The sequence below is a fragment of the Pelophylax lessonae genome (genome assembly GCF_965119305.1).
Source record: "Pelophylax lessonae genome assembly, chromosome: 6".
NCBI lineage: Eukaryota > Metazoa > Chordata > Amphibia > Anura > Ranidae > Pelophylax > Pelophylax lessonae.
Genome location: NC_138773.1, coordinates 114,152,717 through 114,224,805, shown reverse-complemented (window position 1 = coordinate 114,224,805; position 72,089 = coordinate 114,152,717).

Sequence of the window (72,089 nt, the reverse complement as noted above, 5' to 3'; positions counted from 1 at the left end):
TTTGGGGAACCCAAAATTTTCCATAGGCATGAAGGCACAATCTTTTAGATCTCTCAGTATGACAGGTCATTTCCAAGCCGTACATTTCTTATGGGAAGATAAATGGCCTTCTCTGGAGACATTAATGAATGAGATGGATGTTTTTATACTTCCCTTCTGGAACGCACTTCAATTATCACATTTTCTTCACTCAATCCCTAACCCTCAGAATTATAACCGTCAATTGACAACCTTTGAAAGATACTGCTCAGATACAGGAAATATTTATCACGTGATATCCAAAATATATGATCTGATAAATACACCTGAAAGGCAATATCAATTATCTTATTTTGACAAATGTCTTGTGCCTTCTCACCGGAGCAGCGTCAGAGTATGATCAACCTTGTCCATAAATCCTCTATATGTACTAAATATCAAGAAACAAATTTTAAAATATTGACAAGGTGGTATTACACTCCATATAAATTACACAAAATCTCGATTAATAACTCGGATCGATGCTGGCGCTGCTCGGTAGAAGAGGGCACGTTATTCCATATTTTTTGGTCTTGCCCCAAATTGATGGACTTTTGGAAAAAGGTTAGAGTGATCATGCAAAAGTTTACAGAAGTTGAGATTCCGGAATATATCCAGCTTTTTTCTTCTACAACTAAATAACTCATCAATGAGGAAATATAGAGAATCGGTAATATGTCATCTTGCAAATGCGGCCAGACTTTGTATACCCCTTAACTGGAAAAAACAAACATCTCCAACAATAGCAGGTTGGGTTCGGAAAATAGAGGAAATAGACAAAATGAAGGATTTAGTAATGACAGCTCAACATAAGAGGGAAAAATATATAGAGACGTGGGGAGCATGGAATCTATTTATCTTATCAAGAGAAGGTACAGCACTACTAGATTGAAACATTGAATGGAAGTATGTTGTAAGCGTTGAGTATTTTTCTTTGGGTAGAGGTAACATTTGCCCGCCAGGAAATGGAAGGGATCAATATCCTCCCCCCCCTTTTTCTTTTTTTTTCCCCTTTCCCCTCTTTCCTTCCCCTCTGTTTTTTTTTGGGGGGGGGTTGAGGGTTGTTTATGTAGGTATAAAAGAAGGAAAATTGGAGTGGGAAGAGACTGTACTATGTGTAGCTTTATCATGAAGACAAGTTGGCTGTATAGGAATTTATACTGCAGATAAATTGGGATAAAAGATTGTGATTGCTATATATTTCTATTAAAAATGATGTAAGAACCCTACTTTTTCCTACATTGTTAAATTACAGGATTATAATGTATACTTTTGTTGTACAGACTTATCTCAAACCCTTAATAAAAAATGTATAAGTGAAAAAAAAATAAAATAAAAGAAGTAAGTGTCAGCCATAAAAGGCTCATAAAATTAGCCCACATGGGTTTACCTGACAGCTAAGAACGTAGTATTCTGTGGCTGGAGGTACATTTAGGCATTGACAGAAAAAATAATTGTCCGCCATGAAAGGCCCCAAAAATTAGGCATTCAATGGGCATGAAATGCCTTTTTTGCAGCTGTATTTAGCGAAGACAAGGACCATGAATTGTTGTGGGTGGATGGCAGTCTGGCGGATATTTGTGGCCTGTCATGAGGAATTTAAATGAAACATGGTCTACTGGTCACATGTGTTGAATTCCTCAGAGATCCATACCTCATTCATTTTTATAAATGTGAGGTAGTCTACACTGTCATAAGCTAGGCGAGTGCGCTTATCGGTCACGATCCCCCCTGCTGCGCTGAATGTCCTTTCGGACAGGACACTGGACAGGGGGCAAGCCAACAGTTCCAGTGCAAATTGTGCAAGCTCTGGCCAGAGGTCAAGCCTGCCCACCCAGTAGTCCAGGGGTTCATCACTCCTCAGAGCGTCCACATCGGCCGTTAACCCGATGTAGTCGGACACCTGTCGGTCTAGGCATTCCCTGATGCTGGATCCGGAGTACAGCTGTCGATGGGTCGGCTGAAAGAAGGATCTCATATCTGATGTGACCATGACATCTTCAAACTGCCCTCTTCTTGCAGGCGCTGTTGGATTGCTACCCGCAACTGTCTCTCTGTGACTGGAAATTCCTCTGCCAGAACACACAAAAGCAGAATGCAGCATTTCTCGCAGCAAGGCCTGGAAGTGCTGCATTCTGACCGCCCTCTGTGATGGTGGTAACATTTCTGCCATTTTTCGTTTGTACCGGGGGTCTAAGTACGTTGCCACCCAGTACTGGTCCTTGCCCTTTATGCTTTTTATACGGGGTCCTCCTTAAAACACTGGAGCATGAAGGCCCCCATTCGCACTAAACTGGAAGCGGTGTAGTGGCCTGTCTCTAGCTCATCATTCAGAATAATGTCGTCCTCCTCCCCCCATCCTCGGATAACACCAGGGATCCCCTAAAGGTTTAAAGCATGCTCTTCTTGCTCCTCCTCATCCACCCTGGCACCATCCTCCTCTGACTCCTCTTCAGACTCCTGTTGTTGACTTGTCTCAGATGGAGTAGCACCCCCTGGTATTTTGGCAACGAATCGCTGCACGACCAAGTTCAGGACGTGTGCCATGCATGGCACGTGTGTTATTTTGCCCTGTTTCAGCGCGCTCAGCAGATTGGCACTGTTGTCGCACACCACTTTACCAACTGTCAAATTGAGCGGTGTCAGCCACCGATCTACCTGTGAACACAAAGCTGAAAAGAGTGCAGGACCAGTGTGTCTCTTGGCTTCAAGGCACAACATACGCAGCACAGCATGGCAACGTCTCACCTGGCATGTGGAATAGGTTCTGGGGATCTTGGGCAGCACAGCGGAAAAGGAGGAGTCAGCTGTGGAGGAGAGGGAGGATGGAGGAGGAGGAGGAGGAGAAGAAGAGGCAGGCCTGCATGCAATCCGTGGTGGTACAAATAAATCTACACGGGTGCCACGGGTTACATGCTTGACGGCCGTCAGAAGGTTCACCAAGTGGGCAGTAAAAGTGATATACCTTCCCTGCCCGTGTTTGCTAGACCATCTGTCTGTGGTCAGATGTATCTTGGCACCAACAGTGTGTGCCAGAGATATATTCACTTGCCGCTGCACATGGCCATACAGCTCTGGAATGCCCCTTCTGCGAGAAATATTTCCTGCCTGGGACCTTCCATTGTGGTGTTCCAATGGCCACAAATTTACGAAAGGCCTCCGAGTCCACCAGTTGACATGGCAGTAGTTGGCGGGCTACCAGTTCCAACAAGCCAGCAGTAAAACGTTGGGCAAGAGGGTTATCCGGCCGTCATCACTTTTTTACGCTCCAACATTTGGTTACAGAAGCCTGCCTTTTTCCAGAACAACATGACGACAGCTTCATGGAAGGTGTAGTGGAGGACAATTGTGAGGAGAGAGGAGAAGGAGAAGGGGGAGGAGAAGAAGAGGCTGGACAGTGAGAGCCTGGAGTGTGGCTTTGGGGGTTCTGACGGTGTTGCTCCCACTGGGCTCGGTGATGGGAGTTCAGGTGTCTTCTAAAGGCGGTCGTCCCTAGGTGAATGTTGGGCTTACCGCGACTTATTCGTTGACTGCAAAGGCTGCAGATGGCAACACTATTGTCAGCAGCGGACAAATTTAAAAAAGCCCACACTGCGGAGCCATGTCCTGGCGTCCTGGCAGCGCCAGATGTGGCTGTACATGTTTGATGGCTCGCTCCTGATACATTTGCAATCTGCTTTGTACCTCTTGTGAAATGTATGTTTCGCCTGCTCCTCCTCCCTATCTGCTGGTCCATCTTTCCCTCTGAACTCCCCTCCTCTTCCTCTCTTGTGGCCACCCACGTGACGTCCATAGACACATCATCATCCACGTCACCTTCCCCACAACTAACAATCGAGATCTCAGAGTAGGCAGCAACAGCAGGGACCAACCTCCTTGGGCTGATCTGGGTACTGTCATCAGACTGCTGAGTGGCGGCGTTTGCTACCTCCTCTTCCTGATCCGATGCCAACAATGGCTGCGCATCACAAATGTCTTGTGATGGATCGGAAAATAATTCCAGTGACTCAAGCGGAGGGTATATGGTGGTGGTGGTGGTGTTGGTGGTGGTGGTGTCTTTGGGGGTGCACACAGCAGAGAGTGAAGAGGGTGCCGATAGAGAGGATGAGGAGGGTGGAGAAGAGGAAGGCTGAGTGAGCCACTAAACCAAGTCTGGTGCGTCCTTTGACATAATCGAACACACCTTCCGAAATGTCACACTTTGGCTCTGGCCTACTGTTCCTGCCCTACCCCTGCCACGCCTGCGTAAGGGCCTGCCTCTTCCTCTGCCTGTCATTTTTTTAAATTACCCTGTGACAAAAGTCTCTGGAGAAGCGCAGTATATGTGGAACAAGGTATATAACACCCCGCTTCAATCTGTGGTATTGGGGGCCACAGGTTTATCACACCAGTTTTACAAATAATTGGCCAGTGAGTTTGGCACTGTGTGTAGCACAGTTAATGCAGCAAAAGAGGCCACATTTTTGTAGGACTAAAATACACTCTTATAAAAAGTATACTGTTAAATAACACCCCACTTCAATATGTGGTATTTGGGGGCCACTGGTTTATCACACCAGTTGTACAAAAAATTGGCCAGTGAGTTTGCCACTGTGTGTAGCAGAGTTAACGCAGCAATAGAGGCAATATTGTTGCAGGACACAAATACACTTATACAAGTATGCTCAGATAACACCCCACTTCAATATGTGGTATTGGGGGGCCACTGGTCTATCACACCAGTTGTTCAGAAAATTGGCCAGGGAGTTTGGCATTGTGTGCATCAGAGTTAACACAGCAAAAGAGGCAATATTGTTGCAGGACACAAATACACTTGTAAAAGTATACTCACATAACACCCCACTTCAATATGTGGTATTTGGGGGCCACTGGTTTATCACACCAGTTGTACAAAAAATGTACCAGTGAGTTTGGCACTGTGTGTAGCAGAGTTAACGCAGCAATAGAGGCAATATTGTTGCAGGACACAAATACACTTATACAAGTATACTCAGATAACACCCCACTTCAATCTGTGGTATTGGGGGGCAACAGGTATATTACACCAGTTCTACAAAAAAATTGGCCAGTAACTGTTGTCACTGTGTGTAGCACAGTTAACGCAGCAAAAGAGGCAATATTGTTGCAGGACACAAATACACTTATACAAGTATACTCAGATAACACCCCACTTCAATATGTGGTATTGGGGGGGGGGCACTAGTTTATCACACCAGTTGTACAAAAAATTGGCCAGTGAGTTTGGCACTGTGTGTAGCATAGTAAACACAGCAAAAGAGGCAATATTGTTGCAGGACACAAATACACTTATACAAGTATAATGAGATAACACCCCACTTCAATATGTGGTATTGGGGGCCATTGGTTTATCACACCAGTTGTACAAAAAAATTGACAAGTGAGTGTGGCACTGTGTGTAGCAGAGTAAACGCAGCAAAAGAGGCAATATTGTTGCAGGACACAAATACACTTATACAAGTATACTCAGATAACACCCCACTTCAATATGTGGTATTGGGGGGCACTGGTCTATCACACCAGTTGTACAAAAAATTGGCCAGTGAGTTTGGCACTGTGTGTGTGTAGCAGTAGTAGAGTTAATGCAGCAAAATAGGCAATATTGTTGCAGGACACAAATACACTTATAAAAGTATACTCAGATAACATCCCACTTCAATATGTGGTATTGAATGCTGGGTTATTATAAGCAAGTTAAACGCTATACAACGCAGTTGATGTAAGTGCAACAATACATGAATATGTTTCTTTATGTATGTATATATATATATATATATATATATATATATATATATATTATTTTTTTTCTGTTGTGTATGATAACTTGATGCAGTAATTACCTATGTATTGTTATAGAGAGATACTATAAGCCAGAAAGTACCCCTGAAGAAGAAGTTATTCACTTTGAAATGCGTTGGCTTCCTTGCTATCACAGTACTCATGTCACCTGCATTTTATGTATTGCTATCACTGCTTGCTTCTTTTTTTAATCATATTATATATTTTGTTTCAATAAAATTACTTTTGTATTATCAAATTTGTAAATTCATTGGAGTGCCTGTAAAGTCCCACCAATAGGGGAACCCCCTTTTTTCTTGTTACAAATATATGGGATGTGGCACCAATATCAGGGTCGCCATTGAGAGCAATTCTTTAAATACTTATGATTTTAGGAAAACAATACAAGAATTACAGAATTTTAGAACTATGCATACAATATACACATGCGCAAGTTATCTATCCTCCTTAGCAAATGAGCATGGACAATGTAACCTCAAAAGTCCCAGTTTGATTTGAAAGTCCCTTGTAGTTTCAGTATGAATTCTGTAATTTGGAACTCATGTATACTTCTATGTTTTTTCTTATATTTTACTTTCTTATATTTTTCTTTCACTCTAATTGTTATTTACGTACAGTCTTCTTACAGTACATTTGAAGAAATTGCAGAACTGCCAGAAAACGTGTTGTCGAAAAGAAGTTTTGGGTGTTAAGCTACTAATCAAGAACCAATAAACATCCAAAACCTGCACAGTTTTTGAATCTATTCACTAACATGATGAATGTTACAGTTGACAGCTATTGCCATTCATGAAATAAAGATTCCTGAATAAATCATACCTTCCAACTGCTCCCTATTCCATGGAACTGTCCTGAGATTTCAACAAAATCATGGAATCCTGTGGATCCCAGTGCCAGAACTTTCTCCACAAATGTACTTCGCAGAGGAAGGTTGTTTACTCTAAATTTCCATCTCTCCTACTCACTCTCAGCCAGCAGCAATGAGCTTCCCATGGTGCAGGGGTAGTGTGCAAGGAAGGGGAAACGGTGTGTGTAGAGGTATAGGACAGGGATGGGAGCATTGTATGCACAGAGGAGAAGCTATGTGTACAAGGAGAGGGCAGTGAGTGTAGGGAGTGGGCACAGTGTATGGGGGGGGGGGGTGTTGTTTGGGAGTGTGTACAGCATGGGGGTAGTGTGTGCAGGAGAAAGGTTGGGCAGTGTATACAGTGAGTGAGTTTAATTTGGGCTAATTGAATTTGTTGTTTCTATTGAGACTTTATCAGCCTCCCCCTCCCCGATATTCAGTGTAATTTAACAATGCTCAAATTTTGCAGTAGTGTGCTACTCTACCCAAGTCCTATTCTCCCTAAAGTGTCCCTCATTCTCAAGGTTTATAGTTGTGAGGTATGCATAAACATATTTCTTTTTTTGTTAACAGGGTATAGTAGTACCAGATCAAAAGCATGATTCATTACCTTCTTTAATTTTTGTAAAACGTCAAACAGGTTGGCACACAAGAACATGAAATAGATAATCTTTTGTGTGTTAGGCCCCTTTCACACGGAGCGGACCATATTGTGATCCGCTCCGGCACCTTTTTTTTTTTTTCACGGACAAGGATGACATTTGTGTCTTTCGGTCCGTATGTCCGCATATCATCCCATCCGTTTGTGGATGATATACGGACATAATGCATGTCTATGGGATTCGGGATGTCAGCGGATGACAACGCTGACATCCGATTTTGCGTCCTTTACATTTTCTAAACGGAAGAAAAAATAGGGTTCTGCTCCGTTCCAAAAAACGGAACAGAACTGAAAGGACGCAAATCTGATGTCAGCGGATGGTCATCCGCTGACATCCGCAATCCTATTGACATGCATTATGTCCGTATATCACCCGCAAATGGATCGGGTGATTTACGGTCCGTGTGAAAGGGGCCTTACAGCAGTGACTCTTAGGGCTCTTTCACACGTGCGGTCCGATCAGATCCGCCTGTCAGTTTTTTGATCGGATGCCCCATTCAGCCCTATGGAGCAGCGGATGTCAGCGGTGACATGTCCGCTGACACCCGCTGCCATCCGCATCCGATCCTGTCCGTGAAATCCGGATGGATGGAAACCATATTTTCCATCCGTCCTGGGGATCGGATGAGAGCGGACAGGAGGTCCGCTCTCATGCAATTCCCCATCGAGAGCAGCAGGGGCTGTGACACCTCCCTCTCTGCACTGCAAGCGGAGACGGAGCTGATCCCCGCTGAGCAGCACGGATCCGCCTACGGAGGTGGACCGTGTGAAAGAGCCCTAAGCCAGAAGATATATGAAGAAGGCAGCCTTCAGCGAATGAGTCACTAAACCCACAGTATCAGTGACACTGCTTATCTGTTCATGGAGCAGCAGTAAAACGCAATATAACACACTAGTGTGTGGCTTAATGCACATCAGCACAGTAATTGGCCCCCATGGACTGTGAAAAAAAGTATTTGGAGAGTGATGAGGTCTGTGACAAACTAGAGGAAAGGAAGAGAACCACAGAGCAAGAGTCTGTGTTCTAGATTGGGCTATCATAAAACCAACATAAGAAAAAATTATTGATGTACATTTTGACCAAAAGAATAGGAGGTTAATGGAAAAAAAAACCTTTGCACCAAACAAGCATACAGTAGACCAAGTGTGACAAAATCGAAAGATTATACAAAAGTCTATAGAGTAAACAAATAGAAAACCACCATATACAGAACCTATATCCACAGGTGATCTAGAACAAAGCAAAAAAAACCTAAGAAGCAGTGTCCAAATTCCTTCAGTGGGAAAAAAATAAATTCATTCCTGATCCTTCAGTCAGACATTCCATGGAACAACAATTCCTGGTGTAGTTGCCTATAAATGTTCATATCCACTTATCATTTGCTTAGTTAAAAATGTATCCAGCTCTCTTTTAAAACAAATCTGCTAAGCTGGCCAGAACTAGTTCTTGAGGGAGCCTATTCCACATTTTCACAACTCTTAGTGTGGAGGCTAAATATCTTTTCCACCAGACATAATTGGTGCCCCTACACCAAGTACATTAAAAGGATCATGCATATATTTATTGATCATATCCCCCCTTAATCACCGCTTCTCAAGATAGAATACATTTGGCTCAACTAATTTTCCTCATGTCTGAGCTCCTGCGTGCCTCCTATCAGTTTGGGTGCCATTCTCTGCACTTTTTGCAGTTCTACAATATTTTTGTGAACTGGTGCTCAAAACTGAGCTGCATATTCTAGGTGAGGTATTTAAAATGTTTTTTACAGGTGCACAATTATGGCTGTATAACTGGAGTCTACATGAATTTTAATACAAGAAACTATTTTGCTTGCTTTAGAAACTGCAACTTGACATTGCATGATATTATTAAGTCTAAGATGTTTCAGAACCAGTTGTACTCCCCAAAAAATGTATGCTACATGCATGTTTTAAACCTCATTTGCCCTCTTGTTACCCAATTGAACAGTGTTTTAAGGTTTGCTTGTAAGTTGGAGACATCCTGTAAGGATGTTGTTCCACTACACAGCTTGGTGTCATCTCCAAATATAGAAATTCTTATTTTTATCCCAAACTCTATCATTTATGAATATGTAAAAAGTAAGTGGCTTAACATGACCTTACAAACTACCTTACATCCAATAGGAGAAAAAAACACCTGCCCCAGAGTAGTATATACAAATCTAGTCATTAGTGATACTCTTGCTACAAAAAAATCTGCTGTTCTGATCCTTGATGATACCCTTGAAAAATTCAAGGAGAGCAAAAGGATTTGTGATCAGACATATTAACAGATAGAGGATGACTTCATTTTGAATGCAAACAGAGTCAGAGTGGCAAAGAGAAATACAGTACATATAACACAATACAATATACAACAGAGAATAAAGATCCCTAAAGATCATTAGGTGTCAGTATAGTCTATGATATACTAGGTAGATACAGATAAACCACCATTAAAAATGGCTACTTGCATTTGCTTTGGTACAACACTTCTATCACCTCTGTTAATCCAGGTAGGAAGCTGAAGGGATTCCTGGACCTGCTTCACAATGGCTCTAATGTGGTGGCCTGCATACCTGGATTAATGTATGAGGACCAGTGATGTGGTGACAGCTCACATGCTCATCCACTGCTGTCTCATCAGATGCAGTCTCTCTAAGCACCGAGAGGCTTGAGGGAAAGCTATATCCAGGAGATAAGGGCTTGTGGGAGCCCATAGAACTGTGGGAAACAGAGCTAATACTACAAGATATTAAACAGGACCGAATTTTAGAAACATTGAACACTGGGTAAAAATTGGTGTACTTTAGGAACATATTAAATAAAAGGTATTATCCAGTGCATTCCAATGGGTAATAAATATATAAAAGTGAAGGTTAAACCTGGGTGGCTAAACCATTCCTAATAAGTCATATTAACCACTTGCCGACCGCTCACTGAGCTGGTACTGCGGCAAAGTGGCTCGTTATCGATGCCCCCTCTCGGCGGTGCGCGCGCGCCACCGGAGGCTCGCTCCCGCTGTATTCAGACACTGCGGGAGTCGGGCTAGGGGAGGAGAGGCGGTGATCACTGCCACTCTTCACCAATCGTCAGGGATTGAGTGAGGAAATCCGTCCACTTGTGTAAACAAAGCGGGCGGATCTCCTCTGTGACAGACAGTCACAGACAGTCACAGACTACAGGATTCAGCATAGCTGAACCTGCGATCTGTGTCTGTGCCACACAATCCCCTCCCCCCACACACGTCAGTAAGCATGATGCATACGTTTTACCCCTTGATCACCAATAAATTTAACCCCTTCCCTGCCAGTGTCATTATTACAGTAACAGTACATATTTATAGCACTGATTACTGTAGTAATGTCACTGGTACCCCCAAAAGTGTCAAAAATGTCAGTTACTGGTCCGATCTGTCCGCCGCAATGTTGCAGTCCCGCAAAAAGAAAATTGCAGATCGCCGCCATTACTAGTAGAAAAAAAAATAAACAATAAAAACGACAAATCTTTCCCGTAGTTAGTAAACGCGATAACTTTTGTGCAAACCAATCAAAATACGCTTATTATGATTTTTTTTACCAAAAATATGTAGCAGAAAACAAATTGACCTAAAATGTTAAAAAAATTAGATTTTTCAATTTTTTTGGCAATGTTATATATCAGAATGTGAAAAATATTGTTTTTTTTTTTTTTCAAAATTGTCGCTCTTTTTTCAAAAATTAAAAAAAAATTGCACAGGTAATCAAATATCACAAAAAGAAAGCTCTATTTGTGGGGAAAAAAGGACATAAATTTAATTTGGGTACAGCGCTGCATGACCGCGCAATTGTCTGTTAAAGTAACGCAGTGCCGAATCGCAAAATATAGCCTGGTCAGAATCGGGGTAAAATCTTCCAGTCTTAAAGCGGTTAAAAATACGCTCATTGAGGATTTTTTGTCAAAGACATGTAGCTAAATACATTTTGGCCTAAATATATGACAAAAATTGAATATATTGGATATTTTTTAACTGTCAAAGTAGAAAATGTCAATTTTTTTCGCAAAATTTTAGCTCTTTTTTTATTAATATCGCAAAAAATGAAAAGTGAAGAGGTGATAAAATACCACCAAAAGGAAGCTCTGTTTATGGGGAAAAAAAGACGTAAATTTAGTTTGGGTACGGCGTTGCATGACCGCGCAATTGTCAGTTAAAATCACGCAGTGCCAAGTTGCAAAAAGTGGCCTGGACGCAAAGCAGGAAAATCCTCCGGTGGTAAAGTGGTTAAAGAGAAAAAAATGTCCTTTAAAAAATATAAAGCCAAGGGTCATTGTCAGCAATTCAACACTACAAGGAATGCAATAAGAAGTGTAAGAATGCAATCAGCGAGACATAGCAAAGGAAAGAAAAAAAATGTAAAAATCCAAAGAAATGTTTTAACTATATTACCTGTAAAAAAAAAGTGAGGTCAGAGCATATTGGCCCCATAAAGGATAAAGGGAAGTTGATTACAAATGACAAGAAAAAGGCAACTGTACTAAATGCTTTCTTCTCCTCAGTTTTTTTACAGGAAAAGGAGGGGTTTAGTAATCAAGACTCTATCATTAGTGAAGCATCACAGAATGTACCCTTGCAGCTAAAAGAAGCCAGTGTCTGAAAAAGACTCTACTAGCTTAATACACATACATCACCAGGATCAGATAGCTTACATCAAAGAACTCAAGTCAGGTTATAGCTAAACCCGTTATTCTTATGAACAGCATACTGACAAGAATGGTACCAGCTGATTGTCAAAAAGCCCACGTGGTACCAATATTCAAAAAAGGGCAGAGCTATATTCCTGGAAACTACAGACCAGTCAGTCTAACATTGAAAGTATGTAAACTACTGATGGATGATAAGGGCTTATATCCAAAAACTTGCTGATGAAAACAGTATCATTAGTAGTAATCAGCATGGGTTTACGAAAGATAATTTTTGCCAAACCAATCTGTGTAATGGAACACAAACCCACACTGTACTTGTGGACTTCCGTTATTATACCGGTTGTGTTTTTACGAGGAAGTAAAAACTTCAGTGCCTCTTTTTTTTCTAAATTGGATCAGTTGTTGTGCGAAAACATATCAGTGTCACAGCTGCAACAGGGAGAGGCATATTTGCAATTTTTAACACTTTGCTTGCACAGTTGATGAGCACGGAGGAGACACTCTTATAATAGTTGAAATTACTTTTAATAATGGCTACTATAGGTGAATTATTGTATTCGTACCCATTTATTAATTATAGGTCATGGGTAGGGTTGAGCGAACACGGACTGTATTGTTGGGGATCGTATCGGACTTTTGGGTGTTCGGTACCCGGACATTTTACTGTATATTCGGGATACAGTCCGCTGTTCGGTAATTTTATTTCATGTTTATGCGCGGTTTTTATGTTTTGGTGCGGTTTTAATGGCGCGGTTTCAACAGCTGCAGGGCAGCCATACAACAAGCGTTTAACTAGTGTGCCCTTAGAAGCCATCACAGTCATGCCTACTATTGGCATGGGTGTGATTGGCCAGTGCAGCATGTGACCCAGCCTCTATATAAGCTGGAGTCACGTAGCGCCGCACGTCACTCTGCTCTAACTACTGTAGGGTCAGGTTCCTGCTGCTGCTGATATGAGGGAGAGATAGGAGATTATTGTAGGGGCAGGATGGAGATTGCTTTCAGGGAAATAATAGGAGAATCTTCTTTAATCAGACAGCTATCTACATCGATTGTTTTGTGTGGGGGTGCAGTGCGTGATCTTTTTGCCCTGACCTGAGCCCAGTGAGGAGGAGGGAGAAAAAAAAACTTTTATCAGTCTGTTAAGTGGGCGGCGTGCGGCGTGTAGCAGCCATGTAATGTAAGCTCAGTGCATATGTGTCTGCTTAATCTGGATTTTTAAAAAAAAACCTGTTTTCCTTCATATTTTACTGTAACATACAGTGTTTAGACACTGCTGTTCTAATCTTCTATTCAAAAATCTGCTATTCAAAAATCAACAATTTAAGGAAAAAATAAAAAATGTTCATTCATACGTTACTGTGAGATACACCCTTTGGATACTGTTGTTCTATTCCGCTATTCAATAAACACCCATTTAGAGGAAAAAAATAATTAAATTGCGGCCTAGTCTGCATATTTTACTGTGAGATACACCCGTTGAATACTGTTGTTCTATTCCGCTTTTCAATAAAAATCCATTTAGGGAAAAAATATTAAATTGCGGCCTAGTCTGTAACTGTACATGTGAGATACACCCTTTGGATACTGTTTTTCTATTCTGCTTTTCAATAAACACCCATTTAGGGGAAAGAAAGATATTAAATTGCGGCCTAGTCTGTATCTGTACGTGTGAGATACACCCTTTGGATACTGTTGTTCTATTCTGCTATTCAATAAACACCCATTTAGGGGAATATTAATAATTTTGAAGCGTTTGCTGATTATGTTACTGTGAGATACACCGAAATACATCAGAAGGCAGGGTTAGCATGTATGAAATGTGGAAAAGCTTTGTCGGCACACCACAACAACCAGGACCACCAGATGTTTTTTTTAACCCGTGGTGTGTGAACACACTCAGACTATCACCCGGTGGGTGCATAAACCAAAAAAGTGAAACAGACCACCCCAAGTACTAGGTGGGGCTCTCCCGAAGAGAGACCCCATGGGAGAGGGCGAACCAAGCCAGAAGGCCATATCCACCCCCTCCCAAGACTTTCAGGGACAGGCCCAAGGACCTACACCCTACTAATCACGCTGTGCAAAATAAAATGTACCGCCACAATAAAAAACACAAAACGTGAGACACACAACACATAAAGGTAGGGAAAGGGATAGTGAAGAAGAAGTGCAACGTAAGTGCCACGTTGCAATACTATGGCAGGCCCTTCGGCCAGGAATAAAAAATTCCTCTGGTCGAGACTCCTGACCAAAAGGCCCAGCCCTAGAGGCAGGTGTGAAAAACGTATGTAGGAAGTGCAGTGTCCTTGGTGCCATACTCATAGTGTTGCCATTGTTTTGCTTGCGTATATCTAGCAAGGTTACTTTGCGGTATAAACAAGGAAGCTCAGACCTCTGCAGGGTATAAATGTACTTTTATATGTAAAAGCATGCTGTACATACAAACTATTACAATATTTGGAACATATCACAAGACTGGCAGATATAACAATGCCTAACACATGAACAGCCTATGGTCTGTAAACAGCAGAAATACGCTTCTTAAACATACAACCCTTGTCCCAAGAATATCAAATAAATACTCTGGTCAGCTTCCAATGGATTTCTGGAACAAATAAGCAAGGCATTGCTGCATCATGGCTGTCCCACAGCTGGTCATCCAAGGATAGAGAGAGAGAGAGAGAGGCAAAAGGCAAAAAGGGCCCTTTCTCATGCAAATTGCTCCTTTTATAGCCCTAATACAAAAGACCACCCACAGGATGTGGTCATATCTTTTGACCACTCCTAGGTCACTTTGCAGCAACACATGGCTGCACATCCCCCACAACCACATGGCTCATTAAATATGCAGCATCCATTTTAAAACCACCTGTGGGTGAGAGAGATTATTACACATGTAATGGCAACATTTGTAAAAAATCCACAACTGATACAGCCATCCACCATGAATTATGGCACCCTTGGACTGCCACTCCAGGGGCACATACACCACAGGCTTTTCAATATCCCAGTCCCTGGCAAGATCAGTGCAGCCCCATCCCTACCAGAAAGCCTTAGAACTTAGACAGCTTTGGGAGAGCCTGGCCCACAATCAGGGACACATACCATTTCCAAGGCCAGACTCAACCCAGAAGGGGGAAAAAGCCCCCCCGCCGCCATCACCGTTCCTTACCATATACAGTTCCTTACCGTTCCTTAGGTCAGGGCTTGACAAATTTGCCTGAAATCTAAGAGCCAGCTAAAAAAGTTATGAGCCAGTTTTTTTTTTTTTTAAACTAACAACAAAGCTTTATTTAATAAAACGGATACTAAATTTACACATAAATACAACTAGAACCCCACTCTCCTCTATAGCGCAATTGGATGGAAACAGACTGTCTGTCTCTTTCCATCTGATGCCATCTGATCCGATCCACGGTCGGGATGGATAGAAAATAGAACCACCATCCGTCTGTTTTTGGCGAACAGGATCAGATGACGGCAGATTACTGCTCCATAGAGGAGACTGAAGGGTCCGATCAGGTCTGCCTGAAAAACTGACAGGCGGACCTGATCAGACAGACCGTGTGAAAGGGGCCTTCGGCTGTGGCTGTGGCATGGCAACGAGGAAGAAAAAAAAGATATATATCATTTTTTTTAATAATAATAATTGAAAAAAAAAGAAAAACATTTTTTTTTTTTAATAATTTAAAATTATTATTATTATTTTTTTTAAATTAAAAAAATAAATTAATAATAATAACCACACTCCCTGTCCACTTACCTTTAAGCAAAGGTAACTGGACAGGGAGATGAAGCCTGCAAAAACTTCCCTCTCATCTCTTCTTGGTTAATTCTAGTCGCAAATGCGACCTGGCGCCTGGGGTTTATCGAGCCCTGCCTTAGGTACTATACACGTACTGAATGACCGGTCTGCCCCCTTCAACTTCTGGGTCTCCAAATTGGGCACATGGCCTGAGCTTGCCCTTTACGCCTTGGAGGTGCTGGCCTGCCCTGCAGCCAGTGTATTACCTGAACGTGTATTTAGCATGGCTGGGGGCGTTATCACAGACAAGCACAGCCACCTGTCCAGAGCCAATTTGGACAAGCTCACGTTCATTAAAATGAACCAGGCATGGATCTCATAGGACTTGTCTGTACCTTGTGCAGAATAGACATGTACACCGGCCTTACCCAGCCATTGTTGTATTTTTGATCTTTCTCACTCTTTTGGGGTGTACCCTAATTTAAAAAGAAATTTAAAATTAAAAACAAAAACCAGTGTTGGCTGCCTCGTCCACCTCCACCGCCTCTTCCACCTACACTGCCACATCCACTGCCACCTAAACCACCTACTCCATATGGGCCTTGTCCTGCTAGATCAAGATGATTAATTTTCATTTTTATGTTATTTTAAGTTATTTCCCTATCCACATTTGTTTGCAGAGCACTTGCCATGCTCTTAAGAAGATTTTGCTGCCGTTTGCAGCCCTCTAGCCCTTTCCATGTTTTTTTAGAGCCATTTTAGTGCTCAAAAGTTCGGGTCACCATTGACTTCAATGGGGTTCGTGATCGGGGTAAAGTTTGGGTTAAGTTTGGGTCACGAACCTGGACTTTTTTTTTCAAGTTCGGCCGAACCCGCACATCCAGGTGTTCACTCAACTGTAGTCATGGGGGTTAAGAGTGAATGTGTGGGTGCATGCAATAAATAAATACAATATAAGCATGTTTAATATATCATCTTCATCATTTGTTTAAACTGCAATGACAATGAATTCATAAATAAAACGCATGTAAAAAAAAGAAAAAGGTTGAGCACATTTGCTGGCTCATAAGCAGAAGAGCTGAGCTGCTGATCCTAAGCCTTCAACTAGTGTATTCCTGTACTCCAACGTTGCAATTTATCAATCTTTTCCACATTGCTTTGTCTTTAAATGCAGTGTTAAACTGTTTAAACTGTTCCCTCAATGTGTTCTTTTGACTGTATATAATTAGAACTGGATGTTGCAAGATAAACATTGTAGGCTTTAACAATACTTTCTAATTCTTCAGAAGCAAAAGAGGGGTCTTTTTCTAAAACTTCATTTCTAGAAAAATATATATTTTTTTTATTTTACAATTTTTGCAAGGTAATTCACTTTTCCTAGAACAGTTTCAAAGCTTTGACCAGTTTTCAGGTGGTCTTTGGAAGGATTGCTGCATTCTCTGGATCTGGTTTAAGGTATGCTAATGACAATATATGGGGAAATTACTTTGCTTGCTCATAGTATGCATTTTTTTGCATTGACGATATTTCCTTTTCCCTGAATCTTCTCGGCATGGCTTTAAAATTAGAATCATATTCTTCAATAATGCGGCCAAAACGATTCACGTAACATACTAAGCCTATGAGTCCTGCATTTACCTTCCTTTGGAACACTTCCTGTGCAAATTGAATGTCAAATGGTAGGTAAGTACGTTACTTACTAGTATTCACATTTACAGTTTTTTTCTGTTCCATGATGCTCATTTACAAGTCTTTCTTTCAGGGCCACTGGGGCTTTGTGAGGATCACATTGGATCAAGGACATTTTTTACACAGATCTATGCATCAAACCAATGAAGAGGGACAACTGAGGTGGAAAGAAGGACAGAGGGACTTTTGTTTCAAAAGAGGGACAGTCTTTTCTATATTTAGTTGTAGCTATCTATGATTATTGGGAAATGTGCCTGCTTGATCCCTTAATCTGCTTCACCCATGTGTTTCTAAGATCTTAAAATATCAATACCTATAGTTAAAGTATGATCAGCACTCTAAATCAATAATTTTGTTTGTGTTGTAGATTGTTTCAAACACAATTCTATCACAGTTCATTAACCTAAGTAAAAGTAAACTCCTTGACTAAGGCTGCATTCACAGCTAAGCAGAGCAATTTTCAGACATTTTTGAGAATTTTTGAGGGTTTTTATAAATGTATTACAAGAGTTTTACAGCTTCAAGCTTTTTTGTTTAGCCAATTTTAGTCACTAGTGGGGGGAGAGGTGGAGGAGATTAGGAGTGGAGAAATGTTGTTTGAGCCGAAAATGCATTACAAAATGTTTATAAAACAGTCATATTGCATGTTTTCAGGCATTCCCATTGAAGTCTGTGGGGCCCAATCTGCTTCCAATCTTCCAAAAACAAGATCATGTTCTCTTTGGAGCAACAAGAGTTTTGCTACAGGCAACATAACACTCAAATGTGAACAGGGGCCTTTGATATATATATATATATATATATATATATATATATATATATATATATATAGGATTAGCCTTATTGAGTGATTTTAAGTTTCAAGCAGAAAATCTTTTAGGAGTGAATGGGGCCTAAGAGTGCAGGTCTGTAATAAGCTGTTCAGATATCGTTATTATACTTTGCATTCTGCTATATAATGTATACGGTGTTTTTGGTCACATAAACATTTTATCTTTCTAATATGTTTTAGCTGCGGAACGCTAAAGACAATTCTCATTGTATATGTGTTGTAAATGCCCTCACCTTTCTCTCCAACTTTTCTTTTGCCTATTTTTCTTTATAAGGCCATTGGCAATCAAATCAGTATGTTTTCTTCCTCTGGAACGTTTACACCATCCAAGTTCATGCTGAGTTTTATTTTCAAGCAAATTCCAATTTCTGTTAAGGCAGTGGACTTTATCATGTTTCTAACGTTCCTGGTGCTTCAAATATCTCCAGCTTTTTGCATTATGTAATATTCTATTTTAATGTTTCTGTACTTGGCCTCTCAAGACACAGGAAACAGGAGACATGCTTGCTGTATGAAACTGTATATTCAGCACCTAAAAGGAACTAGGCTTCACTAACATACTTTACAGAGAAGTTCCAACATCCATATATACGTTAGTCTGTTTTGGTGTCACCCAATGCTTAACACCATAAAAATGTTACCAACTCTGTATTGCCATTATATGATGGCAAGTGTTTTCTGCAGAACACAAACATTTTATTATTTCTTCAGAGATCTGGTAGTATTTATTTGTTAACAACAGTGATCAATTGTAATTTAGCTCTTCAAGTTTAGAAAGTGACAGATACAGTGAGTTTTTTTTTTTTTTACATGTTAGAAGATGTTCTGAGTAACTCATCTGATTCATATATAAATTTTACTTTATGAACTTTGTTTTAAGATAATTTGTTCCCCCCTTAAAATAAAGCACAGTCAGCAATGTTTATTGAGTCTGATGCTTATTTTCATATATCTAAATAAGGTTAAATACTTGAAGACATCAACCGCTAGGAATGTTCTTTTTTAACAAGCACATGGTAGAAACATTTGCAGCATTCATCATTCGTTACACTGCACCTTGTAGCTTTCAGGAATTCAGCTACGGTTTCCTTTAGTCAGTGAATGTCTATGTGGTGACCTAGGCTCACACGTTGTAAATTACCCTGGAAAAGCTTCTCTTCACCAGATCCCTTAGGAGTTGGCCAGGGATATGTTTACTTTTCTCATTCCAAACAAATAAATAGACTTAAACACGAAGACCTTCTAAACTATGATATGATATTTAAATGAGAAGAAATAAATTCTAAGTTCCTAAATAAACTTGCCCTGGAACATTTTGTAGATGGCAGAGTAAGGACAGCTTATGGCCTTTTAGATAATGTATCAAACCCTGTAATAAATATAAGTTAACAAAATATTTTCCAAGTTAAAGGGATATAACACTAAATAAGGGGCTATAAACACTTTCAGCTGCTGATTTAATAAGTTACTGAGTATGCAGCGGCTTTATCCTTTAATCCTTACCTATGTTTCAGTTAAGCGAGTGCCCCAGGTTTTCTGTTTCAGGGTGGCTCCCTTCTCTTTAACCATCCTTAGAAATCACCCTTGCATGCATGGACTAGAGTTGTGTCTTCCTACACTGTGTGCATCAATAGAAACACACAGCCCTGTAAATAGTTTGGAGCTGCTTTGTGAAAATCAAGTACATTTTAATATTTTAAGTGCCAACTAGAAGATGCCTTTTTCAGAGAGAAATCTGCTGGTGTAAGGGAATCAGGACTTTAAATACCACTTAAAGGAAAATACTCTTACTATTTGGATCCATTGAGTTCTGTGTAAAAGATAAGCATGACGTTGTCTCTTAAAGCAAACCTGTTTTGTTCAGGAAATGTAACCTATTTAATGTTTTGACCTATTTCTTATTGCATGGTAGGCCTACTCTGATGCTGAAACTTACCATCTGTGTGCTTCTTAAAAATGTAATTTACCGGTTGAAGCCCCAAGAATTAGCCACTGCTCCTGGCTTAAAGAAAAAAAGTGTAACTCCTTCTACCCTCCTACAATTCAGTAGAGTGCTTGAGTAGCTAATCTTCAGGCCTATATGCTGTCCTTTAAGGATTAGCAGAGAGTCCCTAGTCCTGTGTAATATCTGACAAAGAGCACACACAGAACCTACTGATGGATATTTGAGGAGTTGAATAGAGCTGCAGGAGAGTGAGGTAAGTACCAGCAGTTGAAGGGCGTGAATGATTAAACTAAAATATTGCACTGCACAGTCCTGTTACTTAAAGCTATGTCCAAGGTTTATCAGGCTAAAATACATAGGTGGCTGGTACTGTTGGTGACCAAAGGATAACAAAATGTAAAATATAGAATTGGGGGGGAAGGGGGAATAAACACGGTTATAACCAGGTACAAAGCAATCGGCATAATGGGTAAAATAATATGATAAATTATATAATATATAAAATCCGTAACATAACATTAGTATTGTACAGCCGATTGCCCAAGTGTTTGCTGACAAGGAAAAAACGGGAAGGGGGGAGGGGAAGCGGGACTTTAAATGAAGTGTGTGGGAGTGGTTGGCATGTAGAATAGTAGAGTCACTAATACAAAGAGGAACAATTTAATAGTAAATATAATCATGATATATAACATTACAAAAAATGCATGATGCATACATGTGACAGTTGAATCAATGGTACAAAAAGGAACATGGTAATTAACAATTCATGCAAAGCTGATGGGAAATACATTGGAAAGGAAAATTCATAAATAATTAGCATGTATACAGTCCAAATATATGATGGATTTGAAAGGTGCATCAATAGTAAGCTTGACGCATATCATGGATAATTCCACTTCATCAGGAGCAGGTGCATCCCAAAACCAGCTCAACAGTAGAGTCAATATTAAAATGAAATAAGGATATTGTGGACAATTGTCCAAAAGTTAAGAAGTCCATATTTGGACTCATTTATTAATGTCCAGAGCAACTGTGCTTCCATGGTTAATTGGATTAAATTGTTCCCTTACCTGCATGTACTTAGTCACATAAGTAATAGTAATTAATGGGATGAATTGGCAACCCTACACAAAGCCAAACCTTGAGAGAATGCTATACATGATTGCCTAATTATGTGGCATGTCTGACAGTATTAATACATCTTTTTTATTTATTATTATTACAGTGCCTTGCGAAAGTATTCGGCCCCCTTGAACTTTGCAACCTTTTGCCACATTTCAGGCTTCAAACATAAAGATATAAAACTGTATTTTTTTGTGAAGAATCAACAACAAGTGGGACACAATCATGAAGTGGAATGAAATTTATTGGATATTTCAAACTTTTTTAACCACTTAAGCCCCAGCCCTATTTCGGACACTTTTTGTTCACAAGTTAAAATCAGTATTTTTTCCTAGAAAACTACTTAGAACCCCCAAACATTATATATATATATATTTTTAGCAAAGACTCTGGAGAATAATATGTTGGTCATTGCAATATTTTTTGTCACGCGGTATTTGCGCAGCGGTCTTTAAAACGCCATTTTCTGGGAAAAATTTTGAAAAATCACATTTCACTGCATTTAAAAAATACTAAACAGTAAAATTAGCCCATTTTTTTTTGTATATTGTGAAAGATGATGTCACGCCGAGTAAATAGATACCCAACATGTTACGGTTTAAAATTGCGCCTCCCCGTGGGATGGCGACTAACTACGGTCAATAGAGATCTCAATAGGCGACGCTTTAAATTTATTTAACAGTTACCAGTTTAGAGTTAGAGTGTAGCTCTTTTTTTAAATTATTGCTCACGCTCTGGCGATTGCGGCGATACCTCACATGTGTGGTTTGAACAGCGATTTCATTTGCGGCTCGACTTCCGTATATGTTTTTTTTTGTGCGCGAGCTAACGGTGACGGGGGCGGCTAATTTTTTTTTTCCCATTTATTTTATTTATTTTTTTAACTTTATTACAGTTTTTTTTAAAAAAAAAATATCTGATCACTTTTATTGCTGTCACAAGCAATGTAAACATCCCTTGTGACACCAATATGTAGTGACAGGTACACTTTATGGAGGGATCGAGGGTCTAAAAGACCCTCGACCCCTCCACTACACTTCCCTGTATGCAAGACGCCGAAAACTGTGTTTTTGCATACAGCCGTTTTTCAAATCTGCCGCCTTTTGCAGCACAGTAACCCGGAAGTATCGTCATGGACGCCGCCTCCGGGTTACGTCATCGGAGACCCGATCGAAGCCTTTTCCGGCTTTGATCGGGACTCCATCCAGCCGGCGGACGTGCCGGCTGGGTGCTCGGGGCTACCGGTGGGACGGGAGCCCCGGTAAAAGCCACGGAAGGCGGCGGGAGGGGGAGCGTCCCCTCCCGCCCCCGGGTAACGATCGAGCGGCTCCCGAGCCACATCGGTCATTACTGACGGAATGCCAACTGTCGGCTCTAAACCACGGTACCGGGATGATGCCTCTAGCTAGAGGCATCATCCCAGTACACTGCAGTAAAGTTTACCGACGTACCGATACGTTAGTATGCGGTAAGTGGTTAACAAATAAAAAACTGAAAAATTGGGCGTGCAAAATTATTCAGCCCCTTTACTTTCAGTGCAGCAAACTCTCTCCAGAAGTTCAGTGAGGATCTCTGAATGATCCAATGTTGTCCTAAATGACTAATGATGATAAATAGAATCCACCTGTGTGTAATCAAGTCTCCGTATAAATGCACCTGCACTGTGTTAATCTCAGAGGTCCGTTTAAAGCGCAGAGAGCATCATGAAGAACAAGGAACACACCAGGCAGGTCCGAGATACTGTTGTGGAAAAGTTTAAAGCCGGATTTGGATACAAAAAGATTTCCCAAGCTTTAAACATCCCAAGGAGCACCGTGCAAGCGATAATATTGAAATGGAAGGAGTATCAGACCACTGCAAATCTACGAAGACCTGGCCGTTCCTCTAAACGTTCAGCTCATACAAGGAGGAGACTGATCAGAGATGCAGCCAAGAGGCCCATGATCACTCTGGATGAACTGCAGAGATCTACAGCTGAGGTGGGAGACTCTGTCCATAGGACAACAATCAGTCGTATACTGCACAAATCTGGAATTTATGAAAGGGTGGCAAGAAGAAAGCCATTTCTTAAAGATATCCATAAAAAGTGTTGTTTAAAGTTTGCCACAAGCCACCTGGGAGACACACCAAACATGTGGAAGATGGTGCTCAGATGAAACCAAAATTGAACTTTTTGGCAACAATGCAAAACGTTATGTTTGGCGTAAAAGCAACACAGCTCATCACCCTGAACACACCATCCCCACTGTCAAACATGGTGGTGGCGGCATCATGGTTTGGGCCTGTTTTTCTTCAGCAGGGACAGGGAAGATGGTTAAAATTGATGGGAAGATGGATGGAGCCAAATACATGACCATTCTGGAAGAAAACCTGATGGAGTCTGCAAAAGACCTGAGACTGCGACGGAGATTTGTCTTCCAACAAGAAAGTGATTCAAACCATAAAGCAAAATCTACAATGGAATGGTTCACAAATAAACATATCCAGGTGTTAGAATGGCCAAGTCAAAGTCCAGACCTGAATCTAATCGTGAATCTGTGGAAAGAACTGAAAACTGCTGTTCCCAAATGCTCTCCATCCAACCTCACTGAGCTCGAGCTGTTTTGCAAGGAGGAATGGGCAAAAATTTCGGTCTCTCGATGTGCAAAACTGATAGAGACATGCCCCAAGTGACTTACAGCTGTAATCGCAGAAAAGGTGGCGCTACAAAGTATTAATAATTTTGCACGCCCAATTTTTCAGTTTTTTATTTGTTAAAAAAGTTTGCAATATCCAATAAATTTTGTTCCACTTCATGATTGTGTCCCACTTGTTGATTCTTCACAAAAAAATTACAGTTTTATATCTTTATGTTTGAAGCCTGAAATGTGGCAAAGGTCGAAAAGTTCAAGGGGCCGAATACTTTCGCAAGGCACTGTATTTATTGTTTTATATTAATCATTTTTATTAGACCATCAATTTCATATCCATGGTAACACCATGCTTGACTTCTCTTTGGACATAAGAGTTCACGCTTAGGGACTCTATACTAGAACCAATGCAAATGAACTACATGTACTGTATTATTAACTAACTTTCATTTGAGTGAGACATTGGGCCTGACATACTAAAGATAAATAAACTGTTCACTTTGCAAAGGTATTTGCACTTTGCTCTGCTGTCTTTAGTCATCAAATTAAGTTCACGCAAAACATTTTTTATTTTTATTTACCTTGTATATAATCTGGTATTCTTTGAAAAGTGAAATTTCCCCACATTCATTAAAATGTAACTCAACTTTTGTTGATAAACAAAATGCACCTCTGGGTGACCTATGTACATTACAAGTATTTTGACAAACTTTGTTTCAGATTCCCACCTTTTGTTTTTCTAAAGAAATCGCTGTGTCTGTGCCCATGCTCAGAAGTGAGTCTAATGGGAGTGGTTTCCTAATTATCAACCAGGTGCTGCACCTGCAGGGCTCTAATGTGATTTGATGTGATTTTCTATTGGGAGTATCTTACCAGAAATTATATTTTTGTTGCAGGGGATGCCTGAAATCTGACTTGTATCTTGATGCAGACTTCTAGGAAAATCAGTGAGCCAATCACACAAGAAAGAAATCTCATATCTGGGTGCATTCTGTATACATTCTGTGTACAGAACACCTCCAGGTAGCCATATTGCATTGCAATTTACAGAAAATTACAGAGCTGCAGATTGAAAAGGAAAAGTCATTTTTAATAACATTCAATTAAAATATGACTTTTTTTGCAACTGTATATGCTATAATATTTTTTTTATTTGCTATTTTTTTCCACAAAAGTGGAGTTAACCTTTAAGCTCTGGGGAAAATGCATAGTTAACAGCCTACATGCCTTTAGTAAATCAACTCTTTTAACTGGTGTTGAAGTATCATCTAACAATTGAAATAGTTCAATAATCAACTTGTGGTAGTTTAATAATCAACTTGTGGTTTGAAGAGAACACTTTTCTGATTCATTACTTGACCAAGAATATACTATACCAAGGTAATGGCATTCGAATTCCATCTAGACATTCGGAGTCTCCAGTATACTAATATAGGCTAAAAACCTTCAAATTAGTTGTTTATGAGACTACAATGGACCACCATTATTCTATATACAGTATCTTTAACCGATTGCCGACCAGCCCTCATAGTTTTACTGCTGCAGGTTGGCTCTGTCCCACGAAACAACGTACCTGTACGTCGCTTCGCGGGACAGCTAGTGGGAGCACGTGCACGTGCCGATTGGTCACAGGGGGAGCCAATCAGTGGGTCCAGTGACTGCGATGTCCGCCAGGCACCTACGATCGCTCCCCAAGGAGACAGAATGGCGGTCTGCCATTGTAAACACGGAAGAACGCTGTTCTGTCAGTAATGAGCACAGGGATCCTGTGTTCCTCCTATTTAGGAACACAGGTCTCTGTATTCATTCTGCAAGAACCATCCCCTACAAAGTTAGAAAGCACCCCCTAGGGACACATTTAACCCTTTGATTGCCCCCGGTGTTAACTCCTTCCCTGCCAATGTCATTAGTACAGTAACAGTGCATATTTTTAGCACTGATTACTGTAGTAATGTCACTGGTCCCCCAAAAGGGTCAGAAATGTCAGTTAGGTGTCGGATCTGTCCGCCGCAATGTCGCAGTCCCACTAAAAATGGCTGATCGCCGCCATTACTAGTAAAAAACATAAATAAATAAAAATGACATAAGTCTTTCCCCTAGTTTGTAATCCTGATAACTTTGTAGACGCTATAACTTTTGCGCAAACAAATATACACTTATTGGGATTTTTTTTTTACCAAAAATATGTAGCAGAATACATATTGGCCTAAAATGATGAAAAAGTTTGATTTTCAAATTTTTTTATTAGGAATGTTATATAGCACAAAGTAAAAAATATTGTTTTTTCAGAATTGTCACTCTTTTTTTGTTTATAGCGCAAAACATAAAAATTGCACAGGTGATCAAATATCACCAAAAGCAAGCTCTATTTGCGGGGAAAAAAGGACATCAAATTTATTTGGGTACAGCTTGGCACGAATCGCAAAAAATGGCCTGGTCATTAAGGGGGTAAAACCTTCCAGTCCAGAAGTGGGTAAAGTTCATAGTTTGCATAGTTTGGAAACTATATATGTGTAGCAAGGCTGTCAGGCCTGTGGCCTGATGTGGGTCTGCCATTAGTACCGGAATCCTCTCCAACCCATGTGAGCTGAGTCCCCAGGTGTGACAACTGAAACAGCGACAACTCTGGCATCTTTGTTTGTGGTTTTTATTATAAATTAACAGGATGGGAGAAGGGAATGAGTGGGATACTCCTTTTGGCTTGAACTAATTACAATTGGGACTTTGATCCTGAAAATGCCCGTTGGCGCTTCCCTGATGCCAGCCAGTGCCAGCCAATGCTTACTGACTCTGAGAACACTCTGTATAAGAGATGAAGTGTTGAATCCCCAACCTGTAGTCCAGTAGATCCAAGACTGAAAACTGTAGTACTCCTGACACTGTTTCACTGTGTAAGTCTCTGAATACTTTCCCCCGCCTTGCACAGCTTGAGGTAGTATTTTGTAGAACTCTGAATAACTATCACTGTAACAGGCACACGCAATACAATTTAGGGCCCAAACTGCAGGTGCCCCCTTTACTCCTTGAACTCTTCAGGGTCCACTGACTATGTACCCCCTTTACAGCTAGCTGACACTGGATCCCAGAACCTCTTCCGGAGTGGTCCCCGCTGACTCTAGGCAGACCCCCAGGGGCAATCCGCAGTACTCACGACCTGTGTAGGCTTTCCTGGGACTGGACCCCTCTCTCTCTCTCCGCAGGCTTTAGGCACACCGGATCCCCTCATCTCAACTCAGCACTCTCTGGATTCTCAGGTGACTCCCCGAGGCATCCACCTTCCTCAGGCAGGAGGAGAGACAAAAACACAAATAGAGTCCTTCCTGGGACTCTGCTCACACCAAAGACACCGTGCCACGCACTTCCCCCCAAACTTATACCTACTCCCAGAATCCCTTGCAGCATAATCTGCCTTCTGGGGTAGTTACAAGCTGGGATGTGTCCCTGAATGGGCTTCCCACACTTCCCTATGAGAAGCTTCTCACAGGAGCCAGTGGGGATACTTCTCCCCTTAGCAGGCACATCTGGAAGCCCTGACACCCTGACTAGATAAATCACAGCCCTGCTGTTAGGCAGACAAGGCCCACTATAGTTTTACCTAGCACCTATGTGTAGGGTGCTACATATGCATATAATGTCAAATTTTGGAAAGACATTTATGTGAGCCCTGTTTAACAGGCATGTGTGGAGTGGGACTATGTTTTATTGGTAATTGATTTAACCATGTTTTTTTTTTAACATATTTGTGTTTTTGTTCAATAAAACAACATAAATGGACTGTCAGTCTTGATATAGTATTATTCAATTTTAAAAGAGAGAGCTTTGTTACAGTAGATATTTATATAATAACTAGACATTAAGCCCGTTAAATTAACGGGCGCTAGAACATATGTGGTCAAACATTTGTAAAAACAGACTTAGCAGTAAGTCCACGCGAGCGCGCACCCGCCACTTCCAACAGTTTTGCCCGGCTGCCCGAAGTCTCTGCGCTCCAAGTCCCAACGGCTGTCCATGGGGCACATGCGCAGTAGCGCAATCCCACGCACACAGGGACTGGACGCAGAGACACTTGTACTTTATATGTATAGATTATTTAGTATACTTAGAACAGAAGGAGCTATATATATATATATATATATATATATATTTTTTTTTTATTTTTTTTATTTAGTATACTTAGAACAGAAGGAGCTATATATATGGGGGGGGGATTGTAGTTTGTTGGGGGGGAGGGGATTGTAGTGTGTTGGGGAAGGGAGGGGATTGTAGTGTATGGGGAGGGGATTGTAGTGTATGTGGAGGGGAGGGGATTGTAGTGTATGGGGGAGGGAGGGGATTGTAGTGTGGGGGAGGGAGGGGATTGTAGTGTATGGGGGGAGGGGATTGTAGTGTATGGGGGAGGGAGGGGATTGTACTGTATGGGGGGACAGAGGGGATTGTAGTCTATGGGGGGGAGATTATAGTGTATGGGGGAGGGGTTCTACAGTGCATGGGGGGATGGGTTCTACAGTGTATGGGGAAGGGAGGGGATTGAAGCATGGGTGGGGAGAGGGAGGGGATTGTAGTGGGGGGAGGGAGGGGATTGTAGTGTGTTGGGGGGAGGGGATCGTAGTGTGTTGGGGAAGGGAGGGGATTGTAGTGTATGGGGAGGGGATTGTAGTGTATGGGGAGGGGATTGTAGTGTGGGGGGAGGGAGGGGATTGTAGTGTTGGGGGGAGGGAGGGTATTGTAGTTTGTGGGGAGGGAGGGGATTGTAGTGTATGAGGGGGGGAGAGAGGGAATTGTAGTGTATGGGGGGGGAGGGGATTATAGTGTATGGGGGGAGGGGATTATAGTGTATGGGGAGGGAGGGGATTGTAGTGTATGGGGGAGGGAGGGGATTGTAGTGTGTGGGGGAGGGAGGGGATTGTAGTGTGTGGGGGGGAGAGAGGGGACTGTAGTGTATGGGGGGGATTGTAGTGTATGGGGGAAGGAGGGGATTGTAGTGTATGGGGGAGGGAGGGGATTGTAGTGTATGGGGGGACAGAGGGGATTGTAATGTATGGGGGGGGATTATAGTGTATGGGGGAGGGGTTATACAGCGCATGGGGGATGGGTTCTACAGTGTATGGGGGAGGGAGGGGATTGAAGCATGGGTGGGGGGAGGGAGGGGATTGTAGTGTGGGGAGGGAGGGGATTGTAGTGTGTTGGGGGGGAGGGGACTGTAGTGTGTTGGGGAAGGGAGGGGATTGTAGTGTATGGGGAGGGGATTGTAGTGTGTTGGGGAAGGGAGGGAATTGTAGTGTATCGGGAAGGGAGGGGATTGTAGTGTGGGGGGGAGGGAGAGGATTGTAGTGTATGGGGGGAGGGGATTGTAGTGTATGGGGGGACAGAGGGGATTGTAGTGCATGGGGGTGGAGATTATAGTGTATGGGGGAGGGGTTCTGCAGTGTATGGGGGAGGGGTTCTACAGTGTATGGGGGAGAGAGGGGATTGAAGCGTGAGGGGGAGGGAGGGTATTGTAGTAGGGGGGGAGGGAGGGGATTGTAGTGTGTTGGGGAAGGGAGGGGATTGTAGTGTATGGGGAAGGGAGGGGATTGTAGTGTGGGGGGAGGGAGGGAGAGGATTGTAGTGTGGGGGGAGGGAGGGGATTGTAGTGTGGGGGAAGGGAGGGGATTGTAGTGTATGGGGGAGGGAGGGGATTGTAGTGTATGGGGGAGGGAGGGGATTGTAGTGTGGGGGGGGTAGAGGGGATTGTAGTGTATGGGGGGAGGGGATTGTTGTGTATGAGGGAGGGAGGGGATTGTAGTGTATGGGGGAGGGAGGGGATTGTAGTGTATGGGGGAGGGAGGGGATTGTATTGTATGGAGGGGAGGGGATTGTAGTGTATGGGGGAGGGAGGGGATTGAAGTGTATGGGGGGAGGGGATTGTAGTGTATGAGGGAGGGAGGGGATTGTAGTGTATGGGGGAGGGGATTGTAGTGTATGGGGGAGGGGATTGTAGTGTATGGGGGAGGGAGGGGATTGTAGTGTATGGGGAGGGAGGGGATTGTAGTGTGGGGGGGGGGGTAGAGGGGATTGTAGTGTATGGGGGGAGGGGATTGTAGTTTATGAGGGAGGGAGGGGGTTGTAGTGTATGGGGGAGGGAGGGGATTGTAGTGTATGGGGGAGGGAGGGGATTGTATTTTATGGGGGGAGGGGATTGTAGTGTATGGGGGGAGGGGATTGTAGTGTATGAGGGAGGGGATTGTAGTGTATGGGGGAGGGAGGGGATTGTATTGTATGGAGGGGAGGGGATTGTAGTGTATAGGGGAGGGAGGGGATTGTAGTGTATGGGGGGAGGGGATTGTAGTGTATGAGGGAGGGAGGGGATTGTAGTGTATGGAGGAGGGGATTGTAGTGTATGGGGGAGGGGATTGTAGTGTATGGGGGAGGGAGGGGATTGTAGTGTATGGGGAGGGAGGGGATTGTAGTGTGGGGGGGGGGGGGGGTAGAGGGGATTGTAGCGTATGGGGGGAGGGGATTGTAGTGTATGAGGGAGGGAGGGGATTGTAGTGTATGGGGGAGGGAGGGGATTGTAGTGTATGGGGGAGGGAGGGGATTGTATTTTATGGGGGGAGGGGATTGTAGTGTATGGGGGGAGGGGATTGTAGTGTATGAGGGAGGGAGGGAGGGGATTGTATTGTATGGAGGGGAGGGGATTGTAGTGTATGGGGGGGATTGAACAATAAATGTCGGGTTGGAGATTGGTGTAAGGGAGGGGAGATGTGAGGGCAGGAAATCAGAGAGGAGGGGGGAGCTCCTGACACACACAGAACAGTGGATCATTCAATAGGAAAAGACACCCAAATACACCACCACCTCCCTCCAGGGAAAATTGCTGTCACGGGCGAACCAAAGGTGCTGGAGACCCCAACATTGTACTGAAGATGGCCAAGACACTCCCCTACGGCTGTGAAAAATTTCGGGGTTCGGGGATGTAAGGGCGCGGAGCAGTGACCCCGAGAATCGGGCCGGGACCTAACCGCGAGGTGACCAGGTTTAACATTGGAGTCTATGGCGGGGGGAGGCCCGGTTCTCGGGGTCACTGTTCTGCGCCCTTTTATCCCCGAACCCCGAAATTTTTCTCAGCTGTAGGGGAGTGTCTTGGCCACCTGCGGTACAATTTTGGGGTCTCCAGCCCCTTTGGTTCGCCCGTGACAGCAATTTTCCCGCAGCGGTATTCTCTGCGTCCCAACGGCTGTTCGTTCAGCACATGCGCAGTAGTGCAATATCACGGACACACGGAAAGCGGACGCAGGGACACTGGGGTTTTATTAATATAGATGATGGGTAATTATACTCTCGAAAACATGTAAATTAGGCATTCACAGAATAAAGAAGTAAGTGTCGGCCATTCCAGGCACCAAAAATTAGCCCGCATGCGTTTACCTGACAGCTAAGAATGTTGTATTCTGTCGCTGAAGGTACATTAGGCATTCACAGGATAAATGGATTTTTGTAAGATCTTACCGTAAAATCCTTTTCTCTTAAGCTCATTGACAGACGTAGTCTTCTTGATTCTCAAGAGCTGGGTTATGTTGTCTCCGCAGGAGTAGGACTAGGCAGAAAGACAAAACGTTCTGGCTCCACCTTAGGGGCAGTCCCTGAGGGTATATCCTCCCTCTCTCTGCTACAGGGAATCAGTTCTGTTCTAAAGCAGTAACAGAGAATTTAACCCAACCCAACTCAATGATAGAGGGGCGGGTACTACGTCTGTCAATGAGCTTAAGAGAAAAGGATTTTACGGTAAGATCTTACAAAAATCCATTTTTCTCTATCGCTCATTGACAGACGTAGTCTTCTTGATTCTCAAGAGCTGGGACATCCAGAAGCAGTGCCACAAATGAGGGGTGGGATTGACAGAAATCAAAATCCAATCTAGAAGGCCCAACCGGAGCCAACCAGAAGTATCAAAGGACTCATCGAGTAAACAGATGAGACCTACCCCACAAATCCTCGAGGTAGACCAACAGTCTCCTCAAACAGTGGCCTGCAGGAACCTTGCGGCCAGAAGAGGCATCTGACGATGCCATCACATGAACCTTATACAATATTGTAAAGGTATGAACCGACGACTAAACAGTCGCCTTGAAAACCTGAACCACTGACGCCTGATGGCGGAAGGTCCAGGAAACTCTAAGCGCCCGAGTAGAATGCGCCTTAAAAGGGAACGGGGGATCCCGACCCTTAGATAAAATAAGCCTATACCACCGTCTGTCTGATCCATCTAAAGATGGTCGCAGCAGAACAGGCAACCCCTTCTTAGGGCCATCCGTGATCACAAACAGTGAATCCGTTTTACAAATTGAATCCGTGTATTCAAAAATATCCTGATCGCCCGAACTACATCCAAGGAATGCAACGCAATTCTCGAGGATGATTGGGCTAAGGACATAGGAAGGACAATACTCTGTCCTCATTCAATGAAACTTTGAAACCACCTTAGGAAGGAAGGATGGATTCGGATGAAGAACAACCTTATCCCTATGAACCACCAGATCTGGGGAACAACAGGATAATGCAGCCAGTTCTGACACCCTGCGTGCAGAAGTGATAGCCACCAAGAAGACCACCTTCTGGGATAAAGTAAGCAAGGGAATCTCCCTGATATTTTTAAAGGGAGGTGTCTGAAGAACCGACAGCACCAAATTAAGATCCCAGGATGGTAACGGCGCGTGCACTGGCAGAGCCAGGTGTCGCACCCCCTGGATGAAATTCCGCACCAAGGAATGAGTAGACAAAGGCTACTGAAAGAAGATCGCAAATGCTGAAACCAGACCCTTGATAACACTCAAGGCCAGCTTCTGCTCAACTCCCTGTTGCAGAAAAGCCAATATTCGGACTACCGAATAAAGATGTAGATGGAACCCAAGGGATTCACACCACACAATATAAGACTTCCATGTACGATGATAATCTTTCTGGAAGTCACTTTCCTAGTTTTAACTAGAGTAGGAATAACTGAAGCTGACAATCCCTTGTCCTTCAGCACCTGGGTCTCAATAACCAGGCCGTTTAAAACCAGCGATCGTAAAGCAGGATGGAAGATCGGTCCCTGAGACAGTAGATCCTCCCTGAGAGGAAGTCTCCACGGGACGTCCGCCACCAGTCTGACCAAGTCGGCGTATCAAGCTCGGCAAGGCCAGTCCGGAGCTGCCAGGATTACTTGAATTCCTTCCTCCTCTATCCTGCGAAGAAGTCTTGGCAGTAACCCAAGAGGAGGGAAGGCATACATTAGCTGGTATTGCCCCCACGGGGTGACCAGTGCGTCTGCGGTCTCTGCTAGAGGATCGCGGGAGCGAGCCACGAATCTCTGTACTTTTCTGTTGAATCGTGATGCCAACAGATCCACATCCGGGGTGCCCCAACGTAGGCACAACTGGTGGAAAACTTCTGGATGGAGGGACCATTCCCCCTGATCCGGAGTCTGACGGCTGAGATAATTTGCCTGCCAATTTTCCACCCCCGGAATGAACACCGCAGAGATAGCTGGAACAAATCGTTCCGCCCAGCGAAGAATGCAAGCCACTTCTTTGGCCGCTCGGACACTCTTGGTGCCCCCCTGGTGATTGACATAAGCCACGGCCGTGGCGTTGTCCAACTGGATCCGAACCGGGCTGCCCTGGAGCTGCTCGGTCCAGTGAATCAGACAAAGTCTGATCGCTCTCAGTTCCAATACATTTATCGGCAACCTGGATTCTTCCGGGGACCAAAGTCCCTGGATAGATAACTGACCGAGAATTCCTCCCCATCCGGATAGACTGGCATCCGTGGTCACTATCGTCCAATATATTGGCAGAAATTACTTTCCCTGGCTGAGCATCGGAGACCGAAGCCACCAGACCAGAGACTCTCTGGTCTGTTTGCTCAATCGGATCTGATTGTCCAGGGATTCCGGATTCCAATTCCATCTGAGAAGAATCTCTTGCTGAAGAATTCGGGTATGGGACTGGGCAAATGGGACTGCTTCGAAGGAAGCCACCATCAACCCCAGAACCCTCATGCAAGTCCGAAGGGAAGACCAGCTGTTGGATAGTAACAACTGGACTGCTGATTGAATCTTTCGGAGTTTCCCTACCGGAAGGAAAACTCTTGTCCTGACTGTGTCTAGAATTAGACCCAGATATTCGAGCCTCTGGGTGGGAACCAGAAATGACTTTTGCTGGTTCACCAGCCACCCGAATTTCTGTAAAGAAATCATAGTAATTTCTATGTTTTGTAGCAAGGTCTGAGGAGACTCTGCATGAAGCAGAAGATCGTCTAGGTAACCAAGAATCGATATGCCTCTTTGGCGCAGTAGTGCCAACATTGGGGCCAACACCTTCGTGAAGACCCGAGGAGCCGTGGCGAGACAGAAAGGTAACGCCACAAACTGATAGTGGTTCTCTTCTACGGAAAAGCGTAGAAACCGCTGATGTCCTGCGAAAATGGGAATGTGAAGATATGCGTCCTTGATGTCTATGGACGCTAGGACATCCCCTGGATGCAGGAAGGCTGCTACTGTGCGAATGGACTCCATTCTGAATATTCTTATGTTGACAAAGGAATTGAGTGCCCTTAAGTCCAGAATTGGACGCACTTTGCCCTCTTTCCTGGGTATTGTAAATAGGTTTGAGTAAAAACCTTTGAAACCGTTCTGTCCAAGGAACGTGGACTACCACTCCTTGTTGTAGTAAATCTGTGACTGCTCTCCGCAGATCTTCTAAACGATCCGGGGATAGTCGGATATTGGAAGGGAAGAATCGCGCCGGTGGGAGAGATCGAAACTTGATCTTGTACCCTGACCTTATGACCGCAAACCCCTCTGTCCGGGATTCTGGAAAGCCATGGATCCGGGAACCGGCGAAGACATCCCCCCACCCCAGTTATGGGTGGGGGCGCACCTTCAGGCTTTGGACGGTTTATCTTCAGGTCTGGAGGGGGCGGGCTTTTGCTTGCCCGACCAACGACCCCTGACGCCTCCTGCAGGAGCTTTGGAGGACTTAATTTTTTCACCTGTGGGACGAAAAAACCTCTTGTGAGCAGGAAAAGAAGGCCCTCGTCTTTGACGAGTCCCTTTACCTTTAAAATTTTGCGGTAAAAAGGTGCTCTTTCCACCCGTGAGATCCTTAATAATCTCATCTAAGTTGGCTCCAAATAGACGCTCTCCTAAAAAGGGGACATTAGCCAATGCTTTTTTGGAACCTTGGTCGGCTAACCAACCTTTTAGCCACAGTGTACGCCTGAGAACCACTGCTGAGACTGATGCTCACGCCAATAATGGAGTGGCGTCTAACGCCGCATCACACACAAACTGTAACCCCTGTATCATTTGTTCCAACAAATCTGATACCGCCTGAGGGACCTCTTCTAAGTCCCGGCGTAACCACTTGGTCCATTCAGTTACAGCCTGCGAAACCAGACCAATAGCAATTATTGGTCTGAAAGCTGATCCAATCAAGGAAAACATGGTGCGAGACATAGCTTCTATCTTGCGATCCACTGGATCTTTAAAAGACGGAGCGTCTTCTAGAGGAATAACCGTGGCTTTATTCAATCTAGCAATTGGTGAATCCACCACAGGTGGTTCTGTCCATTTCTTAATGAGGGTTTCCTCAAACGGATAACGCCTGTTAATGCGTTTAGAAATAGTAAAAGTGCGTTTTGGCAGACGCCATTCTTCTTCGATTGGATTGCCAAAACATTTGGGCAATGGAAAAACCTTCGCCACTTTGATGCGTTTTTTAGTCCCAAAAGGGATTTCAGTTTCAGCTATTTCCGATGGAATACCCTGTAATCTTAAGGTTTCTTGAACAGATACAATGAGTGCGTTTACCAACGCTTCCTCTCGGGCTATGGCTGATGCCGAAACATCCTCCTCGCTGTCTGAAGAGACAGGACCCGAGACACCAATCCCAGATGAAGTACCTGCAACTGCAGAAATAGGCTCAGAGTCTGAATCCGAGGTTTCAGATAATATGGGGTTAGGCGGGGGTCGCTTTCTTGCGCCCTGTCCCTGACAAGCCACTTCCACCCGGGACACAAAAGTTTCCATAATAGCTGACAATGATTCAATTGTCAGTGGGGTGCTGGAGGATCCTGCAGACCCCTCGAGGGGATCCGGAGGAGATACATGAGTGGCAGGGTCCATGTTAATTCAGGACACCTTTGCCTGAAAACACAAAAAAAACTTTTTTTTTTTTTTTTTTTTTAAATAAAAAAATACCTCTTTTTTTTTTTTTTTTTTTAAATTTTTTTTTTTTTTTTTATGTGTCTCCCCCTAGCGCAATAGCGCCCCTCAGAGTACCTGCTTCTCGATCCCACAGAGAGAGAGAGGGACCCCCAAGGCTCACCAACCGATGCAGTGAAGTTTCCAACCAACTGCAGTCAGCGTCTGTCTTTTACAGACTGGAAGGAGCTGTTGCTTTTTCCCGGGTAGAAGGACGTGGCTCCGCCCCCTGTGTACGCCTTCCGGCGTTCCCAGCTCTCCACGAGGTAGCTGGGCTCATGAAACATGGCCGCCCCCATACAGGAGACATTAGACTCCAAAAACATGGCGGCCGGCGTGACCTGAGGACATGCATGCACCTGGTCTACGGCAAAACGGCGGCGGACCGCCGAAATCGTTTTTCCCAGCACATCCACCTGCATCTCTGCTGAGTGGCGATTGATTGATCTACAGGAGATACACTACAAATAAGGTAGGATTATACCTCCTATGTCTGCTGTAATGCTACAGTCTGCTGGGTAGAGTGTTAGCTCTCAAACCAAGTCCACTTCCCACAAACACATACTGTATTTACCAGGGGGACTTTTAGTGTCAGATATATACTGACCATGTATGGAGGGGCCCATAATTCATACTGCCTCATAACGAGGAAAGAAAAAAGTGAACGTTTACTCACCATACCGAACCGACAGGCACCCTCTCTTCACAATACCCTCTCCACCGGGGTGGGGGTTTGTGGACCACTCCGGACGCCTCGACTCTCTGGTTCCTGGCGTCCAAGCGAGGCTTTTAACTCGCAAGGTCAGTCCCTCCACTGGGACTCCGTCGCGGCCGACCCAGCGCAGAGCTCTGGTCTGCACGCGCTCGTAGGCAGAAACCGGGGTGACCACTGGATCTCAACATCCAGCCCGTCGCCCGTCCCCGCATACTTACTTGAATGTGTCGCGGTCCACCAAGCGCAATGCCATGGTCTGCGCGCGCTCGTAGGCCGGCTGTGGTGACCACAAGTGTCGCCCAGTCCGACATTTTTGCTTGAAGATCTCACAGGAAAAACACTGGAGAAAAACTACCTAAAAAATGTCTTTTTCTAAAGAAAAAAGTCTTGCCAGGACCAAAAGATCCCAGCAAGGAACTTAGGTCCTTACTCCTGACTAGACAGAAAAAAACTGATTCCCTGTAGCAGAGAGAGGGAGGATATACCCTCAGGGACTGCCCCTAAGGTGGAGCCAGAACGTTTTGTCTTTCTGCCTAGTCCTACTCCTGCGGAGACAACATAACCCAGCTCTTGAGAATCAAGAAGACTACGTCTGTCAATGAGCGATAGAGAAACAGAATTAAGTGTCGGCCATTCCAGGCCCCAAAAATTATCCCACATGCATTTACCTGACAGCAAAGAACGTAGTATTCTGTGGCTGAAGGTACATTAGGCATTCACAGGATACAGAAGTAAGTGTCGGCCAGTATAGGCCCCAAAAATTAGCCCACATGCATTTACCTGACAGCTAAGAACATAGTATTTAGTGGCTGGAGGTACATTAGGCATTCACACAGTATACAGAAGTAGGTGTCGGCCTGTATAGGCCCCAAAAAATAAGCCCACATGGCTTTACCTGAAAGCTAAGAACGTAGTATTCTGTGGCTGAAGGTACATTAGGCATTCACAGGATACAGAAGTAAGTGTCGGCCAGTATAGGCCCCAAAAATTAGCCCACATGGGTTTACCTGACAGCTAAGAACGTAGTATTCTGTGGCTGAAGGTACATTAGGCATTCACAGGATACAGAAGTAAGTGTCGGCCAGTATAGGCCCCAAAAAGTAGCCCACATGGGTTTACTTAAAAAAAAAACAAAGAGGAGAAGCGCTCTAAGTGCAGACAGTTTATTCATACATATAAGACAATGTGTGTGGTAACTCACAAGACATGAATGAAGGTCAGGCTGTGTGACACCATTGGATCTTAGGACATCCTCTGGGGGGAGGGGGGTTGTAACATCCACTCCAAGGCGCCGTCCGTGGCTGAGTCAATGTTGATGGGAGGAAAGAAAGCCGGCTGCCTCCCGCCTCAGTGTACGGTATGTGGTCAGATGGAGATGACCGGCGGCTGCAAAGTTCCATAGGAGGATGGACGCTCTCCCGTCACCAGGGGTGGTGTGATCAAACAGCAAAAGAACGGCAGGCACGACGCGTTTCTGAGCATGCGCGGGGTCAGTATACCCGGCGCGCTCTTTCTTCAGGTGCTGGAGCGCCGTAGACTCTACAAAGTTTATATATAGCTCAGTTGATTAGTGATTCACCACAGCTGGAAAAAAGGGGAGGGGGAGTACCTCGGAACAAAAGGATTTGGAACCAGAGCTTAAAGCAACCAGCTGCTGTTTTTTAACGAATTGGTTGCTTTAAGCTCTGGTTCCAAATCCTTTTGTTCCGAGGTACTCCCCCTCCCCTTTTTTCCAGCTGTGGTGAATCACTAATCAACTGAGCTATATATAAACTTTGTAGAGTCTACGGCGCTCCAGCACCTGAAGAAAGAGCGCGACGGGTATACTGACCCCGCGCATGCTCAGAAACACGTCGTGCCTGCCGTTCTTTTGCTGTTTGATCACACCACCCCTGGTGACGGGAGAGCGTCCATCCTCCTACGGAACTTTGCAGCCGCCGGTCATCTCCATCTGACCACATACCGTACACTGAGGCGGGAGGCAGCCGGCTTTCTTTCCTCCCATCAACATTGACTCAGCCACGGACGGCGCCTTGGAGTGGATGTTACAACCCCCCTCCCCCCAGAGGATGTCCTAAGATCCAATGGTGTCACACAGCCTGACCTTCATTCATGTCTTGTGAGTTACCACACACATTGTCTTATATGTATGAATAAACTGTCTGCACTTAGAGCGCTTCTCCTCTTTGTTTTTTTGCTTATACAGAATCTCCTCTTGGTCTGTGGAAGAGCGGCTCAGTGCATATGGACTATCCCCTTCGGTCTACATGTTGATCTCATACTATACAGTAATTTTATTTTATTAGTTTTATCTACTGCTTAGTCCTTTGTAAGCCTTTTTGTCCCTTCCCCCCCCTTCCCCCCTCTCCCCCCTCCTTGCTTTGTATTTGATTTACCATACACATCTTCTGTGTCGGAGTTTTTTTAGCGCTCTGGTCATATATATATACACATGGGTTTACTTGACAGCTAAGAATGTAGTATTTGGTGGCGGGAGGTACATTAGGCATTCACAGGATACAGAAGTAAGTGTCTGCCTGTATAGGCCCCAAAAAATAAGCCCACATGGGTTTACCTGACAGCTAAGAACGTAGTATTTGGTGGCTGGAGGTACATTAGGCATTCACAGGATACAGAAGTAAGTGTCAGCCAGTATTGGCCCCGAAAATTAGCCCACATGGGTTTATCTGACAGCTAAGAACGTAGTATTCTGTGGCTGAAGTTACATTAGGCATTCACAGGATACAGAAGTAAGTGTCAGCCAGTATTGGCCCCGAAAATTAGCCCACATGGGTTTATCTGACAGCTAAGAACGTAGTATTCTGTGGCTGAAGTTACATTAGGCATTCACAAGATACAGAAGTAAGTGTCGGCCAGTGTAGGACCCAAAAATTAGCCCACATGGGTTTACCTGACAGCAAGAACGTTGTATTTGGTGGCTCAAGGTACATTAGGCATTCACAGGATACAGAAGTAAGTGTCGGCCAGTTTAGGCCCCAAAAATTAGCCCACATGGGTTTACCTGACAGCAAGAACGTAGTATTTGGTGGCTCGAGGTACATTAGGCATTCACAGGATACAGAAGTAAGTGTCGGCCTGTATAGGCCACAAAAAATTAGCCCACATGGGTTTATCTGACAGCTAAGAACGTAGTATTTGGTGGCTGGTGGTACAATATGCATTCACAGGATACAGAAGTTAAGTGTCGGCCAGTATAGGCCCCAAAAATTAGCCCACATGGGTTTACCTGACAGCAAGAACGTTGTATTTGGTGGCTCGAGGTACATTAGGCATTCACAGGATACAGAAGTAAGTGTCGGCCAGTATAGGCCCCAAAAATTAGCCCACATGGGTTTACCTGACAGCAAAGAAAGTTTTATTGTGTGGCTGGAGGTACATGAGGCATTCACAGAAAAAATAATTGTCGGCCCTGAAAGTCCCCACAAATTTGCCATTCAATGGACATGAAATGCCTTTTATGATGCTGTATTTAGCGAAGACAAGGACCAGAAATTGTTGTGGGTGGATGGCGGTCTGGCAGATATTTGTGGCCTGGCATGAGGAATTTCAATGAAACACGGTCTACTGGTCACATGTGTTGAATTCCTCAGAGATCCATGCCTCATTCATTTTTATAAATGTGAGGTAGTCTACACTGTAATGAGCTAGGCGAGTTCGATTATCGGTCACGACCCCCCCTGCTGCGCTGAACGTCCTTTCGGACAGGACACTGGAGGGGGGGCAAGCCAACATTTCCATTGCAAATTGTGCAAGCTCTGGCCAGAGGTCAAGCCTGTCCACCCAGTAGTCCAGGAGTTCATCACTCCTCAGAGCGTCCACATCAGCCATTAACCCGATGTAGTTGGACCCCTGTCGGTCTAGGCATTCCCTGATGCTGGATCCGGAGTGCAGCTGTCGATGGTTCAGCTGAAAGAAGGATCTCATATCTGAAGTGACCAAGACATCTTCAATCTGCCCTCTTCTTGCAGGCGCTGTTGAATTGCTACCCGCAACTGTCTTTCTGTGACTGGAAATTCCTCTGCCACCACACGCAAAAGCAGAATGCAACATTTCCCGCAGCAAGGCCTGGAAGTGCTGGATTCTGACCGCCCTCTGTGATTGTGGTAACATTTCCGCCATTTTTTGTTTGTATCGGGGGTCTAAGTACGTTGCCACCCAGTACTGGTCCTTGGCCTTTAGGCTTTTTATACGGGGTCCCCCTTAAAACACTGGAGCATGAAGGCCCCCATTCGCACTAAACTGGAAGCGGTGTAGTGGCCTGCTTCCAGCTCATCATCCAGGATAATGTCGTCCTCCCTCTCCTCCCCCCATCCACGGATTACGCCAGGGATCCCAGAAAGGTTTAAAGCATGCTCTTCTTGCTCCTCCTCATCCCCCCCAGCACCATCCTCCTCTGACTCCTCTTCAGAATCCTGCTGTTGACTTGTCTCAGATGGAGTAGCACCCACTGGGAATTCATCCAACATTGCGACTTCCTCGTCTTCCTGCTCCTCAATGGCTTGATCAATGATGCGATGCAATGCACGCTCCAGAAAGAAGGCGTAAGGTACAATGTCACTGATGGTGCCCTGGCCGTAACTGACCAGTTTGGTGATCTCATCAAATGGCCGCAGAAGTCTGCATGCATCCCGCATGAGCAGCCACTGGCGAGGTGAAAAAAACCCAAGCTCCTCACAACCTGTCCTGCCACAGAGTTCGTACAGGTAATCGTTAACTGCACGTTTCTGCTGGAGCAGCCTATCAAGCATATGCAACGTAGAGTTCCATCGTGTCGGGCAGTCACAAATAAGACGCCTGACGGGCAGGTTGTGTTGCTGCTGAATGTCATCAAGGCAAGCCATGGCTGTGTAAGATCTTCTGAAATTGCCCGAGACTTTCCTGGCCTGCCGCAAGATGTCCTGGACCCCAGGGTATTTGGCAACGAATCGCTGCACCACCAAGTTCAGGACATGTGCCATGCATGGCACGTGTGTTATTTTGCCCTGATTCAGCGCGCTCAGCAGATCGGCACCGTTGTCGCACACCACTTTACCAACTGTCAAATTCAGCGTTGTCAGCCACTGATCTGCCTGTGAACGCAAAGCTGAAAGGAGTGCAGGACCAGTGTGACTCTTTGACTCTTTGCTTCCAGGCACAACAGACGCAGCACAGCATTGCCATGTCTCACCTGGCATGTGGAATAGGTTCTCTGGATCTTGGGCGGCGCAGCGGAAAAGGAGGAGTCAGCCGAGGAGGAGAGGGAGGATGGAGGAGGAGGAGAAGAAGAGGCAGGCCTGCATGCAATCCGTGGCGGAAAAACAACCAAATCTACAAAGGGGCCACGGGTTACATGCTTGACGGCCGTCAGAAGGTTCACCCAGTGGGCAGTAAAAGTGATATACCTTCCCTGCCCGTATTTGCTAGACCATGTGTCTGTGGTCAGATGCATCTTGGCACCAACACTGTGTGCCAGAGATATATTCACTTGCCGCTGAACATGGCCATACAGCTCTGGAATGCCCTTCTGCGAGAAATATTTCCTGCCTGGGACCTTCCATTGTGGTGTTCCAATGGCCACGAATTTACGAAAGGCCTCCGAGTCCACCATACCGATATGGCAGTAGTTGGCGGGCTATCAGTTCCAACAAGCCAGCAGTCAAACGTTGGGCAATAGGGTTATCCGGCGTCATCATTTTTTTCCGCTCCAACATTTGGGCCACAGAAGCCTGACTTTTTCCAGAATAACGTGACGACGGCATCATGGAAGGTGGAGTGGAGGACAAAATGTGAGGACAGAGGAGAAGGAGAAGAGGCTGGATGGTGAGAGCCTGGAGTGTAGCTTTGTGGGTTCTGACGGTGTTGCTCCCACTGGGCTCGGTGATGGGAGTTCAGGTGACTTCTTAAGGCGGTTGTCCCTAGGTGAGTGTTGGGCTTACCGCGACTTATGCGCTGACTGCAAAGGCTGCAGATGGCAACACTGTTGTCAGCAACGGACACATTAAAAAAAAGCCCACACTGCGGAGCCATGTGGCGGCGTCCTGGGAGCGCCAGATGTGACTGTACATGGTTGATGGCTCGCTCCTGATACATTTGCAGTCTGCTTTGTACCTCTTGTGCAATGCAAGTTCTGCCTGCCTCTCCTCCCTATCTGCCGGTCCGTCTCTCTGTCTGAACTCCCCTCCTCTTCCTCTCTAGTTAACACAGCAAAAGAGGCCACATTTTTTCAGGACTAAAATACACTTTTAGAAAAGTATACTGTTAAATAACACCCCACTTCAATATGTGGTATTGGGGGGCCACTGGTCTATCACACCAGTTGTTCAAAAAATTGGCCAGTGAGTTTGGCACTGTGTGTAGCAGAGCAAACACAGCAAAAGAGGCAATATTGTTGCAGGACACAAATACACTTGTAAAAGTATACTCAGATAACACCCCACTTCAATATGTGGTATTGGGGGGCCACTGGTCTATCACACCATTTATAATACATTAAAAGTACTTTTGTCACTGTTTGTAGTATTGCTGCAGCAACGCTCAGTCACCACACCAGTCACAATGCTGCACAGTGCACAATAAAAATCCACTATAATATGCTTTCTATATTACAAAGTATATTATACCATGATTACACCCCTATATAGTGCACTGCACACCAATACCAAAAAAAATTCCAGCCCTTTAAATGACTTTTGTGGACATTAACAGAGCAATTTGTGTCACTGCAGATCTGTCCCTAGAGCACACTGTATACCTGTCCCTAAACTGAACAGAAACTGCACACCAATACCAAAAAAATTGCAGCCCTTTAAATGACTTTTGTGGACATTAACAGAGAGATTTGTGTCACTGCAGATCTGTCCCTAGAGCACACTGGATACCTGTCCCTAAATTGAACAGAAACTGTACACCTATACCAAATAAATACCAGCCCTTGAATTGACTTTTGTGTACATTAACAGAGCGATTTGTGTCACTGCCGATCTCTAACTGTCCCTAAAGCACAGACTGGATACCTGTCCCTAAACTCAAAAGAGACTGTAGTAGACCTATACCGAAATACCAGTCCTGAAAAGGACTTTTGTGGACCTTAACAGAGCTATTTGTGTCTGGCAATCTCTCCCTCATGAACACAGCAGACCTTTCCCTACGCTGACAAAAAGCAGAATGTTAAATGGCCGCCTACTCTGGTCTATTTATAAGGTAGGGGGCATGTCCATGTGCTGAAATGTTTCAATTGGCTGTCCCGTTCCACCTGACGGCTGTGTCATGGGTCAAAGTTCTCCCCAATGTAAACTAATATGGCCACCGCGTACAACGCCATGTGTTTGCAAAATTGGCGGATAGCGAACAAGCAAATTTCGCCGCTAACCGACCGCTGGCGAACCGCAAGGCCAACTCTAGTAGTAACACGCTGATGTCTGATCGCCACTTCCATGCTTGGTACTGGCAACTCTCTTTGTAAGTGCACTGTTTTATTTGTCATGACTCATGACAATCATTTTACTGGCATTTGGATGAAGCCTTTTACCTTTTTTATGTGATATCTACAGTATACTTTTTAATAAATATACTAAACTATATGTTTATAGGTTTAAGGCTCTGTGCATTGAGCTTTTTTTTCCCAGACAGTATTAAATAAACCTTCTATCTGTCCCCAGTGGTGAGAAGCAGTACCGCCGGGTGTCTCCATTGTAAAAATGGAGCAGGTTGACCATGTGTGAGGGATCCTATTGATACAAACACGCATGTTGCTGTTTTCCTCTGGCAGTTTTAATGTTGGTGAGTGGATTTTTTATTTCACTGTAAAAATTACTTTATTTTGCATAATGTATTTTATGCATTTTAAGTTTACAAACAAATGTAAATCATCTAAAGTGACTGCAAAAGCATGAGCATTCTGCAACTTCCTGAGGGCACTGTGGGGGCAGCAAAGGACCAGGCACCAGCTATGGAGGTAGAAAGCACAACAAATATACACAATAGATCAGTGGCGGGTGGGGCTCTATCAGTCGGGGGGGCAGCAGACGGATCTGCCACCCCCCCATATCACTGAAGCCTGCACCACCACATCCCTCGCCCGCCCGCCCACCAGCCACTCAGTCAGTCAGTCAGTTTACTTACCTTGTTCCCCCGGAATGACAGGCAGTGGCGGCTTCCCCCTCAGGCTCCTTCATGTCCCTTCTTGGCGGCCGTTTCCTCCCCCCTTCTTGGCAAATAGCATGCCTTCTCCTTTAGGCCAATCGGGAAACAGGTCTCAGGACCCACTTCCTGATTGGCCGGGAGGAGAATCAGTGTGGCAATAGCGAATGTTCATTCGCTATTGTCACACAACTGGGTGGGCTCAGTGCTCTGGGCCCACCCTTTTTTGAAGCCTATTAGAGCCTCTGGCTCTAATCAAGTGCTTGAAAAAAAAAACCATTGGAATCCATGCGTCCAGCGCCCTGCATGTAGATTAGGGGGCTGGACGAATGGATGGGGGGGTGGCGCCCCTGTGCCTCCAATGGAGGGCCGCCACTGCAATGAATAGTCCTTATCCAAGGACTTTACATATTGGCTAGGGGAAGAACAACATTTCAGAAGCTTATGAATCAAGTCATGTGGGAACAATCGCCATGCCAGGCAGAGAGGGGCCGCACATCCGGCAACAATCAAACAGAGGGAGCACAGGGTTAAATTACAGTCAGTGAGTGCATTTTAGTTCTGTTACTCACGTGAGGTGGAGAGGATTTCCATTAGTTGGTGGAAGACACTTTCTCTGCAGTGATATTCATCACACATTTTGACTTTTTTGCTTTGGGCTTTATTTACACAGTTTATTTTTTTTTATTTTTGAGCATTGCAGATTTTTTTGGAGGTTATGTTTAAGTGCCGGTTCACATTGGTGCAATGTAGGAACACTGCGAATCCACTGTGGGTTCACGCATCACACCCGACTCTCAGGCAGTTCACACTGCCTGATGCAAACTGCTGGGAGTGTCAATACAAAGTTAACAACACCCCCAGATTAGTTTGCATATTGCAGTTCGAACTGTCAGTTTGGACAGGAATCGAATCGCATAGGTGTGAACACCCATGCGATCCGATTCTGGTGTGGACCAAAAAAAGGGTCCCGTGTGACTTTGGTCCAAATGCGATGCAAATTTAGCCATGCAATCTGTATGGCTGAATTCCCATCGCACAGACATCGCATGTGATTTGCACAGCAGTGCGGTGAAAATCGCATGTGATGTCTCTCATGCGTCACTTAAGCTTGTAATATTCTGTATTGGAGGCACTGCACTATTTTTCTTATTGTTAGGTTTAGGTACTGAATATTACCAGCTCCCATTTTTTTTTTTTTTTAAGCGCTGACCTCTTTTGTTTTCTTTTTATTTCTGTATATGGATGATGGCACTGTTTTTATGTTAATAAGGAAAAACATCTAAGTCCCTTTTTCCTAATCGATATACATATGTCACATAACCTAGCTCTTTCCCAGCCTGTCTGCTGGGAAACACAAGCAGCAGGAGCTTCTAGTCCTCTGCTGCTAGTCGCATTTTCAAAAAAAAAAAAAGAGACACCTTTGGAATACCGAGTAAAAGTAATTATTTAATATCAATAAACTGTTTTAAATTGTCATACACACAGTATATTTGAATCCAATCTTTTTTATTTTATGGCAATAACATGGTGTGGGCAGATTTCTGCCAGTTACAGGCTATGTCATGCTCCTACAGCCTGTATCTTAGAATAGAGGGAGGTGAAGCCTCCATCAATCTACATCAAACATCCTGCCCCCATTGTTTTTAACTGCTTAGTGGGCATGAAGGTGAAGGGAGGAAGTGGGCTGTCATTTACCACTGTGTATATGCCCACATGTGCAACTCTATATGGGCTGCTCAGATGTAATAGGAAGGAAATGCTCAACATAGAAACTCACTGAAAAATGAGCATGTGCAGGGCTGTCAACACTGCTCTGCAAAATCCCTAGCTGAATTGGGGACTTGGACAGAAGGGGGAGATAGAGAACAACAGGATCAACCAGGTTTTTTGCAGAATACAGAAAACAAATTGTTTAGTGACTGACTGAGTATGAACAGCATGTAATACACCATCAATTCGTTTTTTTATGATGTGGATTAAGCAACACTTTATTGGTTGAAGAATTTAAAAAGAACTGGGAAATATACATATTTGTTTTCATTAAGCCTCCATACATGTTAATTGCCTACATGACATTCAATTGGCCATTTTTGTCATTTTATCAATGTACTGCTGCATATATTTTATTTGTTAGGTAGCCCATGGTGCAACATGCATACTCCATATCAACTTGTAATTAAAAAAATGATTAAAGATCAGCTCCCCGTTCAGTTGCATGGCTGCTAGTAAGCTGACTCATATAATGTTTCTTATATTTCATAGGATTTTTTTTTTGCTAAAATATCTCTATGTGAAAGGTTAGGTCTACCCAACGTCTATAGATTTTAGAAAGCAAATGATGAAGTAACCCTCACTTGATGCATTGACCATTGTGTTGAAGAATCAATGTATGTAATTTTATAATGTATGAGAACTACAAGCAAGAGAATTCAGGCTGATGTGAGATACACCAATTGGGAAAAGGGGGGGGGGGGCATGTCCATGATGGCTTGGGCTCACAGAAAGTAGGTTGAATGATGCTGGAGGTCATTTAATCCAGAGACTAGGACTAGAACCATCTTCGCTGTTGTCTTTTAAGACTCTGAAGTCTCTTGAGCACAGCGATCTAAGAGGAAACTAGACCTGCTGAGAATGTTAACATCATGAATCACATGAGCAGCAAAACCAGATGTTGATGTGGAACTAGGCTGTCCTATCATTTTGGGAGTTTCTGAATGCAGAGTTAAACACAAACCACATGTAACTGGCAGGTGAGGTATCAGCCTGTATTTGAACCCTACACTTATACAACTGTGCTGCATTCATGTGCTCTAACAATCTCTGTATTTGCTACTGATTATGTAACTTATAAAGACTTCTTTACTGTGATGCCTGATTTCTGTGTTTCTGCACCCTACTTCAGTTTGCCCTGTTGTGAACTTGGCCTGCACTTGTGACTTTAAATCTGCCTTGCCACTGTGTCTGTTGCTGTGGCTATGTCTGTTGGTGTGTTTGTTTTTTCAGGTGCCTCAACCAATCACAGAATGTCACAGGATGTCTACTAAATACACTGAAAACACTTAGTTCTTGCATTGTGCAGGAAGTATGTAAGCCACCAGAAACAGCCTACAATAGCTATCCAATCACAAAAGTACCACCATTTTTATTGTGTGGTGGTAGGAATAACAGAACAGTGGTTAAAAAAAAAAGTATGCACCACAGATGGACAAGCTCAGCTGTTTTTTTGACAATTTTGCTTTACCTACAGAACCAATTCCTTTATGTATGGTATTTAAGAATATAAAAACATCTGGTGTACTTTACAAACTTTCTTACATAGTTGTTAAGGTTAAATAAATAGGCAAAAATATCCGCCGCACTTAACTAACTCAATGCTGACAAATAAAAATAAGAACAGAAATAAAATAAAATAAAAAATCACAAATGTTGCAGCTTCATCACTATGTGTTCCTGCATCAAGCAAGTATCTAAACTATAAATAAAGAGAGATTGCTCTCATTGGGGTCCCTGAGATGCGTGCCACATCCCTAATGTCAGTAAAGAACAAGAAAAATCCCCTAATGTTGGGACTTTCAAGGCACTTAGAAATTCACAAAAAGTAATGTAACAAAAGTAAATTTTATTGTAAAGAAAATCAAAAACATAAATATGAATAAATCATTAAAAATGAGTGTGTGCCAGTTATACAGAATGTTGATCAGAAAAAGATCACAGCGATGGGAACCCGATGCATTTTGAAGTAAAATTACCGTACTTATTTTTCCAAGGGTAAATCTCTGGTTACTCTTCTACAATTTAAGTGCATAAATATGAGATTGATACAAATATTCTCAAAAAATAAAAAATATATATATATATATATATATATATATATATATATATATATATATAATGATAAATATACAATTACAATTAATATTGTCATAGAAGCTTCAGCACTTACATTCACTGCATGACTGAGAAATCGACACTGCTGCTTTAAAAACAAGAGGTCCAAGCGACATTCTGCCTGATGGATCAGGGAAATCACCATATGATTTTAGAGCGATGGAATCACAGCATTAGGTCAGGGAATGCATCACACTTTACCAATCTTGTGGATGGCTGGAGTCCAAGATAAGAGGAAGTCTTGCATAAAGAAAAAAACCCATGGAGTAATAACCCATATTTTACTATATTGGGGTATTAGCTTATGACAGCATAGTGGGATTGGATTTAGAAAGCCAATAAATGGCAGTGTATAGAGAATCCATGTAGATAGAATGGGAGCGAGCAGTGTCAATTTCTCAGTCATGCAGTGAATGTAAGTGCTGAAGCTTCTATGACATTATTAATTGTAATTGTATATATATCATTATATATATATATATTTTTTTTTTTTGAGAGAATATTTGTATTAATCTCATATTTATGCACTTAAATTGTAGAAGAGTAACCAGAGATTTACCCTTGAAAAAGAAGCCATTTTACTTCGAAATGCATCGGGTTCCAATTGCTGTGATCTCTTTTTCTGATCAACATTCTGTATAACTGGCACACACTGCTTGTGAAAAAAAAATTAATGATTTCTTCATATTTATGTTTTAGATTTTCTTTACAATAAAATTTACTTATGTTATATTACTTTTTGTGAATTTCTAAGTGCCTTGAAAGTCCCAACATTAGGGGATTTTTCTTGTTCTAAACTATAAAACAAGTGCAGCAAAACCACTGTCCACCGCCAACTTATCCAATATCCATGTACATTTCATAAATATATTAATATTTACCACATGAAAAAAATAATAATAATAATAAAGATAATAATATAAGTTCAAATGTCCGTGTTTTTGTAAATAATCAATAAAGTCCCCCCCAAAAAATGTGTTTTCAGTGTCTTTTTTTATTAAGATAGCACCAATAATAATAGAACTGAAGAGAAAAAGGGGATTAAAAGAGGTGTGTGTGTGTGGAAACCAGCCAGCCCTTAGTTTGCTATACTTACCCACCAGTCTGCTGACAAACCAAATAAACCTGTCTAACATAATAGGTTAAAAACAGGGGTTTAGTTAACACACATTTGCAAACGCATGTATAAGCTGCAGGCCACTCCAAGGCACCCTGTGTATTCTGCAGTCCTAAACACTACCTAACACTACTCAAACTGAGTGTCTACTGAGTGTCTCCAAACATGGGAGTACATGAATGCTAATGGATGGATGGGAAACAGGTGAGCTGGAGGTGGCCCAATCCTCCCCAGACCTGCTCCCAGCCTTGACTGGTATTGAAAAACGAACGGCTATGTGGAAGCCATAGGGTGAAAACTTAAAAATGACCAGCTGGAAAAACGCACACCCCCATCCCAGTAATATAGATGGTAAAGGCAAATTGGGACTTTAGATGAAACACCAGCCTGTAAAGCAAGCGTTTCAATCCGTGACAGCATGGAAAATTTTGGGCAGTTTTGGGACTTTACATAAGACACCGGCGAGCACTGCACAGCGTCTCCATCCCTGTATATAACAGAACTGAAGAGAAAAAGGGGATTAAAAGAGGTGTGTGTGTGTGTAAACCAGCCAGCCCTTAGTTTGCTATACTTACCCACCAGTCTGCTGACAAACCAAATAAACCTGTCTAACATAATAGGTTAAAAACCAATAATAATGACCCACTTAGCCATTAAGGTTAAAAGCCCACCTTTCCCTTTAAATAGGGTCACTGCTCCTTTTAGTTCCAGATATTGCTATCTTTTCAAATCCTTATGTTGCCATTTGCTCCTCCAACATCAGATAATGCACTTTTCTCCACACCATATACTACCACTGGCTACTCCAGTAATATTAGCTCAGAAATATTAAAACAGCCCTCATTTCACAGTATATAATAAAAATCAGCACTAATTTATGAAAACAAGGTTAAATCTCACTCACAAAATGAGTGCACTGTATCCCAGCATGCACACCAATCACATTCTTAATAGCTATATCCCTTAAGAGATACATTAGTAGTGGTTGCATGTAATGGATATCTCACTTCAGGCCTGCTCCTGCGTGATAATGTCATCTGACCACACCTCTGATGCGTTTTTTCAAAGGGGAGAATGTGAACTTATATTATGGTTAAATTTTTCATGCAGTCAATATTGATGTATTTATGAAATGTACATGTATATTGGATAAATAAAAAGTGGACAGTGGTTGTACTGCACTTTATTTACATGTGGGTGTGTGTGTTAACCCCCCCCCCCCCCAGTTCACACTGTATGACATTAGTTTGCAGGGGCAGACAGAGTCACCAAAAAGCCTCAGCCCCGTTTATTGCCCAAGTAAAAATGTACACTGTTGTATAGATCAACAAATGTATTCAGTAGTCTTCCTAATATCCTGAATTTTCTCATTTTCCATAATATACAAGAGGAGTCAGGCACCCTCTTCACTTATAGCCTAAATAGTGACAAGAAGAAGTGGGCATAATGTTATGCATGTCCCAGAGTCGGTCAGGTAGTAAGTAAAGTAAATGATGACTGTCTTTTTGAATATTACGAACCCAAATAACAGTTCTGTCTGCCTAGCTTTGTTTCGTTTGAAATTCTGTCCACCATATTGTGCAGTTTTGTTGAATTTTAGCTAATAAATGAGAAATAAATGTTAATTAATGCCAATATATAAATGTACAGTTTTATTTGTGTTAAGAAAAGCATTTGGGAACAGACATCCAGGAAAGTGCCAGCAGTAGACCCAGGCCCATAAACAATCTGCAGCAACTCATACAATCTACTGCAGGCCAGTTATGGAAAGATCACCCGCAGGGGCAGAAATCACAGTCACACTATATTGCTATAAAAAAATTGTTAGTGAATGAGGACAAAGGAAAGAATGAAAACCTTATTGATCCATTAAAAGAGGACTTAAATCCTTTAACAAGTAATTTGAAAGAAGTTCTAAAGACATTTTTTAAAACAACAGGCATAAAGTTTAAGAGTTCAACTCTCATTCTATTTCATAGAAATAGCTTTGGCAAGAGGCAAATTTTAATCTGAAAATGTATACGAATCATGTTTTTAAACTTCTTGCTATATAATGGTACAAAATACCAATCCATTCCTTTCAATGATTAAATATCACTCTGAACATAAGGGAAGTCAAATGTAAGGAGCTGGAAAGCAAATGATTGAATCTAGACAGGAGCAATAATACTTTATTCTGCTTTTTTCAATGTGAATTTAAATGGGATACGGCTAAAATAACAAAGTGTACTGTTTTGAATTATCAAATTAAAGGGTATTGAGTTGTAATAAGTGTCTCTATGGTTCTACAATGACAGCTGAGGGGAAGGGTGGGGAGTAAGCTTTAAAGTGTACATACACCTAAGAAAAAAGGGGATATATTGCATCTTACCAGTAATTAGACTTAGTGACTGCATTCATTTGTTTCACCTTTACTGTTCTGGTGTTCATTTCTCTAGCCTGTAGGTGTAAATATTTGAAGTTGCATAATAAATTCTATATTCTGTGCACGTTAGTTCCCGTTGCTGATATGATATACTCAAATGCATGCACATGATGCCTGAAATTGTTAAAACTATTATATTATAAAGCACTCTATCAATACTCTGCCTGTTAGACTACAGTTTCTAGTGGTAGTCGGTTAAAGGAGTGCCCAAAATCAGCAATAAGAATCCCACTTGGATCAAAAGATCATCGTTTTATTGGTAGCAGAACATTTTAAAGCCAACACGTTTTGGGGGAACAGAGACTCCCCCTTCTTCAGGGCTATTGGAGACAAAATTAAAACACATACAAACAAATATATAGTAACTTGTATATACAACATGATATGCATATAATAAAATATTGATAAAAAGTCAATAAAAGTCTGATAATTGCATAAAATATCCTACAAATGCATGGAGAAAGAAGAATACAATAAGAAGCTAAACAATAAAAAGAAAAAAAAAAAAAAAATGATATTTAAAAAAAAACGATATATAAAAAAAAAATGTTATAAAATGTTTTTTTGTGGTGAATCCTGAGGCTATTGATTGGGAGGAGAGGGGGGAGAAGGAAAAGTAAACAAAAAGGGGGGATAGACTATAAAATCTGAGAAGATTGCGCTGGAAAAGGGGACAGTAGTGTGAGATGCCGGCTGACCAGTGGAGCGAGCGGATACACCGCTCTGCTGTCCTGCTGGAAAAATGAGTTTGTAAAGACATGTAAGAGCTGATCAGAAAAAGAGACAAAAGTGAAAAACAAAATAGGCTATCTCTAATAGGGATCAGAAGTCCCTGGTGGCTGCCCGCACACAGTTGAAACAAAGTGACAGATCTTAGAAGAGTGCAATAGACAGACAACTTAAGAGCAAATAAGGACTGCCTCAGTGGCTGAAAGAACTGCTCTGGAAGATAAATAAGTAGTGAAAGCAAGAAAAATAAAAAGGAGAGGGAAAGAAAATGTGGGAAAAAAAATTCGGGTGTGGGGAATATAAAAAGGAGGAGAGGACAGTCTGGGAGAAAATCTGATCAGAGATGATTCAAATACATTAATATTACACAGGGATAGAACTCCCAGGTGACAAGCAGCTCAATCTAATAGGGGAAAAAGAGAGCCAACCCAACAGGCTGGATTATACTGTCATGATAAACTTCAAAGCAGTACTGACCATAAATGTTGCTATTCGTATCTGCAACTGACAGCATAACAATGATCCTTGGCACCAGTGAGAATTAAATACAGCTGGTAAAAGGGGGTAGGTACCTCAAGCCTAGGGGTAGGGGGGACTTTATGGGCAATGTAATAGAAAGTAAATAAATTGCAGAAAAATTGGTAAAAAGTATCCTGTTAGTTTACTGTATATAAAGCATTCGTTATATGCAATACAGAACAATATGGGTGAGGGGTTGTAGACCCCTAAGTGAAGAAGGTGATGAAAGTAATGAAGAAGTGACAAATTGTGAAAGTTGTGACTTTGTACATGGGAAGCTTCTCTCTGTTGGTTCAGAGAGTTTTCCTATGTTCGCGTTCCTACGCGTTTCGGCTCGATCCTGGAGCCTTTTTAAAGGGTATAAGTCACGCTTGTATCTGGAATAATCATACGAATTGTCATAGTTACAAATTGGTGAAATACCATTGGTTGGTACATCCAACAGTGGTATTTTCAGAAAAATAATGATACATACATTCATGTTTTGCCATAAGCGGTGATGCCGTCCCTCAGAACAGCGAGAGCGAGGTCCTTGTGACCTGCAAAGTATTGATTAAGTTCAGGTAAAGCGTGTTGTCTATCACGGGGTGCTGTATATATTGAATGGAGTTAGACTTACTGACTATGTCATCGGTATCATTGAGCCCTTATTAACTGGATAGAACGGTACATAGTCCCATCCGAGTAGTGCTCAGGTGTCTGCTAGGTCCCACTCCGGATTGGAACTGTGTGTCCAGCCTGGAGGTGTCTGTATATAAATAGGTGATGAATGTTTGGATTTTTTAGAATAGTTTGGGGATAAGCATATGGTACAATAATTCTATCAGGACCCTTACTTGGTGTGTACCTTGTGGGGTTCTCTATTTCATATAGGTCGAGCATATGTTCCAATGCGTACTTCAAAAGCTCTCCGGAAGACAAGTCTAGGTTGGGGGGTAGTGTAGACTGAAGCAGTGGATCAGATTTTAAAATGTGCCAATGCTTGGAGAGAATGCTTCTGATCAAAGTATGTTCTGTGTTGTATTTTGTAATGAAATTGCATTGTATAGAGAGATTGTTTGAGCCTTCTGTTGAAGAGGTTTTCAGGCAATCTTCATGTGGAGTATTTAGGGCTCTTTTACATGCCCCCTCAATCAATTCGTCTGGATATCCTTTAGCTTTAAAACTTGATTTGAAAGTCTTTATCTGTTGTGCAGTTCCTTCTGAGTCTTTTGAATTGACCGAAGGGTATGTTCTTCAGCCACGGTCTGTGATGACAACTTTTGTAATCCAGATAGCTGTTGCTATCTACCTTTTTAAAAAAATTTATCGTAGTGATTGTAATGTCTGTGTTTCCATTGATAGTAATATCCAAATGATCTATGGTGGTCGGATGTGTATGATAAGTAAAGGTGAGCCCCCAGTCATTCTGATTGAGATAGTTGATGAATTCCGGGATCATCTCTGGGTTGCCACACCAGATGAAAATTAGATCGTCTATGTACCGTTTGTAAAAGTGGATGTGTTTAGTGTAAGGGTTAGATGACAGGATGTATACTTGTTCAAATTGGCCCATATATAGATTTGCATAACTCGGAGCGAATCTTCTTCCCATCGCTGTTTCTTTGGTTTGGAGATAAAAGTCATCTGCATAAATAAAATAATTATGAGTGAGAATGAATTGGATGGCCTCTAGAAGGAAAATGGCTTGATGTCTAGGCATAAGTGGATCTGAAAAAAAATACTGTTTAACAGCTGTGATACCATTAGAATGAGGAATATTGGAATATAGCGAGGCTACATCCAGGGTGAGCAAGTGAAGATCAGTGGACCAGGTGTGGTCCTTTAAATTGAGTAGGAGATCTGTCGTGTCTCTGAGATAAGATGGTAGCTTTTTCACAAATTTTTGGAGATGATAATCAATGAATTGAGAAAGATTCAATGTGAGAGAGTTGATACCTGATACTATTGGTCTGCCTGGGGGGTTATCTGGAGATTTATGGATATTTGGACGATGATAGAAGAACGGGATACTTGGATTTTTAATAATGAGAAATTCCTTTTCATTCTTCGTTCTTTCATCCAGTCGGGCCAGATTGATTGGGAGTTAATCTCCCTAGGAAGCACTCTCTCACCTACCTCCCACCCACAGACCCTCTATCGAGCCGGTCAATCCAGCGCAGCCATCAACTTTTCAAAAAAAAAAAAAAAAACTACACTTAGACTACAGGACAGACTACAGAACACAGCATTTTTTTACCTGGTAATTTTGCCAGTAACACCTCCTGCCCTAAGGTGACACTCTTATTGTACTCTATTGATGGAGAAGCAAGGTTGTCAGCTTGGGCTGCGCATACCTGATTTAAAGTGACAATAAATTTATATTTTTTATAAAATAAAATAAATGCAATATGTCTCAATAGAAGTAGAATTGATGTTCAAACTCTCTCCTCATTTGTCTCATCTCTCAAATGTAAGCTTTTTTTTCTGCCATCTCAAACTTTGTGTCCTAGGGTATGTCGATTAATTCTCCCTGCCCCCTTGTGTATGTAAACATAGCCACCCTTTTCTGCTTGTCCCCAAGTTGGACTACACATCTTCGTGCAGACACATTTAACTCTGAGTATTGTAGTATGCATCGTGCGGAGTGTGCGACCAGAGATAATGAGTGCTCACTCTACACTAGTAACAGTGAGGTCCATCAGTGGAGGATAAGGAACATGCAGAGCAAAAAGAAGCCTGCAAAGAACAGTAACAGACTTAATAAAAAAAAAAAAAAAAAAAGCTCATCCATGACATACTTGATATTTCATAATGAAGTAAAAAAAAAAGCAAAAAAACAAAAAAAAACAATAGTTTAGCTTATAAAATACATTACATCTTCCAAACTCCTCGACTGCATAACATAGGGGGACATGCTCTTTAGTTCAGAAGTGAACTGGAAAGGGCTGATAATGATAACAATTCTTTTCAGAGGCAGAGTGTCACGATTACTGGGTCAGTCGCAGGAAGCAGCACAAACGTGGTCAACAAGCAGGGTCTGGTACACAAGAGATCAGCCGGAGAGAGGGAACAAGCAGAAGAGTAGTCGTAGTCTTAGCCAAAGATCGGTACACAAGCAGTGAAGAGCAAAATGGCAGCAGGCAGCAGGCAGAGGCGTAGTCCTGGAACGTAGCTGGAGGTCGGTACACAAGTAGAAGATTCGGGAGGATGAAGCACACTAAGCTAGATCTTGGCAAAAGCACAATAATCTGGCATCAGGAAGTTTCCAGATCAGGCTTAAATAGGAAGTTCAAAGGAGTGGCCAAAGGTTCAGAGTTCACAGGAGGCTGGGCAAGGAACTAGATAGGAAACTGGACAAGGTCTAGGTCACCACATAGATGTAGAATGCATAGATATCAGCTGCTAGATAGCTCAGCAAGAAGAAGCACCGCCAGAAGCAACTGAGGACCTGGGTTCTGAATCTGGGCCCTGACATAGAGTACACAGGAAATGATAAGTCCTTTGAAGTTCAGGCAGGGTTAACAGTCAACAGTTATTTTTTTAGTGCTTGCAGCATTTTTAGGTAGACTTTCACAAATCAGCTGCAAAGCTCTTCTGATATCCTTTGTCCCACAAACAAAGAGTTAAAAGAGTGTTGCTTTAGGTGCTGCCCAATCCCACTCATTGTTAAATGTATCTGCTTCCCAGGTAGTTACTGCAAAGTTTGTCTATCAGCACCATTATTAAAGCTGTGCTCAGACTGGCAATCTTTGCTTGAGCAATAGGTAGCTTTCTAAACAACTATAACCTGTTCCTGCTCTGCAGCATGTTTGCTGCACACCAAATCCATATCCAGACTTATCTCACCATTTTCTTCTCTGTGCACTCCAGCCACATCCAGAACTTCTCCTTCCACGTGTTTCCTGTGTAGCCCAGCTGCTTTCAGCATTAATTCTTCCAGTGTCATGTCCAGTGTGCCCCCTGAGCAATCCTGCTTTTCAGTAAGTCCAGCATCAAAGTCCTAAAAGATTTTCCTGCAATCCTACCTTCTTGTAATTCTTTTACCTTGTACCCTTGCATTGTTACTCCTAGGAGTCCAGCATTCTGTGCTCTTTCAGACTCCTGACTTCGGTGCTTCTCTGATTCTAGTCAGCTGTATTCTGTATGGGTGTGTTTGGGGGCCAGGGGCTCCAAAGCCCCAAGAACCAATGGGACTTTACTCTGCTGTGCACTAACATGCTGTGATGTGCTACATGGGTTTGATTGTTTATGTGGTTGTTTTAACCTTTTGTCATTTAAGCCCCATTTGGGAGATGTTTTAACTCATGTTAATAAACTTACAACTTTTTATTCAACATTGTCCCTATTGATTACATGATTTTTGGCATCACTCAAAGTCCCAACTCTTTCCCTTCTGGCCTATTTGACAATTTTTGTCTATCTATAAGGGACGGATGCCAACTCTTCATTATTGATATGGCCAAAAGTTTGATGGTTGCGAATACAGGTCTACAATCTTGTCTCTGACGTCCTTTGACAGCTCTTTGGTCGTGACCATAATGGTGAGGTTTGAATGGAAGAGAAAGATATTCTGTGGACAGGTGTTTTTTATACACATAACGAGTTGTCGTTAGGAGCACCTTCTTAACCTCCCTGCTGGTAATCCCGAGTGTGGCTCGGGGTTAATTCTCAGTACCAAAAACGGTAACCCTCGAGCCACACTTAGGATTACCCTGTAGTTAGGGCCAGCACTACCACCGTACTGATCAGTGAGTATAGGCACCGCGGCACAGCCCAGCGACAGCATTGAAGACACGACACGACCCAATGTCTCCTGACAGTCTCCTGAGTCCCGACAGAACAGGGGCAGCCCATGCCTCTTTGATCAGTGACAGACAGGTCACAGTCTGTAAACTGTCTGTCTCTGTCAGAGACTGTCGAGTGTCAGAGCTCCAGAAGTGCTGATCATCCCTCCCCTGATCCATACCATCCCACTGAGACCAGTACAGCCAGACAGCTCTGCTCTGCCTTTCTCCCCTCCCCTTTGTCCAGTGGCAGAGCAGAGCCATGGGCATTCTTGGTTTGGTGCCTGGTGGTGTGGTGTGTGACAGCCAGAGATGTATAGTAACGAAGTAGAACTACTTAAGTACTGTACTTAAGTACCGAAATGCGGTATCTGTACTTTCCTAGAGTAGAATTTTTTTCTCCTACTTCTACTTTTACTTCACTACATTTTTTCGATGATTTCGATACTTCTACTCAAGTATTTTTTTTTTGTGCTGCATAGTTACTCGTTACTTTTAAAAAAAATACCACTGCCAGAACAGTAGATGGCAGGTTGCATAAAGCTCAAAAAAATGTGTATAATGTCATTTGTAAATCAGCGCATACGAAAATAAAGGCTGTGTATAATAAAAGCTGCTATACCAAATCTTTCCAATAAAAAGAAAATATGAAACAAACAAATAAATGGTGCTACAGCGCTTAAAGTGCATCAAGAAACTACTAACAAACACAAGTTAATCATTTGAATAAATCATTTGAAATAATAAAAACAATATGATGTTCATACTTTTGACTTCTTTCTTTAATAACTACATAACACAGTACTTGTACTTCTACTTTCAGTACTTGAGTAGAAATTTTTTTTCAAAACTACTGGTACTTTTTACTTTTAGTACTTAAGTAGCAAATTTTTTGAAAAAACTACTTGCAATACTTAAGTAAAAAAAATGTTGAATACTTTAGTACTTCTAACTTTTTCTGCGAGCACTTCCACTTCTACTCAAGTAATTTTTTGATCGAGCACTTGTACTTTTACTCAAGTAGAAATTTCGAGTACTTTATACAAGTCTGGTGACAGCTGGAGGAGCCTGGACTGGAGACAACACTGAGGCAGGGTTTGTGCCTGAGACTGAGAGAGACAGAATCAGTGGATGCAGAGACAGAAGAGCAGAGCCCCAGTGGTGAGTGAAGAACAGAGTGACATTCTATAACTGACTGTATAGTGTCAGTGTATAAGACGTATCTGTCCTCAGACTCCTCAAATATGTGATGTAATCCCATCCTCCCCCACCCCCTACTCCCTCCCTCCTTGATACTCTGTCATTATTATTTAAAATACACCTATAATAAAAGTTGATGGCGCTTAATTTCTTTGTAAGCAGGCAAACCTATAAAATCTTCAGGGGTTTAAATAATTATTTCCCCCAGGTGCAGTGATGGCATTATCTCATCTTTGAGAGTCTCTATGCAATGCATGTAGGTTATGGCTGGTCGGAGGGGCCAGCAATGTGCTGTACATTGCTTCATAAAGACAGCACAGCATTATTTAAAGAAATAATAATATTTTTATGTTTTCTCTTTAAGTGATTTAGCTTCTATACTCCAGGAGCAGCTCCCACCTCTGTGAATCACCAAACACATAAAAAAAACTTCTTTATACTATAGTGTAGTGCTCCCCTAAAAAGCCTACATAGATAGTGTATATGTGAATCAGAAATTATATACTACAAACAGTGAAGCGCTATCAGTGCAAGACCCCAAATCAACAAGAATGTGCAATGCATGAGGCTAGCGATGAGGTCATCACGGTGAGTGGAGTCTGGATGCCATATATTGAAATGTGGATGTGACATGCCATGTTTTACCTGCTGAAATGTGAGTGTTTTGTTTTACTATTTTAAATAAGTATCGTGAGAACAATCTGCACTATCGGTATCTTTTTGCTTCCTGCATATTAATAAAGAGGAAGACTGGAGAGGAGATACGTTTGTATGCATATAAATAAAGTGCAGTTGGCCCTTCTTTTATCATTGGGGGCCCAACAGTTAAGGTGCGCAGATAACCATAAGGTGTGGTGAAGGGCACTCTGGCGTGCATGGTGTGAAAACTGGAGCTTCCTTGCACTGTCCGAGGATCGACTGAATTGCAATAGGAGATTGCACAAAAATTGGATGGTGTATTGTACGCTTTAGATGTATTAAGGTTTGATCTACTCACTGATTTATTAAATGTTAACAGATATATAGAGTCACTTCGGTTGGGGGTCCCGTGGAACACAGCTTACCTTACAGAGGTTGGGGAATCCCTGCCTCAGCTCACCCAAGTCCCACTTATGTGTAAGTCACCTTGTGTCTATTAGGGGTACAGGGTAACCGAAAAAATGATGGACAACTACTTATTAACACTGAGAATATGGTTTGGATTACTTCAAATGGGACGGTAATAGCTATCCACAATATCCCTGAAGAAATCTATGATACATTAATTCCACTGTATCAAAATGATGGAACATTTTATGAGCTTTGCCATATAGCCTGTTGTAGACCGTTTTTATGAAGTCTGTGACTCCGGAATAATCAAAGCATCGCTTAGATATGGATTCCATGGTTAATTGTTAACTGGAACACCTATTGTCTCTGCTAGCAAACCCTTGTGGGATGTGTTTATACTTGTATTAATGTGTCCTTTGTATTCACTGTTGTAGGGGCTGAATAGTCTAGTGATACAGGCTGGTTAAAGTGCTGAGTTAATTAGCATGTTAATTATAACATTGTCAAGGTGTGGATTACCATTTACCTATTGTTTTTAATTATGTTTCTGTGTGAAGTTTGTATTGTTAGGGTAATCTGATCAGGAGGGAGATGTCCTTCTATGTGTGGTATATATTCTGTTTGAGTTTGTTCAATAAACAGTTCCAGATCTTATACAAGCTTTTTCAGCTAGTTTTGTATATTGAGGCTAATATCTGATATCTATGTTCAAGACTGGAGGAAGCGGTATATTGACAGAAGCACACAAGCACACTGTGGGTCGGTTCCATCACTAAATATATATATATATATATATATATATATATATATATATATATATATATATATATATATATATATAAACACACACATCTATTTTATTTACATAGTGTTTATAATTTATTGATTTGGAGTCTTTGCACTGATAGCGTTTTACTGTTTGTAATATTGTTTGCTGTTATATTTTGATGAGAGCACATTTTGAAGTGATAGCTGTTTTATTATGTATTTTTTTATATTTTTGAATAGCATGTGGGGTTTTTATTATATGATCAGAATTAATTAACATCTACATACTGCCAAAATCTTTTTATCATACATAAAAAATATGGCCTTAAAGAAATTCCTTTCAGGCCTATGAGAAAGTCCTTAAGGAACGCAACATGTCAGATGGGAGGAACATGTGACATCAGCACACCAGTCCCGATGTAGGGTGTTTTGAGTCTTTTGTCTGGTAACGAAGGCCCTTTTCACACAGGGCGGGTCCGTCCTAGCAGAATCTGCTTGCTCAGCAGGGAATCTTTCCACTGATCCCCACTGATCAGGCAGATGACAGGTCCTGTCCGGCATGCTATGCAGAGTGGACAAGGACACAGCTTGTTCTACTCTATGGGGCTGTCCGATGGAAATGGACTGCATGTCTGTTTCCATCCAATTGTCACCTGACCTGCTGAACGGATGGTGAACGTATCTCCATACGTTTGTTTTAAACGGATTTTGTCAGATCGGATGCCAGGTGGGTGACAGCAGACAGGCAGACCCGATCAATCCAATCATGTGGAAGGGGCCTTATACGAACCGTGTACATGCATTGTTTTTAGTTGGTAAAGCATATAGATGGAATTGTAGGCCACACTCCCGCAATACTATCTTAAACTACTAAATAATAGCACTGACTCACAGTTTGGCAAGAAAAGGCCGCGGCACACTTTATTGGTTTAATATAATTTAAATCATAAATATTGGGGTGGTGAACTTTCCACTTCTTGCTCTTCGGTGCATAAAGGAAGCACCCCAGACCGGACCAAACTTATATAGCCTCTGCTACACCTGCAGGAACCTTCCTCATGCCCCTATTGGCTGACACCTGCTGCAGAGCACAGGTATAATTTTAACCCCATAAAAGCCTAATCCTGCATAGCTTAACCCCTTTATCTATCTAACCTAATGCTGCTAGGGGTGGCCACAATCCCACACAAGTGGCCACATAATGTGCCCCCTTTTATATGGAATTGTAGGCCACACTCCCGCAATACTATCTTAAACTACTAAATAATAGCACTGACTCACAGTTTGGCAAGAAAAGGCCGCGGCACTGTTTGTAAACAACCACTCAAATACCGTAATAACTTTTAGTTGCTCAGTTAAAGAACTCGAGCAACCATAAACCATAGATTACCATTATGAAAATACAATGTCCCCACCAGCCGGGCTTGAGCATCAAGGACGGCCCTGCCCCACCACCGCGGCCCTTTCAATGCTATACTGCAGTCCAAGGTTAAATATGTCAATTCCCACATCCGAAAGGTGGATGCCATCCTGACGATAAAGCCCTTGAAAACCGCCCTCCAGATCTACATGCCTATAGGACAGGCCGCCAATGGATGGCATAAACTTCTCCATGGCCCTATTCACCCTCTTCCTCATTTTGTCCATAACCTTCCTCTGTGATGAGGAAAGCCAAGGAAGCCGAGGAACTATCTCGGAAAAGACTATCACCGTCCAAGGGGAAGAGAGAGAAAATAAATGCAAATCACTTTTTATCCTGAATAATAAGTCCAAAGTCCTAACATTACCCAGATCATTACCCCCGGCATGAATTACCACTATGGATGGAGGAGGCCAAACTTGAAACAACCTAGACAAATGAAAATATAATTGATACCATTGCAGGCCTCTAATTCCTTTCCAAATAACTGAAAATCCGTAGGCAGTGCTAAATTCGTACTGTATGAACGCTGTGCTGCTCTCTTCCTCGCCCAATAAATGAATGAGTGACCTAATATCCATACTGTTCGCTGGCAACCTAGGGAATTCAAAGAAACAAATTAGGTCTCACATATAATTTGAAACATTTAGATTTCCACCTTCCCATATTTTGTATGACCGTGTCTGAAAATCCCTTCCTAGCTGCCTCAGATGCTGCCCCTATCCGGAAGAAATGGGATGAAAACTTAAAATTCTGCAAACCTAGCCTTTCTAAGCAATTATAATAAATGCAATAGAGCAGCGCTAAAAAAACACACACAAATCTAGAAATAAAATAAAATAAAAACAGAGATGGTCCATGCAGAAGCCCGTGATGAGGGTGAGCCACACTTTCTGGCAGGATCAACAGGTGCTCTAAGTGATAATATATCCACCACCGGGTGCAATGGCCTCTCACCTTAAACTTGTAAAGTATAGGCATGTAACTCAAACTCTCCTAGATCGATCTTCCCTTAAACACAGGCAGCAGGATGGGTCTGTATCCCTCTTGTGCTCCACCACATAAGGACTTCACACTGACCCAGCAGACTCCACACTGATCTTAGGACGGACTTTACCAAATGACCACTAAAAAGACTTCAACCAGCAGCTCTCCTCAAGACCATGAAACAGGGAAAGAAGACCGGGCAAGCCCATAGTGTAATATAGCCAAACACTTTATTCAAAATAAAATAAGGTAAAGACAGCCTCTTACTTTGTGTATGGGGTAAAAATCGCATAAAATAACATTCCAGCTGTACCGTCGGGACCCGTGGGTGCCTCGCCGGATTTCCAAACAACAGTGGGCGACGTCTGTTAGCTCCGCCTTCCCCCCGGACGCGTGTCGTCCCCCAATGGGCGGGGAATAAATATAATTAAGCCTGTAACTTTCCAATCATGTGTACATAATAAAATGGGGGTACAGGGGTTAAATACAACCCAAAGGCTTAATTATATTTATAATCACTATGTGTTTTACACTTTGGTTTTAATATAATTTTTTCAAGCCCAGAGTAGCAGGATTTTATCTTGTCTTTCAGATGTTGAGTTATGTTTACATGCTGGCAATTTGCATATATATAGGGCGGTACCATGAACCCCCAGTAGGGCGATGCAGCATTGTTTATTTTCTATGTTCATTATTGAGTAATGAAAGGGCGGTCCCCCGATTTCCGGTGCGGACGCCTCCTCTCTATACAGAGCGGCGGCGTCCGCTGCTGCTATGACTACGGGAGACGAGCCAGTAATAATGTCTGGACCGCTCATTCAACCAGAGAGCGGCGATTGGGCGGTCTCCAGATGCAGGGCAGCGTCACTTCCGCCGTGATGATCCCGGAAGCAGTTTATGGATGTCCAGGCAGGGGAGGCCGACCAATGAGGCGACTGATACCGCTTGTCCAATCAGTGGACAGGTCGGTATTCTTAAGGGGCGACGTCTAGAATAAGCCTTTACACACCGCTGAAGAAGTCCCCGCCCATTGGGGGGGGACGCGCGTCCGGGGGGAAGGCGGAGCTAACAGACGTCGCCCACTGTTGTTTGGAAATCCGGCGAGGCACCCACGGGTCCCGACGGTACAGCTGGAATGTTATTTTATGCGATTTTTACCCCATACACAAAGTAAGAGGCTGTCTTTACCTTATTTTATTTTGAATAAAGTGTTTGGCTATATTACACTATGGGCTTGCCCGGTCTTCTTTCCCTGTTTCATGGTCTTGAGGAGAGCTGCTGGTTGAAGTCTTTTTAGTGGTCATTTGGTAAAGTCCGTCCTAAGATCAGTGTGGAGTCTGCTGGGTCAGTGTGAAGTCCTTATGTGGTGGAGCACAAGAGGGATACAGACCCATCCTGCTGCCTGTGTTTAAGGGAAGATCGATCTAGGAGAGTTTGAGTTACATGCCTATACTTTACAAGTTTAAGGTGAGAGGCCATTGCACCCGGTGGTGGATATATTATCACTTAGAGCACCTGTTGATCCTGCCAGAAAGTGTGGCTCACCCTCATCACGGGCTTCTGCATGGACCATCTCTGTTTTTATTTTATTTTATTTCTAGATTTGTGTGTGTTTTTTTAGCGCTGCTCTATTGCATTTATTATTATTTTTCGGACAGGTATTGTATTTTGACCTGAGAGTGCAGCTGCTTTTATTTTACTTTATATTATCCTCGCTGCGCTGATATTTCCTTTGTTTATGTGTTTCTAAGCAATTATGTAGCACGAAATCAAACTGGTATTTTGTGAGAGGAGCAGAGTCTTGGTGAATCAAAAAACGTCCACCACTATTAGGTCTCACTTCCAAAAATTGTTTAACCGTTAATAAAGGGCACACTTCCCCCATATTTTGGGCCTTGAGGGCAATTCCCACACCCCTTCCCATAACGTCCGCCTTTGAGCGACTTAACCAAATATGAACCCCTTCCCGGCCTACTACCACATGATCGTACAGAAGTCCTCCATCCGCCTTCCTCGATAAGGGTAACAGCTCAGAGATGCGGAGGGCCCCAAAGAAAGCCAATACAAAGGCCGTTCTAAAAAGCAGTGCCTCGTAAGCAGAGTAGCACACCGTCGAGGTGGCACCGCAAATATCCACCAATAACTCAAGTGATATAGGTCTCCTGTTATCGACCACCACCACTGCCCTCCTGTATCCCTTCAACACCTGCTGTACTGAAAAATATGTCGTGCATGCCGGAAAGCCTTTCAAGCGGCAGAAAAAAGAAATGCCCGCAAGTGTCTTTCTTACATAACTGTAAGACAATTCCCGCTGCATTAACGACGCTACAAACTCCAAAACAAAACTTTCCTCCGGACAACCGTCCATCCGACCCTTTGCTTCCATGAAAGACAACCAGCTCCTCCAGGCAGCGGAATAGCTCGCCCAGGTTCTCGAGGCCACGGATCCCACTATCGATCTCTCGATTATATCCCAACTACTGTCCAGACCTGGCTTGGAATTTCGGTACCCTCCTCGTCCGCCTCAGGCAGCAGTTGGCGAAAGCGGTCCATCTGAAACCGAGATAAGGCATCGGCCAGATTATTCATGACACCCGGGGTGTGTTTAGCCTTAAGCCAAATATTGAGCTGTAAACATAACAAAACCACCCTTCTCAGCACTCTAATCACAAATATTGATTTGGAGGATAGGCAGTTCACTGCGAACAACACCCCTTTATTATCAGTCTCCACCAAAATCCGCCTATTCGCGAAGCGCTCTCCCCACAGTTCCAAAGCCACAAGAATTGGAAAAAGCTCTAGCAAGATCACATTTTTCGTCAGCTTTCCACTCTTCCATGACTCAGGCCATTCCGCACAGCACCAATGTGTCTGCCAGATGGCCCCAAAGCCTTTAGAACCTGCCGCATCGGTGAACAGACGAAAATCCAGGGCAAAAATAAAATCCGCTTGGAAAAAGGAACGACCATTAAAAACGTCGAAAAATTCTGACCAAACCAACAAATCATCCTTCAGCTCACTGGTCAACCTAATATGCGAAAAAGGGGACTTCAAACCCGAAGTAGACAGGTAAAGACGCCTTGAAAAGACCCTGCCCATAGGCATAATTCTGCACGCGAACGCCAGCAAACCAAGGAACGATTGCATTTCTTTTAGGAGGACCTTTTTCTTGGACATAAAAAGCCTCACCAGAGATCTCAATTTCGCCACCTTATCTGCCGGCAAGCAGAACTCCATCCTGTTCGTATCAATGTGAATTCCTAAAAAAATTATCTCCTTAGCGGGCAGGCAAGTCTTTTCTTCCGCCAAAGGAACCCCAAAATCCTCAGCCACCTCTCTAAACACCTGGAGCAGGTTAAAGCAATCCTCAGAGCCTGATGGACCCATGAACAAAAAATCGTCCAGGTAATGCAGAACACCCACACTACCTGACTTAACAGATACCACCCAATGCAAAAAGGACGAAAAGGCCTCAAAGTAAGAGCAGGACAATGAACATCCCATAGGGAGGCTTTTATCGAAGAAAAACAAACCATCCAGCTGGAAACCTAAAGAATTAAATGCCAAAGGGGATACCGGTAACAGCCGAAAGGCGGACTTTATATCCGCCTTCGCTAGCAACGCACCCTGACCAAAACTCTTTATCTTAGCGATAGCTTCCTCGAACGTAGCATAGGATACCGAACACAGCTCCCCATCTATATCGTCATTCAATGAACTACCCTTAGGATAGGAGAGGTGATGTATAACACGGAATTCATCCGTCTCTTTTTTAGGAACCACCCCTAGTGGAGAGATACGAAACTTATCAAAAGGCGGATGCTCAAAAGGACCAGCCACCCGTCCCAGCTCAATCTCCTTAATAATCTTGTCCCGAACCACCTGTGGAAAATTTTCAACTGATTTTAAATTATTAACCTCCAGGCACCCTTCCCCGGTAAATGAAGGCAGAGGAAAACCATCCTCAAAGCCTTCAGTGAGAAAACGAGCCTTCTCCCTGTTTGGGTATCTGTCCAACCACGGACGCATTCTCTCCAGCCTCACAGGCGTGCAGGCTTTTTGGAAAAATATTGTTCTGTGATTGGCTAGCCCCTACATTGACATTTTTCCTAAAGCACTTAGTCGCTGGATGCGTGCCCGCGCAAAACGAACACTCGTGTTTATAACGGCAAGCCGCATTCCAGCGACACTGGCTTTCATTGAATGCGAAACAGCAACCCTTGTGATAAGCCGCATTCTGAGTAGTCAATGTCGCTGGCCTAGTAGAATTCTGCCTCTGGGGGGCAATCAGGTTCAGCCAAAGGCCAACATCTTTCATACCCCACTGTAACGAGGAATGGACTGACAATTTTTGACGAAACGACTCGTCATAATAGTACCAACCCAACCCCCCGAAGCTCTTATAAGCCTCCAAGATATGGTCTAGATGCTGAAACAAGCCCCCGCACTTTTCGGGGTGCTTCTCAGCCATTACACCAGCGAATATGCAAAACGCTTGGAGCCAATTATGGAATGATCTGGGGGCCCCCCTGCGCCGTTCCTCATCTTGCTCTTTCTCCCTCTTATCCGACTTAGCCGACAGCTCTTTGTGAGCGGGCAAAAGTGACAATATGTCAATGAACTCTCCCTTCCAGATCTTTTCCTTGACCCCCAAACTCAGATGGTAGCCCAAAGGTGACACTTCGCAGGGCATCGCGCCCTTCATGCACGCCTCCGGGACACCGCTAACCACTGACGGTGCATGTAAAGGCATACATTAGCATCCTTTAATATATCAGCACTCCCCTGTAACAAATTGTCAGCAGAATGAAAGGGGACAGTAGATACAGCAGGAGAAAAATTAGGCTCACAGCTCAATTGCTGCTGAACAAACATAGAAGAAGAAATAGGCTGCTTGACAGACACATTAGGAGCTACAACAGGAGCAATTTGTGCAAAAGAATTTACCAAGGAAGACAAAGAGTTAATTAGAACAGACAAATTGTGCGCATTACTTAACTCACCCACTGGGGGCAGCACTGCCTGCTGTTCCTCATCACCCAGCATATCACTGGCTGCTCCTGGAAGTCTTTGCTGCAATGCGGCCATGCCCCCAGCAGGTGTCGCCTGTACCTTCACTGGGATAGCCTTAGGTGGAGAAGGCAGCCGCCCTCTCTCCTGCTCTGAGCCCTGGAAACTTTCAGCCCGCCCTCCACCGCCCTTTCTTGGAGAGGGGGAGGCTCGTCTTCTTTTGGAAGCACGGCGTGGGCGCGCCTGGGCTGTCTTCACCGCCATGACACCGCACGGCGGCTCTCCTGCAGTCACTCGAGCTGGCTCTTCTTCTAGCTTCTTCTCCCTCTCAGGGGATCGACTTCTCCTTGCTCTGGTCTCCCGTCCTGGACTGTCCGCTGGCCGCTCCGCATGTACACTGGTCTGTGAGGGGGGGGGGGGCGGCCATCTTCAGTACCATGCTCCACAGTCCCAGGGATATTCAGGCAATGCCGCAGCCAGGCTTCTCCCCCTGCACCCTCCGCCTTCTCTATAAGCTGTTTCAGAAGAGCCTCCATACCAGCAAGGTACTCAAGGTACCAAGTTTTTCTCAATCACTATGCTGTACTGTCTTCCTCTTGAACTTTCCTCTTCTTGCTCTTCGGTGCATAAAGGAAGCACCCCAGACCGGACCAAACTTATATAGCCTCTGCTACACCTGCAGGAACCTTCCTCATGTCCCTATTGGCTGACACCTGCTGCAGAGCACAGGTATAATTTTAACCCCATAAAAGCCTAATCCTGCATAGCTTAACCCCTTTATCTATCTAACCTAATGCTGCTAGGGGTGGCCACAATCCCACACAAGTGGCCATATAATGTGCCCCCTTTTATATTCTCCCTGTGTTTCCTTATGAGCACCTGGAACCTGGAATGCTCTTCAAAAGCGAACCATGACTGCAATGCAGATTGGAGGAGATTGTGATATAATGCTGTTTATGTCCTCTTTGTAATATCGAGGTCCACTTAAGGAGGTGAGGGCACATCTGGTTGCACAAATGGATGGAAGCAATCAGCCCATTGGGAAATTATTGTTCAGATGAACTGAAAGATCTGGAGGATTTATTGCACAATTAGCAAGCTGGGACTATTTAGACATTTCAAATACCTTTTATTTGATTTTGAGCACATAAGCAAAGTAATTAATTATATTTTTTATGTATGAATAATGATTTTGACAACATGTGGGTGGTAATCATTTCTGATTCACATAGATATATGTAGAAGTTTTGAGAAGCACTGCAGTATAAAGGAACATAGCATTCTTCATCAGTACTCTTCTCAAAAGTGCCCTGCCTTATTTCATGTTGTTGATTGAAAATATCAAAACACCTTGATGAGTGCAGCATGCAGGCCAACCTAGTTAACACTCACATGTGATACTGAGCCTTTATGAGTAGTGTTGAGCGAACACGGACTGTATTATTCGTGTTCTTACCGAATAATTGGATTTTTTGTACCCGAACACGGACACGGACACTTTACTGTATGTTCGGGTAAAAATCCGTGTTCGGTCGTTTTATTTCCGGGTTTTGCATGCTTTGGCGCTCTTTTCATGGCGGGCTTTCAACAGCCAATCAACAATTGTTTAACTGGTGTGCCTTAAGCCATCCCAGCCATGCCTGCAAATGTCTCAGTAGCTGTGATTGGCCGTCTGAAGCATGTGACCAAGTCTTTATAAGTTCCAGGCAGCCGCAGCGTCTTCATTCTGCTGCTTAGATCAGGGACAGAGCACACATCAACGTGCTGGCTGCTGATTAGGGAAAGACAGGCAGGAAAAAACCATTTGTGTCCGGATAGAATTGAGGGACAGGTCGGAGTGTTTAGGCAGGGCGAGTTGTAGGCATTTTAGGGATAGAGTCTGCTGAATTATAGGGTCAGTGTCTTCTACAAACTACAATCGATATTGCTGTGTGGGGGGTGGGGTCTGCACTCAATCCTGATCTACGATCTCTTCTCAATCCTGTTAGGGAGAGGCTGCTGCTGAATTTTAAGGTCAGAGTGTTCTACAAACTACAATCGATATTGCTGTGTGGGGTCTGCACTTAGTCCCGATCTACGATCTCTTCTCAATCCTGTTAGGGAGAGGCTGCTGCTGAATTTTAGGGAAACTGTGTTCTACAAACTACAATCGATATTGCTGTGTGGTGTGGGATAGGAGATAGGCAGGTGTCAGTGATCCACATCCATTTTTCTGTGTGTGAGCTGCAGTGAACACAATCTTTTTGGGCTGCAGTGAACACAATCTTTTTGGGGTGCAGTGAACAACGTCCTTTTTGGGGTGCAGTGAACAACATCTTTTTGGGGTGCAGTGAACAACATCTTTTTGGGGTGCAGTGAACAAAATCCTTTTTGGAGTGCAGTGAACAACATCCTTTTTGGGGTGCAGTGAACACAATCTTTTTGGGGTGCAGTGAACAAAATCCTTTGTGGGGTGCAGTGAACACAATCTTTGTGGGGTACAGTGAAAAGAATCTTTGTGGGGTGCAGTGAACACAATCTTTGGGGGGTACAGTGAACACAATCTTTTTGGGGTGCAGTGAACAAAATCCTTTGTGGGGTGCAGTGAACACAATCTTTGGGGGTACAGTGAACACAATCTTTTTGGGGTGCAGTGAACAAAATCCTTTGTGGGGTGCAGTGAACACAATCTTTGTGGGGTGCAGTGAACACAATCTTTTTGGGGTGCAGTGAACAAAATCCTTTTTGGGGTGCAGTGAACAACATCCTTTTTGGGGTGCAGTGAACACAATCTTTTTGGGGTGCAGTGAACAAAATCCTTTGTGGGGTGCAGTGAACACAATCTTTGTGGGGTACAGGGAACAGAATCTTTGTGGGGTGCAGTGAACACAATCTTTGGGGGGTACAGTGAACACAATCTTTTTGGGGTGCAGTGAACAAAATCCTTTTAGGGTGCAGTGAACACAATCTTTGTGGGGTGCAGTGAACAAAATCCTTTTTGAGGTGCAGTGAACACAATCTTTGTGGGGTACAGTGAACACAATCTCATACTTCTGAAGATTTGAGGGTGCTGCCTGTTCCATACTCCTCCTCCTACTGCTCAACCATCCTTTTAGGGGTACAAACAATAGTAATTGGGGCCTAGTGTGGTGGTGT